The sequence below is a fragment of the Solanum stenotomum genome, chromosome 11 (assembly GCF_019186545.1).
Source record: "Solanum stenotomum isolate F172 chromosome 11, ASM1918654v1, whole genome shotgun sequence".
In the NCBI taxonomy this organism is placed as follows: domain Eukaryota; kingdom Viridiplantae; phylum Streptophyta; class Magnoliopsida; order Solanales; family Solanaceae; genus Solanum; species Solanum stenotomum.
In genome coordinates, this window is record NC_064292.1 from 53642659 (window position 1) to 53714747 (window position 72089).

General features: G+C 32.2%; 5 protein-coding genes, 1 long non-coding RNA gene and 1 pseudogene across 6 annotated transcripts in view; 2 read left to right on the forward strand and 5 right to left on the reverse strand.

Annotated features, from left to right (window-relative positions):
• Positions 1-921, forward strand: part of LOC125845543 (glycine-rich cell wall structural protein-like) — a 1009-nt gene extending 88 nt beyond the window's left edge. Inside the window, exons 1-2 of the mRNA XM_049525082.1 lie at positions 1-29; positions 635-921. The exon at positions 1-29 is cut by the window's left edge and continues 88 nt beyond it. Of these exons, the coding sequence (XP_049381039.1) occupies positions 1-29; positions 635-915 (310 nt within the window). The 3' untranslated portion in view covers positions 916-921. The remainder of the gene's footprint in view (positions 30-634) is intronic.
• A 9860-nt stretch (positions 922-10781) lies between these two features.
• LOC125846071 (uncharacterized) lies at positions 10782-12029 on the forward strand. Its single transcript, XM_049525527.1, has one exon. It carries the CDS (start codon positions 10782-10784, stop codon positions 12027-12029), a length of 1248 nt encoding a protein of 415 aa, XP_049381484.1.
• Positions 12030-15835: 3806 nt separating this feature from the next.
• On the reverse strand, positions 15836-25020 carry LOC125844522 (GPI ethanolamine phosphate transferase 2). The gene is made up of 17 exons (XM_049523835.1): positions 24815-25020; positions 24555-24648; positions 24052-24096; positions 23768-23935; positions 23612-23696; positions 23371-23477; positions 22940-23020; positions 21536-21588; positions 21342-21444; positions 20311-20448; positions 19545-19641; positions 18143-18365; positions 17949-18042; positions 16829-17815; positions 16605-16697; positions 16223-16506; positions 15836-16143 (listed from the first exon to the last, which is right to left on the reverse strand). The coding sequence occupies exons 1-17, from the start codon at positions 24943-24945 to the stop codon at positions 16020-16022; spliced, it is 2907 nt and encodes a 968-aa protein (XP_049379792.1). The 5' UTR covers positions 24946-25020; the 3' UTR covers positions 15836-16019.
• Positions 25021-29253: 4233 nt separating this feature from the next.
• On the reverse strand, positions 29254-52872 carry LOC125843602 (kinesin-like protein KIN-14B). Its single transcript, XM_049522740.1, has 23 exons — positions 52512-52872; positions 49549-49672; positions 48335-48421; positions 47873-48043; positions 47683-47789; positions 47217-47348; positions 46909-47087; positions 45969-46127; positions 44921-45012; positions 41490-41641; positions 41075-41248; positions 38247-38393; positions 37027-37215; positions 36736-36807; positions 36428-36480; positions 36112-36331; positions 35717-35908; positions 35404-35619; positions 33743-34090; positions 31884-31982; positions 30808-30948; positions 30551-30709; positions 29254-29947 (listed from the first exon to the last, which is right to left on the reverse strand). Exons 1-23 carry the CDS (start codon positions 52731-52733, stop codon positions 29492-29494), a joined length of 3891 nt encoding a protein of 1296 aa, XP_049378697.1. The 5' UTR covers positions 52734-52872; the 3' UTR covers positions 29254-29491.
• On the reverse strand, positions 37865-38098 carry LOC125846150 (U2 spliceosomal RNA; annotated as a pseudogene).
• A 16122-nt stretch (positions 52873-68994) lies between the features above and the next one.
• Positions 68995-69798, reverse strand: LOC125844527 (uncharacterized). The gene is made up of 2 exons (XR_007444156.1): positions 69664-69798; positions 68995-69251 (listed from the first exon to the last, which is right to left on the reverse strand). It is a non-coding gene; the product is annotated as an uncharacterized LOC125844527 (long non-coding RNA).
• A 61-nt stretch (positions 69799-69859) lies between these two features.
• The window catches only part of LOC125846072 (serine/threonine-protein phosphatase 7 long form homolog), a 3556-nt gene continuing 1326 nt past the window's right edge, over positions 69860-72089 (reverse strand). The window contains exons 3-6 of the mRNA XM_049525528.1: positions 71625-72089; positions 71345-71539; positions 70826-71266; positions 69860-70606 (exon numbers count right to left, since the gene is read on the reverse strand). The exon at positions 71625-72089 is cut by the window's right edge and continues 323 nt beyond it. Coding sequence (XP_049381485.1) covers positions 69860-70606; positions 70826-71266; positions 71345-71539; positions 71625-72089 — 1848 coding nt within the window. The remainder of the gene's footprint in view (positions 70607-70825; positions 71267-71344; positions 71540-71624) is intronic.

Genomic DNA, 72089 nt, shown 5'->3' on the forward strand with positions numbered 1-72089 from the left:
TTCAGCTCTAGCAGTTGATGAGACTAAAGGTAAAGGTCGATTTACGCAAATATCTCTTTTTTAAGTTATCGTTTAAATTTTATATGTTTTTTTAAAGGTTTTATAAATATAACTCTCATAAAATTATACAATTCTGACGAATTATGTTAGACTTGAATTTAATATTTATTTAGTTGTTTCTTACCTTACAAAACTAAACATTACTAGTATTTATATTGTTCTTAAATATATGGATCTATTGGCTTCCATAAACATATATAGATAGTTAATTACTTTTTATTTTCGCCTTTAATAATATGTTTGTCCATCTTAAAGATGGAGACAAATTCAAAATTTCTAGATTTCAATCTTTTTGAGTTATTAGAATCTGAATTAATACAAAATTAGACCAATTAAGCTATTGAACTTTATTGAATTCGTATCTTTTACTCTACCTCCACCTATGCATGCACTCAACTAACTATAGAAACATTGTGACGTATTTGAGGCCACAATTAAGACTGTACTCTTTTGACGAATATAATATATTTTTATCAAAAATTCAATACTCAATCAAATATCGTCATATGACAACGTAATCAAGAGATACTAATAGTTCCATGCACTAATGAGAAATACTATATGTTGTATGTAGCAACAAATGAAGGACAAGTAAATGATGCAACACAAGGCCATGGTTGGGACGGGGGAGGCGGCTGCCACGGACGCGACTGTCACGGAGGTGGTGGTCATGGAGGTGGTGGTGGTCACGGAGGCGGTGGTCATGGAGGTGGTGGTGGTCACGGAGGCGGTGGCAATTATTGCCGATACGGATGTTGCGGTGGATATTATCGAGGAGGAGGGTGCAAGCAATGTTGTAGAACTGCTCAAGAATATTCAGCTTACAATATGCAAAATGACGTCAATCGCCCTTAAATGCATAACGTATGATAAATAACGGGAATTTAGTGCACCAGACTGTCTTTGTAACGTTCTAGCTAGCTAGCGCTAGCCTAATGTTGTTCTATGAGTTAAATAAAAATTATAATGTAGTAAATATGCAATAAAACATATATCTATGTTTTATATTCTCCAGACTCTAATTTTCCTCTAAAAAATAGTTTCATCAACAATTTATTTTGTCGGAAAGCTTTCTTTGATTAATAATTCTGTAAGAGAGATGCTAGAGAGATTTTTAGACTTTTGTAGAACGAAAATTTTTGACTTCAATCTCTTTAGGTAAGTCACAATTTTAAAAAAAAATCATATTGTTATTTTAAAATTCTTGTCAAACAACCTGATTCTATTAACAATCAAAGAAATGTCATTTGAATATATTTAATGAAAGTCTGACCGTCACTCTTGTATTATTATGAGAGTTTCTTTTCAAATTCAAAATCTATTTTTGTCTATCTTCTTCACTTTCAATTTAAATATACCCCTTTTATTATATTTTGATATAAAATTGTCCTTAATTTTGATGGAAAAAAATATGTGACAAGCTCCAAATCAAATGACCAACTAATTTTAAATATCCGATTTCCTAAAACACACCTATTTAACTCATAATATGGAATTTCAGTCAAGAATACTGGTTTACGATAAATTAGTATGAAATAATGATTAATTAAGCTCATATTTATTGATTAGAAGAAATTCAGCCATCTTTTAAAAACATATGTTTAATAGATTACTCTCACAAAAAAAAAAAAAAAAATTACCGTAAAAAATCAGCGATACAACCGTAGACTTAGGAGTAAATTATTAAGGGCAATTTTGTGTCAAAATATAATAAGAGGGGACATATTTGAACTGAAAGTATAATGGAAAAGACATATTTAAATGAAAAATATAACGATGATAAGTATAATTAAATTATTTTTAATAGTATAAGAGTATATTTGATGCGCTCCCTTTTCAAAAACCCTTCTTTATATATATATATATTTTTTTTTTTATTTTTTTTATTTTTTTTATTTTTTTTATTTTTTTATTTTTTATTTTTTTTTCGTCACAAGCTAAGTTTAAGTTTCAAGTATAATTTCATTTCTATATCGTTTTGGAGTTGATTTTAATAAAATTTCTGATTTGGTCACTTCTTCGCTTACTTCATTACGTTGAAAATGAGATATAATATGATCGACGTTAAGATTGACTATATGAAGGTATTGACAAAATGTTTCCTTGTAAGCATTAATATCTCATATTTTACGTGTAAAACCTTCAAATGCACCACGTAGCTTAATTAACCCTGACCTTTGTTTTTTCATCCTCCGTTTTAATTTATATGTTACAATAATAAAATAAACACTTTTCAACATCATAATTTAGTTCATCGATTAAATGAATAATTCATCAAACGTTTTTTTGATAGTATGTATCTTACTTTTCTTTTGTCTTAAATATGTATAGAAAAGAAAGCAACATTTGATAGTAAGATATTCATTATTTCTAATACTAAATGTCTCTTAATGTTATTATTTATATTTTATAAAAGTTGCATAAATATAATCTAGACTATGTTGGATTCTGATCTTTTTTATCTCTCCAGGGCCTATTCGGGGATGGCGCTCCCAACAGGATTTTCTCCACACCCAAGGCTCGAACCCGAGACCTCAGGTTAAGGGTGAAACACACCCATGCCACCAGTGCACCACAACCCATGTTGGTGGATTCAGATCTATTAATACTCATTTATATAACTTTACAAACAAACTATTCTGCTATATTTGACATTTGCATTAATTTATAAATATTTTAGATTATGATGTAATGTTTTCTCAATTTAATTTGTTAAAGATGGATTTTTAGATTATAGTCTAATTTTAAAATTACAATATTATCACATATATTTTGGGAGCCAATATTATCTCGATGCTTACTTCAACATGTTGAAAATGGTTTTTAAGAAATTCAAGATCGACACCAAAATTGACTATATGAAGATATTGACAAAATATTTCTTTGTAAGCAATATTGTCTCAAATTCCATGTGTAAAACATCAAATGCACCACGTAGCTTACGCCTAAGCTTAAGAAAATTATTTTCAAACTTATCATTTCTTTGTTTTAATTTATGTGTCATTACTAAAAATTTATTTTATTAAAATTTGATTTGTGAATTAAGAATATTGAACGAACAATCCATCAAAAATGTTATCGATAAACTAGATTCTGATAGGTTATTTGTTGAAAACTTTTAATGAAAATCATCAATATTTTGTACTTATGTTAATCCATCGGGAGTCTCTAACTATGTCTATTAATCCGTATATTTCCTTCTATAACTTTTCATATTTAGAAATTGGTTATTTATGATATCGCACATTGTATATTAAAGATAATAAAATTCAAGGACATTTTAATATATTATGCATAACTTTAATTTAAGATTATAAAATTTAATAAATATAACGTTACTTTCTTAAATTTCATATACTCATATATATCAAAATAAGACACGTAAAATGAAACGATCCGGAGTAGTGTTTAGAGTCAAAATTAAATCATCACCACCAAGAGACCACATAAGATTTTATGTCTAGTAGTGGGATTTTTTGGGTATAAATTAAGGTTAAGGCTTAGTTGAAAATCATTCCATTGTAGTCTCAAAAATCTTTCTTTGTTGGATAGTGAAAGAAAATATGAAGATCAATAATAGCCTAATTATTCTGCTAGCACTTTTATGTGCTTCACTTTTTCTTGTTGCAGCTCTACCAGTTGATGAAACTAAAGGTAATATAAAGTTTTTAATTAATTGCTATTTTAATTTTCTTAAACATATGGATTTATTGTCTTACATATTTAAAAATATATATAGTTCATGCATGCAATTATGACAAGAAATAGAATATACTTAGACGATTTAGTACAACAAAAATAACTTTTAGCGGCATCAAAGAGTGCTAAAGCCTTTATCGGCAATAGTTAATTGTCATTGAATCCAATGTCGTTATAGGCTTTAGGGACATTTACAAAGAATGCTAATTGCCGCTAAAAGTACATATTTAACGACAATTAAGCTGTTATCGTCAATTAATTGCTGCTAAAAATCATTTTTGGTATAGTGATTTCACTTGATATATACAACACTTTTTTTATTCTGTCCTAAAAAGGAATATTGTTATTTTTCTATATTTGAAGGTTTTAAATGTTAAAATTTTCTTTTTACTCTTGATAATATGTTGTTATAATCATAAAAATGTCATGACACATTTGATCCGCAACTAATTAAGGATATCCTTTTTATAATTAGTTGTGTTGAAATAAGCTATCTTTTCATTTCTAGAATTCAGAAATAATTAGTAAATCTAAAAATTTGAAATCGCCTCTACATACCATTTTGACATGTGTCCAAAAAATTCTTATTTTCTAAACGTCATGTTCAGTCTAATTACTCTATGTTGTATGTATATATATATATGTAGCAGCAAATGAAGGCCAACTAAATGCTGAAACACAAGGCCACGGCGGTGGCGGAGGCCACGGTCATGGTGGTGGCGGCCATGGAGGCAGTGGAGGCCACGGAGGTGGAGGTCATGGAGGCGGTGGTCATGGAGTCAACCACCCTTAAATGAAGAATATCGTCATAAATTAAAGAATTTCGAATTAAACTACGTACTCCATCCACTTTTTGTAATTTAGTCAATAATAAAAACTATGTACGTACGTTTTAAATTTGAAGTTCTAGCATAGCCTAATGAAGTGGCATGTGTTATGTGTAATGGAAATGATATAGTAAAAATGAAATAAATATCAGTATGTTTTTTCCTTTTTCAATTTAAAGTTTGTCGATAATTATTTATCATGTATATTCTGTTTTCACGTGTTTTATAAAAAAGAAAGAAGATATATATATGAAACAACAATATCGATGAACAACAAGAGTTATGGTGGTCGGTGGAGGAGTAAGTATTCCTCCATCCTTAATCAGAAGTCTTGAATTTGAATCTCTCTAAATATGTAGTCGCCTTTAATAGAGATTAAACTTAACGCTCAATATGAGATTTAAATCGAATATACTAATTCTGTTAACATCTTTACATCATGCATAAATATAGTTACAATTTTTATAATCGTAATTAAATTATTTGATAATGTAAAAAAAAAATTAAAAAAAATTATAGGTTAGTGAATAAAGGATGAGCTCAACTTTTTTTTAAAAACAAATAATAAAATTATAAAGAAATATTCTTGTCAATTGTTTTGCTATTTGAGGATGACATTCTTGCTTTTAGTATATCAAAGTGACTTGAATTTATAACTATAGAATACAAAAGAAACCAAGTTAATTAATAAAAAACTAAATCATCTATAAGTCTTTAAGAAAATAAATAACTATAAAGATATAATAAAGTCAAGGTGAAAAGAAACTTACGTTATAATATTGCATAAGCCTAGCTCAATTTTTCTATGTACATATAATACTCCATTTTTTGTTTATATAGACACTAATTTCTTAGTTTTTTCATTATTTTTTTTCTCAATTTTACTCGTCCCAATTAATGTAAACATAATTATTATACCAAAAATAAGAATTAGTTAGGAAAATTCAATTTCAAGAAAGAAATTTGAAGGAAAATTTGAATTTGATAGTACAAAAAGAGAAATAAATACAATACTAACAAACTATAAATCTTAATATAAAGGCATTAAAATAAAATAAATCGTTCTCTCTTAATTAACATATGATATTGTTTCCTTATATTTCATCACAAACTTTCTTTTTCTCGATTTGACTTTTCAAAAATTTCAAGTGATTTCCTAGCTTCTAATTTCTAGTAATATTTTCAATTAGGAATATTTTTTTTTTTTTGTTAAACTTTTTTGATATAATCCTTACCTTTCCTTCGTTATTTATTTCTATCCCTTCAAGAAAAGTTTGACTGCTGAAGCATGTAAGAATTCAAGAAAAATACATGAAACTCTAGTACTCCCTCTGTCCACAATTGTTTGTCAGGGTAAGATCATGCACATCCCTCAAGGAAAATTTAATACTAGGTGTAATTTGACTAATATAACCCTATTATATCAAGAATACCAAAAGTCTACATACCTTTTCAATTGAACTACACAATTATTAAGGGCAGAATTGGAAAAAAGTGACTAATTATTTCTTGATTGTTTAAATTGACAATTAATCTTGGACATCTATTTTTAGTATACCTGCCAAACAATTGTGGACGGAGGGAGTAGTATTATATAGACTCATGTTGAAGTTTGGATAGATTAATTGGGTGTGAAAAATGTCAAATAATATACCAATAATTAATTCCAAGATCTTACAAATTAAGGTTATAACAATGTAAACACTAAACTTAATATAAATACAATATCATTCAAAACTCAATATAGACAATCAATTACAATGTTTTGCGGATGCACCAATAGGGAGGCTAAGAGGTTGATTGTAGCAAAAGTTATGAGATGTAAATATAGGTTAGAAAAGAACTGGAAAAGATAATTACACAAGAAATTACTCAACTTCACCTTACTGAGAACATGTAGATAGAAAGATATGGAGTTCGCTTGTGAATTTATATATTTGTTAATAATAAAATTATATTGGCCTACAAATAGAAAAACAAATATTGAATAACATGCCATGAACAATGTTACTTTGCAAGCACATGAAGTCCAATTCAACTCATTACTTTGATAAGATATATATTAATAATCATAGTTGAGTACATATTAACATCAAAATCAATAACACATGAATTAACGAAAGAGAACTTCCTAAATTACTCAAAAGAACTCGATATCATAATATTTCTTCATTTGATCATAGATATCTTCTCTCAGAAACTCAATATCATCATCATCTTCCATAAATTTATTCTCAAAATTATTATTATCACTCGTTTCACCCACATTACCATTCTCGTGAGTCTTTCCTTCCACAATTTCTGACTCAACATTATTCTTGTTATTTTTTGTTCCAACAATTCTAGACTCCACATTATTATCTTTCATAATTTCAAACTCAAGGTTAGTCTTTTCTCCCGCGTTATCACACTCAAAATTATCATTCCCCTCAACATGATAAACAATTTTATTCATGTCAACTTTGTTCCCTTTCCCTAGAACCTTATTTAAACTCTTTCCCATCATTTTTATCCTCTTCTTCTTGAAATTACCTTCTTCTTTATCCACTTCACCATCATTAGTTTCCACAAATTTCTCTTCGACCCTTAAAGATTGATCTTTTTTTCCATTTTCATCCTCTTCTTCGTCATCAGAAATTTCAATAACCTCATTTGCATCATTTTTATCGTTAGTATTTCCACCACCAATCCCAAACTCATTAATCTTTGTGGTCCCCACAAAAGGGGACCACAAAGATTCTGGGTTGGGCTCGAAAGTATTTTTCTCTTTTTCCTTGTTTTTCAATTCGTCATCAAAATTTGCCTTCTGGGTTGAGCTCGAAAGAACAGACCAAGACGTGAGTGCATACCCTAAAGCCTCAGATGCAAATGGGTATGGATTGTAATTTGGGTTTAACAAATTCGATACGTACATGAAATTGTTCTTGATGAGTTCTTGATTGTGAGTGTAGAGAGGAAGATTGAGGATCAAATAGTGATTTGGGCCTTTGTTAGTGGTGGTAACCAGGAGCAAAATATTAGCTATGAAGAGGATTTGTGAAGGGGCAATTTGATTTGGGTCAATCTCAATGGCTTTAAGAGCATAAATACGACAATCTTCAAAGTTTCTCTGTTGAAGAAACAATTCGGAGGCACTGAGATAATTTTGAAATTTTAAATTAGGGGTGTTATTTGCTATGTATTGTCGGAGCGCCATTGTTAGAGAATATGAAGCTTTTGTAAATGGAGATGATTTTGGACATGAAATTTTTGTGAAGGATATATGTTGTATATATACACAAAATGAAATATCAAATGCAGTAAATCATTTATTACAGAATCTGATTAGTTGATAAATTAAAATCTTTAACATTTTGGAATGTTCAAAATAGGACATTATGTAATTGGGAAGAAATTATTTAGGATAAAGACATAATTTTTCAAAATTCAAAATGGAGTATTAACTTATTTGACATTTTAAGATGTTTAAATTTGGACATTAGGTAAATGAGTGGGGATTATTAAGGATAGATACATAAATTTTGAAATTTGAGAGCACACTATTATATTGTTACTCACCCCTTTCACATATATTTGCCTAGTATGCATTTTGTAATCTTTTTCAGAAAATAATTTACAAAATTTCTAATTATTATACTTTTAAAAATGAAAATTTAGATATTTTATTTCAATAAGTGTAAAAACGACTATTGAATGATACAATATTTTTAATAAAAAGAATTGGATATTATTAAAAAGTAATTGTTTAATATAAGAATAAAAAAGTTATTATTTTTGTCTTGAATTTCTAGGTCGATACGTATTCAGGAGTGGCGGAGTGATATATTAAAGAAGAAAAATTCTTTGATCAATTCTACTATAAACTAGGGGAGTTCACATAATCATTCAATATTACTCATGTTTTAAATTATTTGAACTCTATAATAAAAATATATATTTAAATTTATGTGTCCATTTAAATATATTAAGAGAATTTTATTTTTATTTTTTTACATTAATTTTAATATTAAATAACTATATAAAATAATATAGTAAATTTAAAGTTGAGTTAAAGTAGGGCTATAATTGTTTTTACGGAGGTAGAGTGTAAAAAAAATATCTACACAATCAAGCAATTACATAGTATCATTTTTAACGCCATAATAGTATTAATTTGATAACCCAATGTGATAAGCTAAAACTTAAAAGAGTGTTAGTCTAAATTTATAGGCTAGTCAAACTAAATTTGAAACATTTTTACCTTATTTCCGTTTTGGTAAATATCGGTGTATAACCCAAACTTCTTATAAGTTCAATTTAACAAAAAGTCATAAGCAAACAGGACTCTCAATAATGATCAGGGGAACAATCGTATAGCTTCATTATGATCTACACCAATTTTTTTAGTAGCCACTCAATAGGAATTAGACGTTTTTCTTAGTTTTTCGTGTGTTAATTATTAAATTTTTTTGTAATATCAGCTTAATTATCAACATTTTTACTTAAACATATCAATTATTTATTAATAGTTTAGAACACTTTTGTTTAGATATATAACTGCTCGGAGACAAGATAGCACAGCCTTATATATTCCTCTAACAATGATTTGGTGTAATATATCACAAATACATTAAATTACAGTTGAAATAAAATGAACAAAAAATGAATAAATTATCAACCAAGTTGAGACGTAGAGATCTCGCTCTATTTAAGGAGATTCAAGCCCACTGCGACATAATCTATCCCAATTCAGCAATTTCGGATTAGTTGAAGAGTTCAAAGCTCCACAAAAAGAACACCTTCAACATATAATTACTCTCTTTTGTATAGTCTATAGTTGAAGACTTAGAATATTTTTTTTGGTCTTAACTCTCTCTTTCACTACTACACACTACAATATTATTTCATACTTCTCATCTTTCTTAGATTCCTTCACAAAGGAAGAAACACCACTATTTATAGTGGAGAAATTCTTCTTTGTATTGAATAAGAATAATGTGGATAATAATGTAGGTAAATGAATGGAGGAATTATGTCTTGAAGGTTACATGATCAGTTACAAGGTATTATGGGTGAAATAATAAACCAAATTAGATATTTTATATCTTTGTTATTATTAAAAACTCGTAAATTCATATTATGCAAAAGTTAGAACTCTTTATGGTCGGTGAGTATGATCTTTCTAAAATCAAAGTATGAACAAATTGTATACATATCATCACTTTTTAATCGAAGGTCTATCTGAAATAATTTTTCTACCTAATTTTGTATTAGAGAATTTATCAAAAAATGTTTTCTTCTTTAATAATAGATCGAGTAAGTTAAACAGTTTTCAATCTTGAAAGTCATTTATTGAATGATTATTTGCCTTTGTGTAGTCTGTCGTTTAGACTAATTGGGGTTGATTACTTGAGTAAAGAGTTCATTCTTAATTAAGGTGGAAAGCTAGTCAATTTTCCCTTTTAGATTTAAAGTAGGATTGCAAGAAAATACGATAATAAATTAATAAGATATAAAATAAATAAAATAACAAATAGTAGCACTTATTGGAGAATAAAAAACTACACAATTACTAAATACTACTTATAATAAGAAATCGCCTACCTCTCCCACATATATAAAGTGCGGTTATTTCATTCGATTACCTACTAACTTTTTGTCCTAATTCTCGATCTCCATCATTCAATTACCTACTACGTACCTTTCTAACTCTAATTCTCGACCTTCATCATTCGTCTACTTACTAACTTTCTACTCTACTTTCAACCTCCATATCTACCTATAAAAAATCCATGTCCTAAGCCTCAATAAGTTGAAGTCATACCATATCATCATGTCTAATCATCTTCCATAAGTTTTTCTTCCAACCTACCTCTACTTTGTGTGTCTCCTGCTATGATCAACATTTCACATTTCCTTATTAACACACCGCCCTACCTTTTCTTCACAAGTTTAAATCATCTTAATCTCATTTTCTTCGTCTTATCCGTCATGTCGGCCACTCCGACTTACCCCATATAATTTCATTCCTGCTTCTATCTCTCCTAATATAAGTGATAAAAGATAACTAATATAAGTAATTTATATTATTTTAAAAAAAAAAAAAAAACTTTTCCAGTTTTGTCCACTTCCCATCTTTACAAAAACTCCTTTTTCGAGCCCTTTCCATCTTCGTCTCCTTCTCTTCTGCAACAACTTTTTCTGCTCCAAAAAAAAATGGAGAATCAGCGATTCAAAGCAAAGGACACCCATAATTCGAAATTCAAAACTTATCTCACTGCCTCTGAATACTTTCTTCAACAAAGAAACTTCGAAGATTGTCGTAATTACGCCTTAAAAGCCATTGAAATCGACTCAAATCAAGCTTCCCCTTCACAAATCCTCGCTATAGCGAATGTATTACTTCTCTCTACCACCATTAACGAACACCCAAATTACTATTCTATCCTTAACCTTCCTCTCTACACTCAAAACCCACAACTCATCAAAACCCATTTCACCAACGTTACGAATCTGTTAAACCCTAACAAGAATCGGTACCCATTTGCTTCTGAAGCTTTTGGGGTTGTACTCAAAGCTTGGTCTGTGCTTTCTAACCCGACCCAGAAAACCCGTTTTGATAACGGGTTGAAAAACAGGGGAGAAGATAGGGGTAGTTTTTGGACTGTGTGTCCTTACTGTTACTATGTGTATGAGTTTTTGAAGGATTATGAAGATTGTTGTTTGAGATGTCAGAATGAGAAATGTAGAAGAGTGTTTCATGGGGTGCCTATTGTGGGCCCATCTCCGCCACCTCAGGTGGCGGAGAAGGGTGAGTATCATTGCTTTGGGTTCACCATTTTGAGCAATGATACTCACCCTTTGTGGTCCCCTTTTGTGGGCACGAAGACTAATGAGAATAATGTTGAGTTTGGAATCGCGGGAGAAAAGACTAACGAGAAGGATAATGTGGATGAGTTCATTGAAATTTCCGATGATGAGGATGAAAATGGGGGAAATGAAAAATCTTTAGGGGTCGAAGAGGTATTTGTGGAAACTAATGGTGTGGAAGTGGATATGGGAGGTGATTTCAAGGAGAAGAGGATAAAAATGGTGGGGAAGAGTTTAAATAAGGTGTTGGGAAAAGGGAACAAAGTTAACATGAATGAGATTGTTTATAATGAGGGAAATAATGATTTCGAGACTAATGAGAATACTGTTGAGTTTGGTAACGAGGGAGAAAAGATTAATGAGAATAGTGTTGAGTTTGGTAATGCGGGAGAAAAGACTAATGAAAATAGTGTTGAGTTTGGTAATGCGGGAGAAAAGACTAATGAGAATACTGTTGAGTTTGGTAACGCGGGAGAAAAGACTAATGAGGATAGAGATAATAATGTTGAGTTTTTTATGGGAGATGATATCTATGTGAGGATGCAAGAAGAATTTGATATTGGGAGTTGGGACATTGTTTTTAGGAGTAATTGAGAAAGTTTCTCTACTTGGTTAGTATTACTAGTAATGGATGGTATACTTTAGTGTTACTTACATATTGAAAAGTCTAAATTTTTGAAATATTTTAGTATTTCTAGTAGTGAATAGTGATGGGGTTCAATTCTAAAAAAATGTATAGCATTTTGTATTAGATGTTGAAGTTTGTGTTTGAAATAGTTGAGTTACGAGAAACATTAGGTGATTTCTCTTCACACGTTCAAGTATTGATGGATAGAGTTATGTGCTTATGTGACGTAGTAATTACCTTGTGGAATTAGTTGAGGTGTGTAAAATGGCATGAACACCACGATCACGAAAAGAAATCTTGTTTGGATGAGCTTATGAATTGGTGGTGGTTACAAACTTTGCCATGACTCTTTTGCCTCAATAGAACAAATGTTGAATTCTTGTCCTTGTTAATTTCTCTTTTTCCACTTGGATTATTGCTATGTCTTTTACTTGAGTCAAGAGTATATCGGAAACCGTGTGTGTACCATTTCAAGGTAGGAGTTAAGGTTGTGTACGCATTATCCTCTCAGACCCCACTTACAAGATTACACGGAGTATATTGTTGTTGTTGTTCAACTGTTCACTTAGCAGAACTTGCTTTTAGTTGTTGCCCTTCATTCTGCTTGACTTCATGATACACTTGTTATAGCTTGTATTTGAGAATCAGTTTACACATGAAATTATGCATTTTAGCATCAACAAAGAACTTCTAGATGGAACTCAATTATGCAGAATAAAATATACCTGAGACAGTGTTATTCGGTATTTGTGCTAGGAAAAGGTAATATGTATTCTTGTGAAATAAGGCGAGATGCACGCAGATATACGCGCACTTCGTCCACCAAATGACTTTGTGTGGGTTCAAAAGAGGAATGATGATAATTTGATAAAGGTAAAAACTTACTCGCATCAGATATTTATATCAAATCAATGGAACCTACTATAGTTAAGTGATTTAGGTGTCATGCATATTTAAAGTCTCAATACGATGAAAATATACCTTCGTTAATTATAATTAATTAAGTTTCATTATCAATAATATTATTATAATGAAGTGAAAATATATGTTCGTTAGTTATGGTTACACATTCATTGACTTTGATGTAACTATAGTTATTATTATGTGTCGTATCAAAGTATCGGAAATATAACAAGTTTTCGTCTTTTCGAAACAAAAATAGTAAGAAAATATGATAATAAGATAGTAAGATATAAAGAAAACGAAACAACATATAATAATACACACGGAATAATGTTAAATAGAGTGTATTAGTAATGCTTGCATTAGCAATGCATGTATTAGTTATGCTTGCATTAATTATACATAGATTATTTTAATGCATTGTTTGGATTGATGCATTAAAAATAGTATGTATGGCATTAAAAAAATTATTTACAAAGATACCCTTGACTTTTATGATGGAAAAGATGTAAAAAAAGGTTTTGAGGGGTAAGTGGGTCTTTTATCATATTAATGCATGCATTAAAACCATTGCATTGCTAATACCTAGAAATCCATGGTATTAGCAATGCACTCCTTAATACACAATGGAGTGTATAACTAATGCAAGCATTAGTTATACATAGGTTGAAAAAGAGTACCAAACAGGGCACCAATAATACACAAGGCTAATACATGCATTATTTTTCCTAATATACTCTACCAAACGACCCCTAATACTTCTAATAAGAAGATAAGAGAAGAGGCAAACCCTTGCCTCTCTGCCATAAAATGCAGCAATACTCGGTTATATACCAACTTTCTACCCTAATTCTCGATTTGTATATCTTTTTATATATGCTCAGTAAATTAAAGTTGTGTCATGTCATCTCCTAACTTCTGCTACAAATCAACCTCTCACACATCCTCACTCGCGAATCTATACAACACTTGATAATTGATTATCAAAATCGACTTTAAAAATAGTTTATTAATATTAAGTTTGATGTTTACATTATTATTATAACTAATTTGTAACTTCATTATTAGTATATCATTTGAGACTTTACAACATGAGTCTATAATAGTATAATACTACTAAATTTTTATGTTTTTTTTTAAATTCTTACTTGCTTTAGCATCCAAACTTTTCTTTAAAAACTTCTTAAATATAGACATTAATGTTTGATTATTTCCTAATTTTAATTTTACTCACGCCTAAAATAATTACTACTAAAAATGAGAATTACCATATTTTAGACTAGGAAAACACTTGAAACTTTAGAAAAAAATCAAATCCAAAAATAAAGAGGGGGGGGAAAGAAGGAAAATTTAAAATAAAATAGGTAAATAGAACACACATATGGGAAAAGAAAGCTAGTTTATTTTGTTTCATTTTAACGCCTAATTATTATTATTAATAATAATAATAATAATATTACATGTATGTACTTATTTCTCCTTTTTGTATTCAAATTTTCCTCTTTTTTTCCCTTGGAGTTGACGTAGTTTTCTTCAAAATATGGTAATTCGTATTTTTAGTATAATGTTTATTTTAATTGGCAAGAGTAAAATTAAAAAAGAAGAAAAACAAGGAAATAATTAAGAAATTAGTGTCTATAAAAACAAACAATATAGTATATACACATAACAAATTGAGTTAGGCTTTTACAATATTAACGTAAGCTTCTTTTCACTTTGAGTTATTATTTTTCCTTAAGAATTACTATAATGTTGTATTAATGTAGTAGAGAAGAAGCTACTTTTACTATATCTATATTTTGGTTTCATTCTTTTTTTTTTCATTAACTTTGTTATTTTTGCATTCAACAGTTGTTCGAGCTAGTTTTGATATACAAAAAAGCAAGAATGTCATCCTCAAAAAGCAAAACCATCGACAATTACTGGGAGAGGTTAGCAGATACAAGAGAACAGATAGACAAGCAAACAAATGACCTTAAAAATACTAATATGCAACAAGAAAATGTGAAAGACAGATACGAGTCCACGACTAGTCTTTGGAAGTTAAAGGACAAGGAAGACCAGCTCGAAGACAAACTCGAGAAAAGAGGGGTTCCTAAAAGAATGATATAATCTATTTATTTATTTATTATTTTCTAGTCATTAAAAAAATGTTTAGATTCAACTAATTAAGTTTTAGGATTTTTTATTTGTTTCTTGGACTTCAAGTTTTATATTCCCCTCATTGTTTTTCCTTTTTTTCAAACATTAAAATAAAGAAAGGTTTAGATTAATTTACCATTGCACATCTCATTCATTAATAATTGATCTATCCAACTATACATTCAAAGTTTCAATTTCAGTAAAAACAAATAAATAACTGCAGCCTTCAAACATAAAAATTGATAATTATATCTAAAAATGTTCATTTTAAGTAAACAATGGAACAATAATATCATTACTAGTAACAAACCCACACAACAATATAAAACATCCCTGAATACTTTTATTTTGAATCGAGGGTCTATTAGAAACCATCTCTCTGTCCCATAAAGGTAACGGTAAGGTCTGCATACAAACACCGAGTATGTTGTTATATCATCACTGCAGTAGTCCCAAGATACATTATGTATCCAAGTTGATAAAAGGGCCAAAAATAAGAACACAACAATTTACAAAAAGCCTCTCAAGACTAGAAAGGTATGTTTTGACAGATTAAACTAGCAGACATTACACTGAAAATGGCATAACTCATTCTAACCTACGCGAAAATCGTGAAAAATATAATAACAAAAATCTACAGCTCAACGTTCTCGGTTTTTCCCAGTCAACCATTTGTCTACTGAACAGAAAAAATGATTTGTTTACCTTCTATGATGTAAGTTTTCCGGTCAAAAATGTTCTGGTTCAAGTGTGGAAGGCTTTCGCGTAGAATGCTTCCTTCTAATCCACAACTTCCCCAGAATGTTAAGATCACCTTAATGGGTAAAGCAACTGGCATACCTCTTGATGGAGATCGAACAGAACACTTGAATCGGGTTAGTTGTATATATGTCATACTCTTTCTTGTGAGACTAGTCTGTATGAGTGTGCAACTTCTCTCGGTAAGTCAAGACCAAGCTGATATAGATCATAGTTGAAGCTACAACAGATACACCAACGCAAACACAAACAGTTGTAGCACAAATGTACAAGAACCTGAATGAAGAAATGTCACTCTTAATCTCCATACAAAATATATGATAAAGCAAAATATCAACTTCTTAGTGACACTTACTTGGGAGAAAATACACTCCAAACAAATAAATGATTCCGCATTAGCAGCAACACAATTGTGTAAGCTATCAAAAGAATGGAATTCAAACCCAATGGAACCAGACAAGGAAAACCAAGTGTCCTCTTGAGCAACGATCCAATGTTGCCTTTCTCAGAAATTATGAAACTACTCGTGTCCTTCACAGAATTGTACATCACCATACTAAGGAGGTATAACATTGGTGAAGCGTACGTAATAATGAACATTAAGACACCAGAAAGTATAGTTGAGTGGTTCAACACACCCTAGCAATCAAATCAATGGGGAGCATCAGATTCAATATGAAGCAGACAGGAAATTAGCATGGAACACAATATTAAAGATTTTTGTGCAAGAAACTTACAATAAAAGCCCCAGCAACATCGATTGTAGCTAGGGTGTTGGTGTTGCCGAGACCAAAATGGCCTGCCATTCCCATGTAATAAAGTGCAGCAACCTGACACGGGAAAAGGAGAAAAATAAGACATGTGAAACTAGTATTGAGCAGTTTTACAAAGATGTCGTAATTTTTTTTAAAAGACAAACAAAAAAGAGAACTTGGATGAATATTCAAAATATCTAACTGACCTCAACCCACTGCCTGCGATGCTGGTTGGAACCAGAAGAATACCAAATGCTAGCTAGTACTTGCAGGAAGAGAAATAGTACAGGCATTGAGTTTACGGGCTGCTGCAACAATAGCTGTAAAAGAGACCAATAATATACGTAACTCAAGCCAATCACGTATGCAGAATCCCTAAAACATAAACCCCAAGCCTTTCTTTGGACTTCAGGAACAGAAACCGTATGATTTTGGAAAGGTATACACCAAGGCACAGCAACAACAATAGCCGTTGAACAGAAACCTAGGACAACATAAATTATCTGAGCCATTAAAGTAGCATCATAACTACCTGTACTGAATGCAACATCTTGATATTTAGTGATATAATGTAAAACCAGCCACCCTGGGAACAAGTGCATCAAGGAAACTACGGTCATAAAGTTCTTTTTTGACCGTCGGGACCACATAAGAGAAACTAAGCTTATATTGATTAGGATGATCACTGAAACCAGCTGGAACAACTTTATATAAATGCTTCCCACTTGCTCTAACCATTTTGAAATGTCAGGAAGATTAGTCCAATTAACACCACCTTGATGCCATCCTCTCAGAAATCTCCCAGAAATGAGAATCACAAAAATTGAGCAAATCTGGATGTAATTATTTGTTTTCAGTCCCAAGGTAGCACTTGTATTTTGCTCTGTCCTTGTTACAATATGCTGCATTACTTTCCGGAGAGATAACAAATAAAGTGAGGATGTCATGAAATGCCATATGTACTGCTCTTCCTCCACCAGAGAACTGGATCCCATGCTTATGACAACAATAACAATTACCACAAGAATAAAAACTTCATCCAAATGCCACCAGCTCAGGTCATTATTGGCACTAGAAAACTGCTGATTCTGCTCAGAGAAAACTTGCTTTCCTAGAAGAAACAGAAGGCTCAGCAATATCAAACATGAAACAAGCATAGCGGCTACTCCAAATATAAGTTGGCCAACAGGTTTCTGAAAAACATAAAATAAAACTTATAAGAATATTGCAAAAAGGTAATTATATGGGAGAATTTAAAATCATGGAACGCTCTGCTCTATTACTTTCTGGAAATGCAAAAGAAAACTTTCATAAGGTTAAACTCACGTCAGTTGCTCTATGAGATAGCCACTCACTTGCAGTTCTTAAGAAATTATGATATGCCATAAGAACGCTGTGACAATTGTCCCCACTAGCAGATCTATATGAAATATGAGAAACAACACAAGAATTAGAATTTTCCTCGAATAAAATTACTGAGAAGAAGTATGTCAAATTGGCTATTACAAACCATCAAGCACCTTTTCTCTTCCCCAGACTTCCAAGATCTGTGAAGATCTGAAGCCTTCATGTACAAACAACAAAAGGTCTCTACCAGATTACTGTAACCTCTTGTCCTCTCAGATCCATCATCCCTGAAGTTGTCGCATGAGAAGTTTTCACATACTAAACCAGGTAATTGTGCTTCAAGGAGCCTAAGCAATTGCCAGGAATTCAACTCCAATAACCTGAGTTGTTGGTCAACTGAAATACTTGAAGAAAATGAAAGAAGAACATGACCAACTTTATAATGCATATATAGGGCAAAAAAAGACGAAACATGATTTTGAAAAGATGGTCACAAGAAATGATGGGACTGAAAATAATGTATCAACATTACTCTATATGCTACTATTTATTTTCTCCATTTCATAGAAAGTGCGCTGTCACAACATAACCAGATCCGGATACTCAGTCGAGCCTGATTGATCTTGTCAGACTTGAGCACCAAGCCTAATGAGAATTCCAACCATTTCCATTAGCCTGAGCCTATGCAAGGTGCTCCAATGACAAGTTGTCAGGAGTCAAAGTATAACCTCTCAATATTAAGCGTCATTATATTGAAAATGTGTACTCCTGTTAGATTCATTGTGAAGCCCATTTTACTCCGAGGAACCTCACTCCTGAATGAACTAGCATTCGTTATCATGAGTCATCAAGGAAAACTCTCAATCTCAGACTGAATTAAGCCCCCAAAAAATGTCCCTTCTAGTTCCAGGGTTAAATAAAAAGGATGGCAATCTCCAAAAATGATTATTATTTTTGTAGGAAACTGCATATAGCAGTGCCTAGTTCCCTTTTCTAGTCAAAAACCAAGATAACAACCACTGATACCCGGAATCACAGAGCATATGAATAAACTGGGATTCTCTGAAGAACATAGAAGAAGCACCCCATGTAAAACTGTGATTACATCATTAACAATCATTGCCTTTAACTCCCATATGATTAAGCATGATAGATTTGTGCCATCTCAACTTTACCATTCAATCAACAACAGCCAAGAAGAATGCAGTCGGAGTATATTAAATAAGCATAGAACCAGTATGGTGAAGTGGAAACAATTCAGAAATCTTGACTAGTAATTGGATGAATTACAAGTAACTAGAACAACTGTGGTCTGTGCAGGAAAGTTTCTCATTTGTTGTTCTGATACACAGAAAAACAGGATGAAGAAAAATGCAGAATTCAATTCCTCGAGCCCATGCCTCACTTGTGGATGCAGAAGGAACAGGATATCCAAACACACGCCCACATATTTTCCTACGTAGATAATCATCATCACGATGTAACACATATTCTGACACTTGTCCTTCACAATTATCACCAGATATCAACATTCTATATGGCTCAGAATTAACAACATAAACTACCAAAACAGACCTGTTAATGATTTGAAAGTTTCTGGCATCAACATGCCAACATTGTTCTTTGGTATCGGAACACCAAAAAGAAGAGCTAATGTTGAAGCAAGGTCCACCTGAAACACCAGAATAATGCATAGTTGATAAATAAACAAGTTGATGATTAAACCAATCTTATCAGTGTCAAATAAGGAAACCCTGCAACTACTATCAAAAATATCTTTTTAAAGATAAAATCAAAACCTCCTACAATATTCAATAAAGACTATGGCAAAAAGTCACTACTTATCAACTTACTTTTACCAGCACTTGTAGTTCAAGTTTTATTTTTGAAAGAATCTCAGACAAAACTTACTCTAGCAACTCTTTTATTACAACGTTTATTTTGAAAAACCAATACTGCATAGTTTATATTAGCTCCCATGCAGAACATGGGTGAAACACTAGATATATTTTAGAGACTTACTGCTAACTTGTATATTTCTTCTTACAGCATACTAATCATAATGGAGGTACTGCTGCACCTTAACAACCTAGCACCTATGTTGCTCGGACTCTTCAAAAAAGTCGACTGGTTCGTGTTGGATCCTCCCAAAGTATTGTATTTTTGGAGGATCAAACACCAGTGTAGCAACATTTTGGAGAGTCCGAGCAACATAGCCTCTCACAAATAACTGTTTCTTGTAGAGAGCTGATCATGCAAATGAAAAGAAAAGGCAAGTGATTCCAATTTCCACCAATGAAATAATCCATTAAAAGTTAATCAACAATTCATGGTCACATACCTGGTTGGCTTTATTAGGGGTGCCTGATGTACTTCCGAATTTTGTAGGACCAATAAAAAGTGCCAAAGAGTCAGTTTCCTCAAATGATGATCCTCCATGATTTCCGTTTTCAGTCATTCCATGGTCACTTACTACCAACTGCAAATGTGTGCACCATAAACAGTCAGAATATTGACATTTGTTTGTTGAGTAATCAAATGATATCTTCACACACTAGAGGAGTATGATGCCACAAACACTTGCTCCACTATTCAACAGGAATATCAGGTAATTTGTTGATATATTACCATATTTAATATGTTAAAATAATTTTTTTGGTAAGATAAAGAATGGATTCAATATTGGATCGGGGAATCATATTCAGATGTTAAAAATATTAAAAAGACGAAATAATACTTCAAATTTGATCAAGATGTAGGTCAATATCGTTAAAGGTCATTTGGAGGTGCTTAAACCCCAAAGCTAGGTGCTGCTTCGCCTCGCTTAGGCAGAAAGCATCAACGTATTAAGGAATGAGCTCAATGCACATGGGCTCTACTTTGGAGAGAGCGCCAATGAACAATAAACAACCAGCAAAGAGATTTATCAATTGTTGAGGAAACATATGAATCTGTTACTTATTAGGAAAAGGAATTAAAAATTTCAAATAGAAGAAAACTAGCCAGAAAACCTAAGGTACAAACTTTGACTGCATTGTAGCTTCTAAATCAAAATTTTATATCAATTTCCAGCTTAATTTACAGGTTTTATTTTTACTTCTATATTTCACTAAATTATAGTTTTTCCAATTACTTTGTTCATATAATTTTTTTGTGCCTATATTTTGTGCAAATTACATTAATATATTTTTGTAAGTAAAATAGAATACGACAGGTACTCAAATGTCATAGTTAGCGGCAATAATGGTTTCATCACTTGTTACTACTTCATATCTATAACAGGGCAATGCTTCTAAGTCCGGAACATCACGGATAACTGCTAGCTTATTGACTAAGCTACACAACTCTAGCAGAAGAGATAGAAGCACAAACCAAGAGTGTCCGTCCTTGATCATTATTGTTGGTAGGTAAAGAATTTAGATCGATCATATTGATCACTTCATCCATCTCTCTGAGTTTGGGGCCCATCAACACACTGTAATACACATCCCAAGAAAGTAATATGGATGTATTATCATCTTTTTTATTCGGAAACTCAATGCAAACTGAAAATTAACATGGCACACCTACTGCGCCCACCAAGATGTCCAACATGATCCAAGCCAAGATAATGAAGAATCTGAAACAGTGCAAGCTTGAGTTAAATAAAGTAGTGACAAACAAAAAAGTAACTCCACAGAAAGAACCAGATGAACCATCAGCAACATATTCATGGATCTCACAAGATGCCCCATTTACAATATAACTAACCAACGTCAGCCATATTCAAAAGGAAAATGATTTACACGTTATGAAAGAGAGGGGGGTACTTTCAGCTATTTTGAAACGAAAATCCTGAACACAATATGCAAGATAGTCTTTCTGTAAAATTAATTAAAAAACATCTTGTACTAGAACATCCAGATGTATCTGCTAGTTCAATAATGATCTCCACATATATAGGAAATTATTATTCTCGAAAAAGGAAGCTGTTTAATAAGTCTACAGGTGTTAGTTGGAATTTGAAACATCAACTGAGCATGCTAACAAAACTAGCAATTAGAACGCAAATATAGTTGTTCAATGGAAGGATGGCTATGCATGTATGACCACAGAAAATAAAACTTAAGTAATTGAGTTGTAAATTTGTGCTCTCAAAGCAGCAGATTCTGGAACATCTTATATGAAGACCAGTTCAATATATACTCAAGAAGGAATCTGTTTACTTCAGCATCTGATTAATGGTAAAAATAGTGTATCAGTCTCGGCAAAAGCACTATGTCCTCACTAAACCAAGCAAAGCAAAAACAATGTTTTAGAAGATGAGACAACCTAAGCGACGAGGCCTAAGCACTTTGGTCAAAAGCAAAACATGTAATAAAGAGCACTTCACATGCATAGCGAATTGCCACTTCATGATGCCTTTAAAACTGACAAAGTGAAGCGAGTTCAACGAGGTGTGCTCCATTCACTCACTTCTGTCTAACTTTCTATGCCAAGGCAAGCCCTTGGGAAGAGAAGCACTCTTCCTCTACTTAGGGCAATCGATCTGGATCGTTTCTTTCCAATGCTAACCAAAACTTAGATTTCCTTGGTTCATTGAAGGAACAACTTTTCATACAAGCTAAAACATAATTTGCTAGGGATAGGCATTTTCTGCATCACATGTCGAAGAAAATTAACCTTGATGAATTACACACATCAATAATGATAAGATGATGAAACCTAGACAAAACTACACAATTACAATGATGATAATGATGATTTATCAGGCTGAGCTGCGATTAAGTACAATAATTACTGCTACATTGTAAGAGAGAAAGCCAGCAGTTGCTTCTCTTCTTCTGGTTGCTGCCACAGGGTATGCTCCTTTACTTTTATCATTTTGAGCAACTATTGTTCTCTTTGTTTTCTCTCAATTGATTTAACTATAGTTCCTAGGAAAATGTTGTAACAAATAAAGGGACAAATAGAAGGGAAAAAGAGATTACCAGAAGACTCCAGTCAGCACGACTAAGTTCATCAACCAAATGTCGAGTTACATTTTGATCTACTTGGACAGTGTCTTTAACCTGTGGGATGAATTCCATAAGCAGCTAAGAACTTCAACTTTTCAACACCAATTACAAGCAAAGCAATTAAATCCTACACCTTAAGCAGCATTCTGACCTTAGACCTAGATGTAGATTACACCTCCATCCCCAAGATACCCAATCCAACAAATAACTGAAAGAGCGGTATTTCACTAGCATGGCTGAAGACAATTTCTATGTTTTTGCAAATCAAGAAATTAAAGAGAATAAATGAACAAACTACACCACCAGAGAGGAGAAAATAGCTACACCACCACAAGGGCAATAGGAGAGAAAAAAGAATTATTGAATAAGAATGCTTCAAATTCCTGGTATTAAAACAGACTTACAAAGAAACTGCTAACTCCATCATGCCTCGAAAACATTCCAGGAAACAACTTAAGCCATGTGTCGTCACCATGCATCACAAGTTTCCAACCAACTTTTAGAAATTGAACTGTGACAGGAAGAGAAATCATGGGTCATGTTAAGACATCTAATCTGGAAACCACTTAATCAATTGACAAGCTATAACTTAAAAGGGACTTTCTTCTTTATCATATAGAATTTTAAGAAGATTTTCCAGCTAACCAATTATGTTGTCATCCAGCAAAGCTTGTGTGTTGAAATTGAAAGCAACATCCAAAAATCCCCCAACTGCACCAGAAACCATGGCCTGCAAGCACACGGCTACTGAGAAACCAACTTCTTGAAGCAGGAAATTTGTCCGAAACTCGTTTGGTTTACCTTCAAGCGAGGCATTGTGACTGTAGGAGGTGCAGCCTTTGCATGATAACCAATTGCCCTCCCCTTACTCAATAAGGATTGAGTATATGGCATAGCTTCCTGGAAAGGCTTCGGTGGAGGTTCACCATCTTTCCCAAGCACGAATTCGGCTGGAAGACCATCAATAACCTAAACAAATAGATTTTTTCAGCAAAAAGCCAAATCATATTTCCATCCAGATGTAGACCAGAAGGATTCACAAGTAAAACATTCTCAGGCAAGATTAAACTAACAAAACCACTCACCATGAGTATCAACCGGTCAAATAAAGGAGGCACCAAAGACAATTCCTGCAGTTTTACCAAATTAAACACCATAACTTTTAAGGGCAATAGAGCACTCTAGCATATCCAATGCAAAACCAACAGAAAACCGCATTAACATGTACACCGAAAAAACAACATGACATTCCTATAAAAAAATCTCAACAAGTTTCAAACTTTCAAGAACCTTAACAAATTTTGTAACATGCCAAACTGTATTCATAATTATACACAATGATATCAGTCATATATAGTAACTTCATATAAATGAGATAACACAATATCTAAGCTGACACAACATGAACAAATTCAATTTACTACAAATATGATCTTCTTAGCCCAAAAAGAACAAACCCCTCCACCCCCAAAAAAGAAGAAATACACCAACCTGGTACAACAACAACAAAAACTCTACAAAATATGATCTTTCTATCCCAAAAAAGAACACCCCCACCACCCACCACCACCCCAAAAAAGACACCAACCTGGTACAAATATTTGAGCTGACTATCTGATAAATTGGTGGTATTCTGAAACTCAGCTGAATCTGCTCCAGGCGGATAAAAACTCTCCACCCCACTGAAGAAATTGAGGAAAACAGAATAAAGAAGGGAAATTTCAATGCTTATTATGCAATTTTCCAGAATACAAATGAAAATTCCAAGCTCTTACAATAATGAAATTCAAGAAAAGATTGGATTTTTAAGAAATGAAACTGACAAATCAATTATTTTTTTTTGAGTACCTGAATCCAGAGAGTGCCGGTTTAACAGGGAAGAAACCAAGAACAAAGAGAGCAAGCCCAAATACTTGAATCAAAACTGCTAATACAGCAATTACTGTTAGCTTTTTACATGTTAATGAAGATGAATCCATTTTTTTTCTTCTTCTTCTTCTTCCTCTTCACTTTGTGTATGTGTGTTTTATATTTGCAAGATCCTCAACTCTTGGCGTGGGGTGGGGTGGGGTGGGATGGGGTGGGGTAAGGAATTTGTTGTAGAAAAAAAATATATATGTATACATATAATTGGGGTAGGGGAGGAGAAATTGCGGAGGATATCGAGTCTGATAGGATCAAGGGGTTAATTTGAATATTCGACTATAAAAAATTATATTATTTATATATGAATGTAGAATGAGTATAAAATTCTTTTTAGTATTTTTTTGTTTTCATATTTGAATTATTAGTGAAAGTTTTAATTCAGCAAAGGATTATAAAGTGAAAAATGATATTTTTGTGAATAAAATTCAAATTCATGTAGTTAACTAATTGAACTATTCATATTTTTTGGGCATAGAAAAATAGTTTTAAAAAATCAACTAATTATGATATGTTTACAATACTCACTTTTATTTATTTATTTGGTACACTTTCAATCTTAATATTTTACTTTTCGAAAATTAATTTAATTAATTTATGAAGCTAAATTAAATTATATCAACTTAATATTTTATCTAATTTGATTCTTCATAAGGGAAATATGAAAAGTGATATAAATAGAGAAAATTATATTCAATAAAATCTAAAAAGAAATTGAATAGTCATTTCGCCTCACAATTCTAAATATTTTATACTATACTTTTGATAATTATAAAAACACGTCATTAAACGGAGAGAGTAACTTACATCTTTTTCAACATATTAGTTGAAGTATAATGTCGATTTTTTTAATTTTTTAATTTTATTTCATAAACTAACAGCTCAAATAATTATGAGTATATAATATACATAATTTAGGCCACCTTAATTTCAATTTTCTAAAATTTTCCTTGCTTCCTTCCTACATTCCCCCAACCAAACAGATTTGCCGCATGAATTGAATAGAGTCTCCTAATCTTCGGCTTCACAAATAAATCAACTGTAAAATAGTCCAAAAAAACAAACCAAGATAAATTAGCCAACAAGTATAGATGCATGAGGTGACTTTTACGTATATAATTTATAGAGATCCTAAATTCACTATACTACCATTTTTCGAACTCCTTCATGGAAATTCAAGATCCACCATTGAGCAGACAAATAGCTAATAAAGTTATTTATACTAAATGCAGCAACCTTTATCCGAAAACCTTAAAGATATGTACCTTGGTTAGTACAAAAGAATGAAAGATTCTGATAAAAATCCATCTCTTCACTCCTCAAAGTAAGACTTTTATAGAAGAGACATTTAAAATGGTCAACAAGTACTAAAATCCAGGTGATAATGTTTATATTTGGAACTACTTTTTACAGTCTTCTTTAGAAATCATACAAAATGTAGTTAATCTTCCCCGTGGAGTTAGTTGAGGTGAATGCAAGCTAACTCGAACACCGCAATTATTAAAAAAATAGACGTAGTTTGTTAGGGGTGTGCAAAATCCGATTTAACCAATAAACCGAACCGAGAAAAACACTATTGGGTTATTGGGCTAACGGTTTTTAAATGGTTTTGCAAAAAAATTTATTGGGTTATTGGTTCGGTTTTCGGTTTTATGATTTTTGTTAATGGTTAAACTGATAACCCAATAAGACTATACTACATTTACTAGTGTTATTGTTAATGGCTGAACGATTGTTACTTTCACACTTTTTGTTAATGGTTAAACGATTGTTATTTTCACACTTTTTCCTTTGAATGTGTCTAGTGTCTAAACTTGCAAGAAAAATGATTGTTACTTTTATGATTATTACTTTCATGCCAAATGCTGGAAAAATCATATGGTTTATTTGAAAATTTTCTTATCGTGTATATAATATATATGAGTATTTTCTTATTGGTTAAACCGAAAATCGAACCGTTAAGTACCAAAAACTGATAAGAAATATGTTATTGGTTTGATTATCGATTTGACGTATTTACAAACCGAAAATTGATAAATCGAATCAATAACACATAAAATCGAACCGAATCGACCGACGCATCCCTATAATCTGCCAAAGTACTACGATAGGATTTGGTACTGTATGTGCTAGGGTCGTAGACCGTTTAGGTTTCTAATCTCCTCATGTAAATTTTGTTTGTTGGCTAAAGGGAAACGATGACTAAAATTATTTTTCATTGCTTCTCTATCTTATGAAGCAGGGCAAATCAACTTTCACTTCATCATTATTTGATAAATATTGTAGATTTAAACAATATGTAATTTGATATTGAAACAAATGAGAAATGATTGATTTCTTATCAAACTTTGGGCACGGGCAACCCTATCTAGTCAAATTATAAAGATCAATCTCTTCCCTTCTCAAAGTAAAAGACTTTTTATAGAGTGAATACCTCATATGATCGCTTAACTATAAACTCATTCAAAAGTCACACAACTATGAATTTTTTTCCCAGAAAGTCACTCAATTGTTTCACAAACACAACTATGGTTCCTTTCCTTCCGTGACATGCCCAGGAAGAAGGCCAAAGCAAAACTCGCAGCTTGGTAAACCAATAGTGACCTCTTCTTTAGGCCGGCAACAAAAGATGATTTTATCATTAGTGACCCAACGCATACCAGCATGGATTTGAAAAGTTTCAATCGAACCAAGAGTGAGATTTGATACTTTGACAGTCATCCAATATGTACAGGTCGCCTCACAACAATTCACTTTCTCAATCTTCATGACCTTATACTTGAAAACATTGCACTCTTTCTCGTTATAATCCTTGATAGAATGGTTAGCTAATTCCATCAGTAACTCAACTCTGCCATTGAAATTCTGAGATGGGTTTAATGGACCTATTCTACCATTGATAAAGTCATCAATGTCAAAACACTGTCAAAGAAGCAAAAAAAAATATGTTATTGATAGAATTATTATAAGGGGATATGCGATACAGAAAAAATTAAACAAACTTACATGCGATTGGCGATACTGGCGGCAGTATGCCAGCCAAATTGGGAGATATTCTGGGGGATAATTCTCCAAAGTTGTATCGAATCGACAGTTTTTTTTGTCACACCTGCAATACGGGGTTAGATAGGACCCATCAATGCATCTTCCTTGTGCGGCAAGTTTTTCTCTTTGGTCCTCCAACGAGATCTCAGAAGTTTTTCCCCTCTTCTCTTTTTCTTCCGCCTCCGATGAAGGTACCAAACCATTTTCTATTTCCCATGTACAATTTTGTTTTTCCCAATTTCCATAGCCGTCCATAAGTGATTTTAGTCTCTTCTCTTCGTATGAGTACTGTTTTTCCCAATTCTCAAATTGTGCTGCTGCACCAGAAAGGCCTTTTTGCCAATTCTCCTGTGTTGATTCAGCCATTTTTCAGTTGATTGTATCTATTACAGACCCAAATTCTCTCCGCAAATTTTCGATTGAAGAGATCTCTGTAACTAAAGTGTATTATGAGAAGAAATATGCGTCTGTTGATAAAATAGAGACCTATGGGGTTTCTTAAATAGGTTTATGCAATCCTATTTAGAATAGGAAAATGACTAGAAAAGGTTTATATAATCCTATTTAAAATAGGAATAGTAAATAATACTCCTTATTTTTGGATATGAAGAAAATTATATTGGGAGCGTCACCCCCGAATGGATCCTGCAAAGCGCGATTTGAATTTAGTCGGAGTTTCAATGTGGACTTCGAACACTGGGTGGAAAACCAAAAAGAAAAGAAAAAATACTCCTTATATCTTAGTTACTTGTCCACTTTTCCTTTTATAGTTATCCTTAATTATTTGTCTATTTGGACAAATCAAAAAAGGATAAAAAAAAAATTTACCTATTATACCCCCAATTAATTACTTTAAAAAAGGTAAAAAATTTTAAAAATCTTAAATTTTTAATTCATCCACTTCATATTTAATAGAGATAAGATGATAAACTCACTATGTCAATAATTGTTTTCTCAATAGGTGTATCAATTCAAAAGTAGACAAGTAATTAGAGTACTCATCATATAAATATATCTCATTAAACATATATATGTATGTAATTGTGATTCATATTTAATGTATTACATAAATGTTTAATTGTAATCCATAATTAGATGAAAAATATGTATATAAATTATTAGATGTATCATATGATTGAAAATATATATATATATATATATATATATATATATATATAAAAAAAAATTGCAATTGATTGTCTCAATATCTTTGATGTATTTGCAATTCCGGAGTCAAATAAACTCTTCATAAATCGCACAATCTCTTTTTCACCATCATTCAACAAACCATATAAATGCCAAGTAACATCCTCAACAACTCAACAGAAACAAATTTCAAAATTAGAGCTTCGGAAATGAATAATAATAATTTGATGCACCAAAAAAAATCTTGTATAGCCACTTAAACAAATGCTACAACTATACACAACTTGAAAAACCCAAAATTGAAAATTTGGGAAACATTACCGCGTATTTTTACCAAAATTACAGGCCCAGTAGGCAACACATCTGAAATAATCAGCTTATCCAAAGTATGTTATTGCACAAGAGATGCTATCACGATTTGACATCCTTCAGCACTCCGCCTTTCTCAAGTTCATCAACAAGATCTTTCAATGCTGGAACCTTCCCGGCAAGAGTCCTGTAGAGTCTGGAATATCGAGCTCTGGTTCCGTCTGCTGTCTTTGCAAGAGCAAGAAGGCTTAAAGACTGCGGGAGCTGTGTGAATAACTGTTTCATCTCATCTAAGCTCAAATTTTCAAGAACAGGTGGTCTGGGAACAACTCGGACAATCTCACCCCCTTTAGGTTCTTCAACTTGTGCATCTGCTTTAACGACCAGTTCAGAGTTTGAGTTAGCTCCACATTTGACGATAAATGGGCTTGTTGAACCTGTGTTGAACTGAAGAACATTCCACTGTGTCACGTCAGTTTCACCCCCTAATCCCACATTCGCAGGAGGCCGAGAAGCATGTACATTTTCATGAAGTCGGTCATCCTCTTCAGGAATTAACTGTCAAATTGTTAGCAAAAGCAAAATACATTAGTTGAAAGGAGAAAAAGTATCCTAGCTGAATGACCCTCTCATATATGAATAGAACTAGAAATATATCTGCAAATAACGTTGGACCAAAAATTTGTAATCTGAAATTATAAAGTCCGTATCAGTTCAGCAATTTATCTTTTGCTATGTTGCTCAAACTCTTCAAAACTATCAGCAGATTCTCCAAAATTAGTGTATTTTTGGAGAATCCGACATGGGTGCAGCATCAAAAGTGAAGAGTCCGTGCAACTTAGATCTTCTGTGCTTTGCTATCGCTAGTTCTCTCATGACAGCTCAGTTGCAGTTGGTAATAGCATCCACTCAAATATATAAAGCTAGACACAAATTTCTCTCCAAGACAGTATTTTCTCGAGTCAATAGAATGTTATCACATATACACAACCTCAGCAGGTAAATATCAGCAATTAATTGAAGAGCTGCACATCTACGGTACTCATGAAAATGTGATGCTAAAACATTGTATAATACTCAACATATGGACTCCTATCTTCAGGATGACCAACATAAACACCAGATACTTAACAACCAGCAGCGATAAAAGCAACTAGGTACCTCAACAGCATGTCGTGCCTCATCAATGTGCCTCTGAGCACACGGATGATCAATGTCAAGCAAGGAAGGCATTCGTTCTGCAAGTTCATCTAGAGAAGCTAGCAAAGCTTTCTTCCTACTCTTACTGAGGGTGTTCACAGAGGATTGCCTCAGTACGTCCTGTTAAAATTAATTCATCAGATCAGTCTTGCCTTTTGATTCACTAGCACAGTTAAACAACGATCCAGAGGAAAGTGACTGGGAAATTAATAAAACACCTTGACTAGTTTCAAAATGCCATCGAGGGAAATCAAGGATGCAAGTCGGGCATCTTCAGCTGCAGTAGAAGGATTTCGAACCGGTGAACTCCCATCTTCTAATGTCAACATTGTCATATCACTTCTTATTTGTTGCAAAATCTGTTTATGAGAGTAACTGAGTCATACTAGCCTTCCAACTATCTAAATTCAAATAAAATGATATATACAAGAAAAATGAGTTCATACGACAGGCTGTGGGCTATTCAGTAACCTAGGCATAAGGATATTGTGGACAATCATCCTCAGCCCAACTTTTTAACACCTCCTGGAATCATTCGGCAGTTCAGCATATCATATATTACTAAAAGTGGGGGAAAAAAAAGCTCAAAGTTAGATTACAAAAATGCCCTTTGCTATTGTTTTTTATATTAAAATATGTCTTTCATTAATTTTTTAAAATAATAGACTTCTAAGCAAAGCACGTGCAGTGGAGTATTTATTGGTCATTCTCTTTTCCTCATTAACATAGTAAATATATATTTATTCTTTATGTCTTCATTAAATTTGTTAGATATATTACGTCCATTTCTTAAATCTAGAGCAAGAGTTCTTTGCTATATCACATACTATTATATGCTATATTATCTTAATTAGTTTTACATTATTCAACATTTCTTATTTTGCACAAAAATAACCAAAATTAAATAAAAAGAACTAGTTGGCACTATTATATTTGCATAGAACAACATATACAAAAGAATAATGTAATTAATAATTATCAACGTTAGATTAGGCCTATAGAAATTTGTATGATAGTAAAGGATAAACATGCGGAGCACGTTCCCAGAACTAGTACACATAAAGTGAGGTTCTTGCTTTACAGTTTATCAAGAAATTGTGGTTCACTTAAAATATTAATTAACTCAACAATAGAAAGAAAATGGCATGATAATACGCCTTTTTTCTTTATCAAAAGAGATCCAAAGTAGATAATCTTCGGCTATGTTGGTCCATCGGTAGCTAGGGGTAATTATTCAGTATTACTTGGAGATAACATACATTAACAAAAGTAGCAATTCAATTTACTAACGCACCTTTCTTCTTTTGTGATTAACAGATTCTAAAGCTGAATGCAACTTTGCCACATGGATAGAGTCTTCTGCCACTTCAGTTGACAGTGTATCTGCAATGTCCTGATAAAGAATTGAATAAGAACAAGATAAGCAGGATCAAGACAAAAGAGACCCTAATTGGATCCAATCGATCTTTCTTGTGTAAAACTGTATAAACACTACGATAAACTGTAAGCAATTAAAACAAACTAATCTGTTATTATGATTGCCCTTGACAAAACTGCAAAGTAAGTTTCTTTCTTCTTTTTTTTGAGGGGTAGGGGGAATAAATAAGTGTGGATAATAGTTTCGGCTACTCTCCCCCCAAACTACCCGTAAATTGATAGATAGAGAACATAGCTGCCCGTGTAACAAATAGCATAACCTGGTCAGAGATTTAAGATGTGGCTTTATACATGCAAGCTCAATTGCACTACTTGCTAAAATATTAAAATATAGCTTTGAAAGGAGTGGCCCTGAGTTAAAAGTCTTCAGCTGCCCACGCCAAAGCTATGCTGTTTCTATGATAAGTGAGGATAACCTGACAAGACACCCATGAATGAGCAAAACTTGCTCACCTGAAGGCTGAAGCCCTATTCAAGCAAAATTTTAGATTTTTGGTAGAGTGGATATGACTCTAGATTTTTCCTATGTCTTACTTGTGGGACTAAATCCTGGTGTTTGTATTATCAATTATGAGACAGGAACTTCTAACCGGATGACATCTTCACCAACAAACTTCTTCCACCTTTGGCAACCATAGAAATGTAAGCCCCAACAAAAACAACGCAAATAGCAACAGGTCAGAGGAAAAGCGGAAAGAGAGAAGTTTTGGTGGCCCCTCCGACTTTTATTTTGTAACAAGGGATGAAAGAGAAAGAAGAAAAGGAAGAACTTATTACTTTTCCCAACATATTTAAAGTTCGAAAGTTGCCATCGTTTCTAAGAGATGCAAGGAGTCTCAGATCAAAATTAGCTCTAAAGGAGACTTATCACATATTGCCAGCCCCCTTCCAAAAGGAGGAGAAAATACAGAAAACATGCATAAACAATCATTTTACAATCACCCAAACAACAAAAGCGACAAACACAAGCAAACTCAAACACATATTGTTCTTAGAAGCATAATCCAAATCACCTAGAAAACTTATGTGCACATGTTGTAGTATTTATTTATTTTTGAAAGGTAAAAGAAAAAAAAATACTACAACATATGGACATATGTTGTAATATTGCTGACAAGCGTTCCTTAAATTTAAAGACCCGTCTCAACAACAGGTCAGAAATCAAAGCTAGCACACTGCTTCAAGATTTTGATTCACATGACAAACAATATAAATGTTATAATTTTAAAGAAAAATGTAAAAAGCAAGTGTATGTCAATTCTTCGAAAAGAATTCAAAAGCTTGTGTGTCAGTTCTTCAAAGAAAACTCAAAAGCTGCATGGGGAGATGAATATGTAGCCTTAATGATAATAAGTTAATAGCAATAAAAGTAATAGCCCTAACATCCCTACAAGATAAACAACTATGTGTATTGTGAACAGATTATGATACTTAAACATGGAAAAACAAGTGAAAAATATAATAGTGAAATGCAAAAGAAGTGGAGCAGCAAATAGAAACATGTCACTTCAAGATTAAAGTATAATGCACAACTCTTGTATACAATCTAAATTTCCCAAGGAAAAGTTTTTGATTGAAAGGGCTACCCTACAAAACTAGGGGGGTAAGGTCTGCGTACATCCTACCCTCCTCAACCCCACTTGTGGGATTACACTGGGTATGTAGTTGAATAGTATATAGTGGAGGGAGTAAAATGCAAAGATCACATGGAAGTACCTTCAAGTACTGGAGTTGGGAATTGTAAACTCTCTTTGCATATTCAGATAAGAGCTGACCAAGTGCATCAGTGCTAGGGGGCATTGCAGCACCTAGTCCAGCCATCCATCCATCCATTATTGCAGTAGACAGAAGCTCAAGCTGACCCGTTGCTCCACCAACTGTGTCATCAGTGACAGACAGAAAGTCGAAGTTCTCCGCAAGCCAATTCCTGATTTGGCGTTGAAGCTCGCCAGCCGGAGTATGTACAAAAAGAGCAGCAAGACCTCTGTTTCCAACCGCAAAACTTTTAGCTTCCTCAGTTATCTCCCTAAGTTTTCCACCAGTTACTTGCTGCCTCTGTATGTCCTATATGATTAAATTCCAAGTCACATAAGCCACTACCAATTGAATGTTAAATAGATATAAAATGCACGGATAAAAAGTTAAGAGACAAGAGAGGGAAAAAATAATAAATAAGTAAATAATAACACAACTCTGAAAAAGAGCTCAAGATGAAGTGTATATTTTTGTTTTACGTTTGGTGTAAAGAAGTCTTTGTACAAGATGTAGAGTCTCTTGTTGTCTCACTGGGTCTTTGTAACTGTCACGAAACTAGCTTTGGTTAAATTTTTGGACTACTTAATAGAATATACTCAAATCTGTAACCGTGTTCAAAAAACATACTTATTTCCTTCAACAGACCAAATAGCGAAGTGATAAGAATACGGTTACTTGAATAAATAAGAAAATAACGTGGTAGCAAAATTATAAAGATTAAAGAAAGAAATTGAAAGATATGTGAAATTCAAAAATAAAATTTCCAAATAAAGTGCTAATTGATCTTAATATTTAAAATTAGTGGATTAAAACTAATTATGATACTAATAGAGTCGATTCAAGAATCTAGATCAAAAGTGATCAGAAATTAGAGACAACAATTAGCATAAGACTAATCACTTTCTTTATTTTACGAATAAGAACCAAAGATATCAAGTTAAGAATTAATTTTACTTCTTAAATAATCATTCTCATAAGGTTGTAAGATAAATCCATAGTCATCACACACAAAGTTGTAAAGAAGAGAAACCTCTCAAATAATATTAATCACATCTTTTCTAATTAAAATAACAAAATCCACTCCCATATATAGGGATAAATTTTAATATTTAGACAAACATGATTAATATTATTTGAGAGGTTATCCTTCTTTACACCTTTGTATGGAGTAACTATGGATTTATGTTACAACCTTTTAAGAACGATTCTTTAAGAGGTAAGATTAATCCTTAACTTGATATCTTTGGTTTCTATTAAAGTAAATTAAAAATGGTAATTAGTCTTATACTAATTATTATCTCTAATTTCTTCAAAATAGGGATCTAGATCACTTTTTTATCCAAGTTCTTGAATTGGCTCTATTAGTATCACAATTAGTTTGAATACTAAAATCAATTAGGATTCTTAGCACATCTTTTGAATTTGGGGATTTTCTTTTCAAATTCCACATATCTTTCAATTCTTGTCTTTAATCTTTATAATTTCGCTTCCGCATTATTTTCTTGTTTATTCCGGTAACCCGATTCTTATCACGAAGCTAACTAGACAACCTAACAATTGCCGAAAAAAGATGCAGATATGGATAAGGGACAGGTAAGTTGCTTGTAATGCATATCACTCACCTGATCAATACCACGTATCTTCAGAACGACAGATGATAATTTTGATTTCTTTTCTGGCTTTAAATTTACTTTAAACCCTTGAATATGTTCATCGACCAGTGCATTCCTACTTGAATCATAGTGCATAGGCGATCTTCCAGGGCTACTACCACGGCTAGAGCTTCTGCTTTGGCCACTATAATTAGCTTTCTCCAGGAAGCGCTCCACAGGAGAAACCTAGAAATTCAACAATCAGTTGCTTTTGACAATCAGATAAAGGCAGTACAAAAATCCACTGAAATAATCTATGGAAGAACAGCCAAGAATCTGTTACCTTTATAGATTGCAACTCCGGCGACCTAGCAAGCAAGGATCTTATGTACAAAATCCTAACACGGGAAACAAGCATGGTATCCATCACTCTCTTTGGCTCCATTTTACGAATGAAAGCAAAGACGGCATCTCGAATTTCAGCAAGTATTTCATGCTCCCTAGAGGCACCTGCTTTGATAACTGCTGCTAAAACCTGATATAAATACCAAAACATTGTAGTTATAGAAGGATAGGGTACATCTGTAGGTTCAAAGAAAGTAGTCCTATCCTAATGCATACTCCAGAGAGCATATTCTGGACAGACTTAAAGACCTAATGCATACTCCAGAGAGAATATTCTGGACAGACTAAAGAACTAATGCATACTCCAGAGAGCAAAAGGGGATAAGATTTTACTAGCATCAAAAGCTTGTTTGCTCCATCAGAGATTGCAGCAAGGCTATCATATTGATCAGGATCAAATTCGTTCAATGCAGAAGTAAGATATTCGCCAGCTGGGGTAGTCTTGACCTTTTCACCACCAGATTTAACCAAAGCAACTGTGCCATCTGGCTTATCAGTTGATGAGGGCAGTGCTAGCACATCTGTAGCACGTCCTTTGACATTGATATCATTTCTGTCACCCACAATGCAAGATGCAGTTAATAACCATGAAAGTACAGAAAAGACAATGGGGAAACCAGAAAATGCATAATCTATTAATAGTATACACCTTCCAGTTTCTCTATTCTGAGTAGTTGGAGCCTTTGGTAACGGACTAGACACCTGTGCAAGAAGCGCATAAATGAGATTAACTGCTAGCAGCTTTAAGATGAGACTAAAATACTCTTTCAGCAAGAGCAAAATGCTTGAGCCATACAATCTATCAGTTAAGCAAATAATTAAGAAAATATAAGTTTGCTATCTCCAACAACTTAAATTTTAAATGAGATGGTCACACACTTCACCAGTTAGGAACAAATGAACTAAAGAATGAAAACCCTAGAAATCTGAGAAAAATACTTCGGACGCCATTATTACCTGTGTTGATCCAGCTAGAGAGGCTTTCTCTGTCAAACGATCAAATAACTTCTCATTTTCTTCATGCAATTTCTGTCAAAAAGATAAAACACATTAATGACTCAAATGAATAGCAAGATATATCTAACCAGTAAAAAAAGCTCAAAAGTGTCTGATTTCCGTTTCCAGAAGATACTAATTGAACATATAGATAAAGCCTAATCATCCTCATTGCCATTCCTCTTTAACAAAATTTAACTAAAGAATACAACGGTGTGTACTACATATACACAGACAGCATGAATAAGCTACCTCAATAAGTGCATCACGTTTTAAAAGTTCCTCTTCTAGCCTCTTGGTAACAGCTGCTGAGTCAATATCATCCCTCGTTGCCTTCAAAGCTGTTTGGTCTGCAGATCTTAACTCTGACCCATCTTTTAACCTAGCCTCACTGGCAAGTACTGCCTCATTTAACTGTGATTCAAGAGCTTGCAGTTTGGCCTACAATATAATGTGATCAGAAACTTCAAGCAGAACCATGTGCAAAAGGAAAATGTATTTCTTCTACCATAAAATAAAAGGTGAAATACAGTTTAAGTTAAAAAAAATACATAAATGAACAAAATGTAGATAATACGAGAAATATAATGATGAAGCAAGCTTGCAGAAACTAAAATAGTACAGTATAGAATGTTAAGACTAAATAGGTATCCATCACAAAATAGAAAACAGTAAGCCTTGAGGCAATGATATCCTCTTTCAAGTTTGAGTCACCGAAATAGCTTATGTAGCATACAGGGATGAGCCTGCACATAAGTAAATGATAAACTGCTTGACATGAAAGCATCAAGCATCTTGAACTGAGCCAACTTGAACAGTTGAAATTTTTGAGAAGTTCTTTCTTAAATATTCAAATTGTTTGTCAACATAGATCATAAACCCCTTGCAATTTTTTAAATTAAGCTTGTAAGATTATAATCCCCCAGCCCCAAAGGGAAAAATGTATAATATTCTTGAGATATTTCCCTCAAAGGAAATATGTATGATAGTCTTGAGATATTTCCCTCAAGAGCAAAAATGTATGATATTCTTAACATCATAAACCCCTTGTTGGCTGGCGTAATATCAATTTGGAAGTTTTTTTGTTTTGGCGGGGTACATCAGGCCTGGACTGTAGGGCAACGATTTGGGGCAATGCGTGAAGTCCCAGGTATCAACCTACCTTGATGAACCTTCCCCCAAGAAAAATTGAGTCAATATCATGTGGGGTGAGACCCCACGTATCAAATATTAAACTGATAAGAACAGATTAGTACTTGATCAGTTATTAAACTGATAAGAACAGTTCAGTACTTAATCTTAGCAAAAAAGCTGAGAAAGGTAATAGCAACAATTTAAAATTACCCAGCCGTATGCAACAATGAATGGAATAATGGAGCAAGATAACATCTTTTAAAGGTAGACTAACTTGATTAAGTTATACCAGATACCCGCTTGGAGAGAAAAAAGGCAATTGTATAAAAGTAACTAACCTGCAACATCTGAATAGTTGAATCACGTTGTTGTATCTGCAATTTCTGTTCTTGCTCCAACTGTAAAAGTTGAGCTACTTGATTTCTAATTTGAGCATTTTGATCCTTCTCAATCTTAAGTTTATCCATAATCATGATATTCTCAGCCTACATCAGAGAGAAAACACTGGATCTTCTTAGTAACATGATTCCTGACTAGACATAAGGTTTGAGTTTATCAGTTTGGACAGAGGAAAGAAAATTGGCATACTCTGAGGCCTCATTATTTTACATTAAGATTAAGACATCTGACACATCTGAATATTAAGATGTGCATTAAGATTAACACTTTTTTAATTGAAAAGATATGCATTAAGATTTACATGTCAGAACCTGAATACACACCTGAATATTAAGATCTAAATACTAAATAATTAAGATTGTTTGTTTTTCCAACATCTGAATATATAAATTATCTTTATTTAAAAATTGACAAAATATAAAATTCAATAAAATATTAAATTAATCTAAGACTATATCAACAAAATATTTTTACAAAACTATATGGCAGTTGGTGGTGGTGAAGGCAAGTGGTAGTGGTTGTTGGTGCCAATTGGGGATAGTGTTGGCTAATGGTGGTGTTGTAGGTAGTAGCTAGTGGTTGATGGTAGATGATTCATGATAGTGATAGCTAATGTGGTGGTGAATGATGATGTGGTTGACAATATATAATGATGACTAATGGTGGTGATTATCGATAGTAATTGGCAGTTGTTCTGGTAATAAGGGTTGGTGGTGATGATTATAAAAAGTGTCTAGTAGTGGTGACAGCTGTTGTAGTGATTGGTTGAGGATGGTGGTTATGGGTGGTTGTAGTTGAAAATGGTGAACGTTGGCAGTGGTAGTTGATAATGGTGGGCGATGGCGATAGCAGTGAATGGATGGAATTGATGAACTGACATCTTTGTAGAATCCTTTAAATAAACATTTTAATTATATTAGGACTTTACAACACATCTTAATTATTCAAACTCATTAAGTTGACTCCATTTGTCAGTTGAACCCTTCTACTCATCTTTTTGTCAACTGAACCCTTAAATCAATTAAAACATAATATTTTAAACCCGTTTTATCCTATGTGCACCCAAAAGGTAGCGGCTGCGGGTTTCCCTTGTCATAAGGAAAAATCGTTTTTTGACTTGGCATTCTATATGGCATAAGCAGTCAAGGTACCTGTGGTACACTCATTTTAGGAGAGTGATGGCCTTCTAAAAAGGTAATAATATTCACTTTTGACCATTATAACACCTAGCTTCTTCCCCAAGTATTTCAACACCATTGTTGCTCAAAACTTGAGCTTCCTCTTCCCTCTTACTCAATTTTTCTCTCCAAATTTCTTATTTTTTTTTGTTTCTATCGTTACTCCTGTAGTCCTGTTCTTCATACTCGTGCAAATTCAATCAATTTTTTTTTGCTCATTTAAATTCCTTCTTCACCATGATTCTTCGTTTTTAAAGTGTCACAATTTTTTAATAAATTTTTCTTACCATCCCGTCAAAGTGATAAGAATAATTTGATATTAGTGATTTTGCCTTATATATTATTCCTTTGCACAATACAATAAAAATCATTAATTTCTAGAGTAAAAAAGTTTCAAGATTTTGCTTTGTTACTTGCCTAATTTAAGTTTAATGAGTATTTGTTGTCGTATTACGCATTCAATGAAATAATTCTATTTTCAATTATATTATAGGGTTTTCAAAAATCTCAAATTCTGAGCAAGAACATTACCCCCAAAAGATTACACCATAGCTAAATTTTAAACCCTAAAATATAGTAAAAATCAAAATTACAGACAAAAAATGAGTGAAAAACAAACAAATATGAGAATGAGTTAACAAAATTATAAAGATTAATAGAGAATTGAATTCAAACACCTTCAAAATCAAAAAATGTTATTGGGGTGAGGGTAGAAATCAGAGTTGAGAGAGTACATAGGTTTGGATGAAGAAAGGGTAAATGAAATGTTTAAAATAATTTTAAACTTGAATTTCAGTATGTAATTTCCTATGTGGCAATTTTAAATGACGTGGAAATCTATGTGTAGGCGACTGTATTACACTATTGAGCAAGGACCAAGTAATTTCCTACACATAGATTTCCACGTCATTTAAAACTGCCACATAGGAAATTACATACTGAAATTCAAGTTTAAAATTATTTTAAACATTTCATTTACCTTTCTTCATCCAAACTGCTGTACTCTCTCAGCTCTGATTTCTACCCTCACCCCAATAACATTTTTTTATTTTTGAAGGTGTTTGAGTTCAATTCTCTATTAATCTTTGTAAGTTTGTTTACTCATTCTCATATTTGTTTGTTTTTCACTCATTTTTGGTCTGTAATTTTGATTTTTACTATATTTTAGGGTTTTAAATTTAGCTATGGTGTAATCTTTTGGGGGTAATGTTCTTGCTTAGAATTTGAGATTTCTGAAAACCCTATAGTATAATTGAAAATAAAATTATTTCATTGAACAAAAACATGCACTATAATATTGAAGAGTTCAATTTTAGTAGCAGAAATAACATCCTTCCTCTATTATTACTCTTACAAGAACCACCTGCTCTCACTCAACAAAATATAGCACCACAACCTCTTAAGGGACACATGCAACCAACTAGTGAAAAGTTCAATCTAAGTAGCAGAAGTAAGATCTTTTCTCGTTTATTACTCTAACAAGAACCACCTTGAAGTTGCAAAAGTTATCAAGAAAACAAATATACAGGAAGCTTAGGTTGATGAAATAATGAGAAAGAAACAGGCAACAAAAAGAAAAAGTTACAAACCTTAAGATCTGACTGTAGTGTAGAAGAAACTTTCCATGCCTTCTGAACTTCATTGAAGAGTAGAACTCCCTGATCGTTGGCCTGTTTCAGTTCCTGTTTTAGCCCAACTATTTCTTGTTTCAGATCAGTAATCTCTTTCTCCTTGTCATAAAGTTCCTTGCGTGTATCATTGGCCTATCAAAATAGCAAGAGTAGAACGATTCATTTCCATATGTATTACCAACCCACAGATCACTTGGAATTAGCGGGTGAATCAAACTTCAACTTCTCAATGTCACTGAGTAAAATACATCTACATCACTGAGTAAAGAGCATTGCCCTAACCCCAAATAAGAAAAAACAAATTATAAACAAGGATGTGGACCATCTGCCATAGTCCTGTTTGAGTGTCCACGATCAACAAATCAAGACTTACAATATCTCTCCATTTCTTGATTGTATCTCGATTCCCAAGGCTTAGTGTGGCATTTCTAGCTCTAGCAGAAAAATTGAGGGAGGATAATGTCTCAGACAAATTTGAAGCATTCGGACAGACATTAACAATCAGAAGCGTCTTTGCACTTTCACCTGCGAAAATAAGAGGAAAAAAAATATTAGAGGTATCTAGCCAGCAAATAGACTTTACAAGGGACAACAGAATAACAGAAATTAGAAATATGTAAGAGGTGTTGTAGCAACTTATTACACAAGATACTGTAAGGTAAAAGATAACAACTCTTTCCCTCCAGATGCAAACACAGATGCAATCAAAAACATAAAATGTTAAGAGACTTATTTAGTTTCGACTTCTCATTATCAACTAATCTGCTCATTATGCAGCTTCAAATTGTAAGCATCACCAGTGTTGAATTTGACCATCTCCTTTAAAAGCTTAAATTGTTAGAGATCGCACATTGTTATTTACTTAGTTATATCTTCAATCAACCCCTCACGTGCAGGATTGATTTTTTCATGAGCCCAACGCATGAAATATCTTTTTGATAAAGAGTAACAGTGAGAATTGAAGCAGGATCTCACCTGCTCTGACACCATGTTGAATGTTGTGACCATCTAATATAAAAGCTTAAGTTGTTAGAAAGAACACTTTTATTAGACCCTTATGATGAAATGGTTATGGAAGTTTGCATCTGCTGAGAACTCATTGTGGAAGGAAGTGATTGCTGCAAAATATGGAATGAGGGATAAGTGGATGACAACAGAGGTGGCCTCTCCAGATGGGTCTAGTGTTTGGAGATCTATCAATGATCTGTGGGGTCTGGTGCTAGAAAGTTCACACTGTAAGGTGGGAAATGGCAGAAAGGTGGCTTTCTGGATCGACAAATGGTGTGGACAGGTTCCACTAAGCCAAAGGCTTCCTGACCTCTACAACCTATGTCAAATGCAGCAAGCAACTGTAGCAGAATTATAGAATGATCAGGGGTGGAATTTGAGCTTCAGGAGAAACTTAAATGATTGGGAGATGTGTAGAATAGCAGAGTTTTTTGTCACCCTAGCACAATTTAGTAACTTATCTGAGGAAGAGTGAATAAAGAGGATTCACTGGTATGGAATGTGGGGAGCAAAGGGTGTTTCCCTGCTAACTCACCATATGAAGATCTCAACACAGTTGGCATTGAGGAAGTAGAATGGCCTTGGAAGATGATATGGAAAACTAAGATACCCTATAAAGTAAACTGTTTTACTTGGTTGTTAGCTAAGGAGGCAGTTTTGACACATGAGAACTTGAACAAAAGAGGTTTTCACCTGTGTTCCAGGTGTTTTTTGTGTGAAGAGCAAGGAGAGACAGTCAACCATCTCTTCTTACACTGCAAGTGGACAAACCAGCTGCGGCAAATGTTCACCAATATGAGAGAGATCAAATGGGTGAAACCAGGAAGGATAAAAAAGGTTTTGAAGTGCTGGAATAGGGATGGAAATGCAGGAATAAAGAAGGAGAGATGGAAGATTGTCCCATCATGTATATGGTGGACAATATGGCTAGAGAGGAATCAAAGATGTTTTGAAGGAAAGCAGAGCAACATACAAAGATTTATGCTTAATTGTTTAGCTCTGTATTATTTTTGGTGTAAACAAGTAGTCTTAGATAGCTCAGAAGTAATCAGCACAACTATAGATTGGTTGTAACTTGGTAGTGATAGGATCCTATGTAATTACAACACTTTTGGAGGGGAACTACACCTTTGAGGTAGTATACATGTGGATAAATATAGACTAACTATTACTTTTCTCAAAAAAAAAAAACCTAATTATATCTTCATCAACTTGCACATTAAGTGAGTTCCGCAATTTGGCCTACCCAAGTCCAACTCTAAGAGAAACAATGTAGGGTTAAAGTCAAAGAGCAGAATCCATAAAGTGCACCCTTCAGAAAGCCTCCCCTTTGATTTGGACAAGCCAAGCACGTATCCAGCCAATATACATTTTATGATTTTATGATAAAGTATAAGGTGGATCAATCCAAATATACATACATCTGTTATCATACTCTATACATCTATTTAGCAGTTAGGTGTCAAAATTATGCCTCGGAAAACCAGAGGCAACAGTCTTGTTCTTTTGTGATGATGTATCAGGATGGCATCAACAACAAGATGCAGATAGTACAAAAGAGAGATTGTTAGCTCTATTACAGTGAGGAAACAGTCATACTTTTCCAGTATTTGCAGTCCATCTTTCTTCCCTTGAAATATATATGATTAGATACATGTTATGATTAGATACATGTTTAAATACTTGTGACAGTGTCTCATGTTGAAAGATATGAAAAATATGTATCATATAAAGTATGTTAAAAGCTCCTAGCTATAAGACAGTTTTCCCATGTATGCCCCCCATATACACTCTCGTTTCATGGCTTTAATTTGAGCTGACAAGGCCCGTCCTCAAACTTTTTTTAATGTTTTCTTAAGCTGAAGATAGTTGCATCAATCATAAGAATATGAAAGTTGGATTTCTAGAATTATTTCCAAACCCCTGTAAAATACATCCAGAAATATAAAGCTACAAGTAATTACAATAATATAAATCAATCAATCAATGATGCCTCAATCCAAAGCTAGCTGGGATGGCGATAAAAGTAAACAAAGAATAATAAGAAATATAGTTGCAGTAATAGAGAAGAGTATAAAAAAGATGAGTAAACGTCAACATAATATCAAGCACATTGAGTAGAGCTCTTCAATCTAACTGAAGATAAGTTAACTGAATATTACAAAAGATCCCTTCACCATAGAAGAGAAAGATGACCTCGTCCTCTAGTGTGACAAGCTCTAGTCCATGAGCATATCTAAGAGAAAATAGAAAATACCTAATGAAACAACTTATATACCAAGGCATATAGCTTGAGACCTACTTTTAACTGAAAGAAACAGTGGTCTACAAGTAATATCTGGAAGAAGCTTGCAAATGAACCAGGACAACTTTTAAATAACAAGGTCAACAAGCTACTCCATCTGTTTCAATTATGTGTCTTACTTTCCTTTTTAGTGTATTTCAAAATGAATATCACTTTCTAAATTGAGTAACTCTTTTAACTCAAACATCCCACATGGCTATGTTTTTTTTTGAGAAAGTTAACTGACCCCACATGGCTATGTTTAAAACCACAAGATACAAAAATCTTCCTTCCTTTTCTAAACTCCGTGCCTAGTTAAACTAAGACACATAAAAATGAAATGGACGGAGTAATAATTTCCCTTCTAAGCAGAAACAACTGCACATAAGCATGAGTCTGTGTGTGGGTTTGTATGTATGTGTTTATATTACTATTAACAATATAACAAAATTGAATAATATGAAACAGTATATTGAAGAATATATTGACCAGTATTATAACCAATTGGTTACCTAGTGAGTCTGCAAGTATCTTGGTGAGCATTGAATTTCCATATGGAACAATGTCTTTTTTTGATGTCAAGGAATTCAAAACATCTCCCAATCTGCATGTCAATATCAAAGCTGAGTATATATACAGAAAAATTGCAGTAAAACACAATATGACACTTTTTTCTATCATTTATGCAAAGATATGGCACTTGGGCCTAAGTCAACCCCAAAAGCTAGCTCATGGGGAGAGGATTGCCCAAGTCCATATAAGGAGGCCACCAGTCCATTCCCCAACCAATGTGGGACTTCTACCCACTCTAACACCCCCCTTCACGCCCAGGCCCAACTAGAGCGTGGACCGGGAGCCCAAACGGGGATGGACCTGGCCCTGATACCATGTAAAGATATGGCACCTGGGCCTAACTCAACCCCAAAAACTAGCTCATGAGGGGAGGATTGCCCAAGTCCATATAAGGAGACCACCAATCCATTACCCAACCAATGTGGGACTTTTACCCACTCTAACAATTTCTAATTGTTTCATGAGGGTGTACGCAATTAATATTTCACAAGCATCATTATAGAAACTAATTTAAGAAATTGATTTTCCTTGGTCAACTATGTCTTAAAAGCTCTAATGTAATCATCCCCTGCGTAGGAGCTCTTGTCACACACTTGATTGTGGGACCAACTATCCTCTTTAAGCTTCCATGTCTATAAGCATAGTCCTTTAGAACTCTCCCAATGATCTTGCATGTATGAAAATTGAGAAATAAGACATAAGATAAGCTTTAATCAGCCAATATTTGATTTCTAGTTTAAAAACCATCACATGAATGTCATCAGCTAAAAAAAGGCATTCAGAGTTCCAATCCAGAAACAGAAATATACTGAGAACAAAGAGATGGTCTCATGGGGCCAAAATGTGAAGTGATCCACCAAATTCCATTTCCGATCCAACAAATAAATTATTAACTCCATACTATTATGTCCTAGACATGGGAAGCGAACATGCACGGGTTGAGGATAAAGTATTATTGATAACAAAAGATTGACATGAACCACTTACGCAGAAAGAGATTTCATGACATGAAGCAACTCTGTTGCATGCTCGCCACTATCCTCTTCAATAGTGCTTTCACTTCCAGCCAAATCAACAAGAGAAAGCTTGCTGTATGAGGTCTCTCCAGTGATTAAGTTGGTATAATGTATATGTACTGTGACGATCCTAAAAAATGCAAGACCAAAGAAACATACAATTACAACTTAGAAAATTGGTAAACTCACCTATATTTTTCTCTAGACAATTCAGGAAAAAAAAATCATCATAGTGACTAACAGAAAGTCTGCATTTACCTTGAAAGAAGCACAGATACAGTCATACAGAGACATAATAGAGACGGGTTGTGCCTACATGCTAATCAGGATACCTTTTTTCTTTCTTTCTTTCCTTTCCGAAATTTAAATTAGAAAATCAGAGTTTCAAGAATAAAAAGTTATGCCATGAGTATGAAGGAGTGTACAACTGATGCAACTTCAAATACCTCAATCAAATAAAAGATATGCAGAGCAATGAGTTCAACACAGAGGAACAGCAATTTTAGACAAATCAGAATCTGGACTGATATTGTGACAGGGACAAACAAATGATTCTTTATGTTGAGTATGTTCTTTTTCACCATTTTGAATATGAACATGTTCAACGTGAACTAAATTGTTTTCTTTATGTGAAGGAAAGGAAAACAATTGTGTTTTTCTGTTGAACACACTCACATTCAAAATGGTTCTTTTCTGAAAAATAAAAACACACAGTTGTTTCCAGAACTGTCAAACAATTTATGACAGAATATCTCAAGTTTTCATGGATAGCTTGCTCAGAGGACTTCAGATTAACTCGTGGGCAGACCATAAAGAAATCAAGAAAGGTGACATTCTAAAACATAGATGAGAAAAAGGATAGAATCAACAGTAACAGACAAATACCAACTGGAAAGAGTTGTAGACCATACAGATGAGAAACTCTAAACTTTGACCCATCACTTCCTCGATTCTGAAAAGCAATTTTGAGAACTCGGCCAAAATCCATTGGATTTTCAACCCTTTCCTGCAGAAGTTCTACAAAGCAATCCAATGACCCCATGCGAGCCTTCGGCAGATCAGTTCCAGAATGTATGAGCAGATCTCGTATCTGCAATAATTGGAAAAGCCCTAACATCAAAAAAAATTGGGTATGGATTCCTTATAGGACCAGCATACATAATGCTGAAGATGAGAAAGCAATTAAATCTAAAAGATAAACATGACATCAATATAAAACCTGTTCATTATGAAGTTCAGAAATGGAAACTGAGAAATTAAATTTGGAAGTCGACGTTGCATCGGAGTTGGATAGATCAAAGAGCTCCTCAAAACACCTTGCATATAAACCACGATCATGGTTGGATCCTTCCTGCATGAAGGGGGGAACGTGAGGAACCAACATTAATTACAAATCAACAGCTTAAAATAGTTGGGTATTTGGCAGATCAAAACTTGATAAAGACCCGATATATTCAATTTGACTCAATTATACCACTAAAATTGAAATTTGGAAGTATAGAAACTTTGAAAATTAACCTCCTAGTGGAAAGGTTTCATAAGATCTTATGCATTTAAACCATGCCCAGCTAAAACTTCACAATTGGCAGTTTTTCAGAACCCATAAAGAGAAGAAATGTATAAATCGTTCAAAAGAAACAGATGAACATAAAAGGAAAACAGCCGTAAAGAGATGAGTGAGAGACCATTGTGTGGGTCTTTCCTGAGTGTGCTTGCCCATAAGCAAATATAGCCACATTGTATCCATCAAATGCTGACTGAACAAATGGCTGAACATCACTAAAAAGTTCAACTGCACAAAGAGAAACTAAAAATGTTAAGTTACACACTCATTCAAGATCTAGTATAGAAAGAAAAGAAGTAAATCCCCAATACCTTGTCCTACATGAGGTCCATAAACCCTGTCTAACTCAAAATCCTTCTTCGGATTTGCTACGCTATCATCAGCAGTATTGATACGAACTGTAACATCATCGGGAAATTCAACAATGGATGGACCTTCATCTTCAAAAAGAGGTCTCACACGACAAAACACCTTTATACTTCCTGAAATAATAACATAAGGTCTCATCTACATATATTACGTACAACATACACATATCTATCTCTATGCCTATTTGAAGGCAACAAACGTTCTCTCATAATACTGAAAGATTTTCTTTTCTAGATTACAATTTATTTCTAGATTTGAACATTTCATGTGTATTGAAAATACACATGTATGTGCAAGTGCTGATGTATATGCACAGATTTCTTCTCAAAAGAAGTTGTATATGCCCATTTTAAGAGACAAGGTTGGAAGCTAGAATAATAAAGCCAGGAGCATAGACTAAATACCTTGGGCAGTTAATAAGTCATTAAATAACCTTTTCTTCTCCGATATCAGAGGTGAGAGTCTAGCTTCTGTTTCAAGTGCAGCTTCATCTGAATAAGTAGAGAGAGAAACCAGAAATCCAAAATATGATCAGATTAATAGTTAATCAGAAGCCATCATAACCAAAACTCATTAGACAAAAGGACAGAAGAAGACAAAGAAAAGACCAAAAAGAATTCAGCTGTATAAGATTTGCAGTAATCTTTCCTCAAAGGCAATGGAGCTTGATTAAACGTATGAAAAGGTTGTGAACTAACTTCAAGTTGCATCTGTGTCTTATTTTTGGTTAATCCATCTATTACAAAATCAAGACAAAATCTGCAAAAGGCTTATAATTTACATGTGTTTGACAGTCTCCCAACTTCCAAAACGACATGTTAGAAAAGAGATCTAAAAGGAGAGGGAATGGAAAAAATGAAACATAAGGTACTTTTAATTTGAATTTTCTAGACAATATTGAATTTCAATTATCTATCTTAATCCATAGATTATCATTTTTCCTGAAGATGCAAACAGAAACCATTAACACTTGATTATGCAATTAATAGAGTTTAGTGATGTACCTTTATCTGTGAACAGGACATTGGGAGTCACCACTACTGAACTTTTCCAATATGGTATATTATTAAGCGATGACGCATTACATAAATTTTGTAGGAGTATGACAAGAAAATCATATACATAAAACAAAAATACAAGAAGAACGGTTGTTGAAATATAATAATTCATAGTAATAAAGATTAACCTTCTTATCTTAGACAAACAAGTTAGCAATGATAACTTCTTAATTGTAGAAAATAGACTCTTATGTAAATCTTCAACTTTGATATCTCAAATGTCATTGTGGATTTAAGAACATACTGAAGCAAATCATTGGGATAGGATTTTATATCAAATCTAAACTTTATTAACCTACTTTAATTAAAGTTATGCACAAAAGGCATCACAAAAATGCTTTACATATAGCCACACGCTTTTAGGCATTCTCGAGGTGATTAGAACTTTATCTTTAAGAAATTCTTGGGGCTTTGGGTAAAGATAATTTTTTATAATTACTTTAAGAATGTCTAGAAGCATGTGCTAGGCATTATTTGGGTTGAGTTGGGTTGGGCCTCATGGAAAGCATCATAAATAAAAGTGTACATGTAAATACATAGATATAATACAGTTTATTTACCTAGCTTGCGGGTTCTATCAGCAAGTACACCGAGGTAGCGTGTCACACGGTCTAGTTTCGCATTGGAATATTCTTGCAGGTCACTGGCTTCTTGTCTCAGCTCTGAGTAATCTTCCCTGACAAGCTGCCCCAGAAAAAAATTGTATATATTCGGTAAGAAATTACTTAATCGCTTTTCCCCTGAACAAATAATGTTATCTAAGATTAAGATCTTTTCCATTTCCAGAAGAAGGCGCCCCCAAATTACCCTAAGGGGTAAAATAACATTAGCTCCTTTAAAAAAATTTAGCAGCAATTCTTTTAAAGCCTTGTGCTTAATATAGTACAAGTAATCATGGAACTCCATGCTAATGCACTACATCAAAAACAACTTTTTAAAAAGGTTTGATTGATTCTAAGCTAGGATATCCTTCAGCAAACTGGAGAAACATGCCAAATACAAAGTTCACATCACTATATTTGCATGAATAGACAGCAGCAGTCTCTCTGTAGTGTCTTCCTCTTGATTTATATTACTACTTCACTGCATTACGTGGTCCAGTAAAGTCATCCATGTCCAATTTAGGAATAATATTGACATGGCATTCCAACAAAAATATAGATAGTTGTACTAAGGTCTACGTAGACTCTACCCTCCCAATACCCCAATTGTGGGACTATGCTGATATGTTGTTGTAGCGTGCAGATTCTTCAATGCATATTAACAATTAGCAAAAAACTTAGTCATATCTACTAGATACCTCCACATACCCATACTGGATACTAGAAAGAAATTTTAATGGGATCTTTCACCTTAAAACTGGAAAGAAATTTGAGGCTACTAAATCTATTGGGAACCTAGATGATTAACTTTTCAAACTCTCAAGAATATGAATATGTACTTGTATCAACCACGTGTACCACCTGTAAAAATAACATCGGCATAAGTACCAGACACCATCTATCGAAAATGGAAAATTGGTTATGGAGATTCCGTACGGTCAGAAATTAATGCAGCCTCTATCTCGAGTAATTATTGTCTCAGTAATAACTATTGGGGATCACTTGAGCCTGCACTTTATCACCAGAGAGTAAATACTAGAATCTGTAGTGAGAGAGAGAGAGAGATCTCAAACATAACCAAAACTACATGGAATGTAGCCAGCCAACCATTTTTTATGGATCAAAAAAAGCTCAATATAATTCCAAAATGGAACATTTACTCCACAAGTCAAAAGAAATCCAACTTTTCTAATAAATTAAGACAACTTTTCTAATATATTAAGAACTTAACACTCAAAATTCCCATCTCTCTATCTTCTTTGGCAGAACATATAATTGATGGCGTTTGGAGCTTACATTTTTGAAGAGTTTCAATGATTGGGAAGTAGACAGGGCTGCTGAATTTTTCAACCTTCTGAATAAAAATCAGGAGCAATCTTTTTCAGGAAGTTACTGCTACAAAGATCTAACAAAGGTGGACAATCCTGAAAAACCTTGGTCATGAAAAAAAAAATGGAGGCCTAAAAGATGTTTTGAAGACGGTGCTTATTGCATTCACAAGATATAGGCCAATAATATATTTTTGTGTTGCTTTTGGTGTAGAATGGAACAAGTAAATGAGGCTGAAATAGTTTTCCAGGTGCTAGAGTCTTTACTGGATTAGCTGGGGTAGTTTTGTTTTTATGCTCCTCTGCTTAGATTGTACAGAGGCCACAGAACAATCCTCGTGCTGGTTTATTTATAAAATTACCTTATCTCCTCAAAAAAGCAAATTATAACTCTCCATGTTATTAGTATACACTGTCATCAACCACACATACTACCACCTCTACCACTAGTGAACAACTCTTAGTTCCACAAGCCAAAGTTGTAATCCTTAAATTTTCATCCAATGAACGAACTTGCTTAAACCAACTTGTTATCAGTATAAGAGAGAAAATTGTAGAATTTGTAGACATCTCTGTCTCGAGCTAACCACATAGAAATTAGAAACAAGCTCCATTAGCGACTAATAGGGGCCAAAGAGAATTCAATATACTTCCAGATGGAATCTTTTACTCAGTGGTGGAAAGAAATTTCAATTTATTAAATAAATTTAGGATCTTGATTATGAACTATTCGAATCTCCAATAGCATACCTGTACACTAGTTCTAAAATAGACACAATCTAGTAGCAAGCTAACCATTCCCAACAACAAAGACCAAAATTGAATTTTTCACCGGAAACAAATTATGAACTTAATAATTTGACATTTCCATCTCTCAAAAACACTACTGTACGCTAGTATCAATCACTCTAACAGCCATATATGAACATAGCCATTAATCCTCTACCACTAGTTTCCAGAAAAACTTCAAACTCAAGTAAATACAACAAAAAGGAGATATCTTTCCAATTGCATTGTACTTTAGAACACTTCAATTATACAAAAACACACTAATATCAGCAGATCAAGTATTAAAAACTTTTCCATCTCTAAATAATATAACTGTACACTAGTTCAAAATAGACATAATCTAGTAGCAAGCTAACCATTCCCAACAACAAGTACCAAAAATGAATCTCATTATAATTCCAAAATTGAGTTTTTCACCCTAAACAAATTAAGAACTTAATAATTAACATTCCCATCTCTAAATAACACTAATGTACACCAGTATCAATCACTCTAACATCTACAAATAAACAACAACAACTCAGTTACGCAGACCTTACCGCTACTTCATAGAGATAGGGATGTTGTTTTTGATAGAGCCTTAGCTAAAAATCTATAAATGAACATATCCATTAATCTTCTACCACTAGACTCCAGAAAAAACTTCGAACTCGAATAATTACAAAAAAAAAGGAGATATCTTTCCAATTGCATTGTATTTTAAAACACTTCACTTCTGTTCAATTATACAAAAACACACTAATATCAGCAGATAAAGTACTAAAAGGACGTAAATTAGCATGAAATAAAAATTAGAGACCTTACCTTTAGTTTATCCTTCAATTTCAATAGCTTAGAGTTGAGACCGTATTTAGATAGTTCTGAATGTGTCACAACAGCGGATGCGGCGGCGGCTGAGATCGAGTACCGTCGAGCCAACGGCGGCGGTCTCTGATACTCTTCATGCTCCGGCGACTTCCGAGGTTGAAATCCCGGCACATCCCAACTCCACCTATTGTTGTTGCTGTTGCTCTTCTGCTCCGCCATTGATGATCAAACAACAAAAAATAGTGGAAATTTGATAAATTTATCTAGAAATGGAGCAAAGAAGAGAGATTGAGCTGTTTCTCTCTCTTCCTTCTCTCTTTCTCTCTCTAAAGTTTTTGCTTTTGTCTGGGTCTAAATGTATTTTGGAAAATTGAATTTGTGGTTTGAATTTCTATTGAGGGAATGATAGAAATTTATGATTTTTCATCCTTGTATTTTTTGGTTAGTATTGATTTAGTCCTTTAAAAATTTTGGTATGTTTGCTCATGATAGCAAAATTAGTAATTGAGTTAAGAATATTATAAAGTTATTTTTGAAACAAAAATTGATAAGGTTATTTGATTATAATTTTATATCTTGGAAAGTAATATTGATGACAAAACACTCTTTTTTTTACTAGATTTTTTAGTTGACTTGTCATGTTATATTTGTGTATTTATTTATTGTCATGTAGAATATTATCTAGATTAATTTTAGATACACAAACGAAAATAAAATTTAACGGTTTATTTTTAGGTATATTAAGCAAAGATGTTAATTGGGTAAAAATATTAATGACTTACTCATAGACTTGATATAAAATGGATTCAAATTTTAGAATTTTATAAAGAGGTAAATTGCATTTATGTGTATTATATGAGGTTTAACACTCTTGTCAACTAATTATTTGTTTCAAGATAATACATGATTTAATTTTTATTCAAGTATCTCTAATAAATGTGTTACTTGATTTGTACGAACGTAAATGTTTAATCTTAAAATTAACAAGAACATTTATTTTCTATACTCAAATTAATTAGTAATTGCATCAAAAATCATCCTCATAGACTTGAATTAACATACTTAAAATCAAACGTCTAGATTCAATATTTTTATATCCAAAATTAATTTAGGTTTTGTCTTGCCTATTATGTAAGATAAAGAATTAATATGGCATAATAATTCAACAAAAAAAATCTTATTAAGAGAAATAATTTTTTCTCTTTTTAACACATATAGTTATCATTGAATACCTTTATAGAAAAAAATCAAAATTATTTTAATAATATCTTTTCAATACTTAAATACTCATTTATTGAAAAAATGACTATTATTTGTCTAACTTTAACAACAAAAAAAGAGATATAAATTATCTAAAGGCCTTAAAAACATTGAAAAAGATGAAGGACTAATTAGAAATCAATGCAAAACTTCAAGGGTTGAATAGGTCAAATTTAGAAAGTGAGTAATGTGTAGTAAACGACGCCGCAGGATTATAGGTGACATAAAAGAGAGCCACCCAAAAGCATTTGTATTCACAAAAAAATATGCGTCTCTCATGAAATAAGTACTCGCTCTCACCAATATGTTTGTATTTATCTTTATTTTAATTTTTTTTACGAGTCGAGGTCTTTTGGAAACAGACTCTCTATCTTTACGAGATAGTGATAAAGTTTGCATACATTTATGCTTCATAGACCTCACTTTGTGAGATTTCACTGATATGTTGTTGTTGTTGTAAGTTATAAAAATGGATAATATTTTACACTGTTAATGGACTATAACAAATTATAATTCTATTTTTATGTTATTATAATAGTTTTTATACGAATTTTCGTAAATCAATTTCATTGAATGGTGTGATAGATATTATTTCATTCTTAATCAAAGATTTTGAATTGAAATCTCGCTAAGTGCATAGTCTTTTTTATTATGAAACACTTCAACATTTAATGTAAGACTTTTCAAGTCGAACCACAAAATAAAAACGTTGGGTGAAGATTAAAAAAAAAGTCAATTTCACTTACTGGTTATAGTATCATGTAATCTAGGAGTTTAGGCGTTTTGCCACGTTTTTGAGATTTTTACTTTTGAATAAAAACAAAAACTATGTTTCAAGAAGTTGAAAAAAAAAAAAATCCTCCAAAGTATTTCATAAACCTTGACCAAGTACTAGTTACTATATATTTTCAAATATATTTTTTTTTAAACATTTGACAAAAAAAAAAATCAAATACATTGTTCAACTCTATTTATTTCAATTATATTTTTTGGATACTTTGTTGATTGATGGGTTAAAAATAACTTCTTTACTCTCTCGAGATAAGAATAATGTCAACATATATTTTATCATTTCCATATTATCTTATTGGGGGGAATATTTAATTCAACATGTTCTTTTAAAAGATAAGGTGGAGGGAATGTAAGTGTGGCATGTTTAACATAGATATAAGTGTACAAATATTTAAATTTAGGATCATTATTTAAGTCATATTTATAATGCGTGGTAAAAACTTAGATTCAATTGATTTTGTATTTCCTTCTTTATAAAGAGATTTTCTTTCATTAAAAAATAGACTCCAATATTTTGTATTCATTTCGTTGCAAAATACTGAATCTTTATTAACATCATTTCAATTCAAAAAATTAAAATAGATCGAACTCTCAGTTCTCTACTTGCACTATTGATTTGCTATCGATCACCTAGAAAGTACTTAGCATTGCAAGGTGGTCTTTGTTAATTCACATAGTATTTCACGTGCCCTGTATTACTTGGATCAGAGTGTACTAAGTTGATATTTGTGAATAAGTTGATGTATTGTCTTTCTTCAATCTTTTGAGTGAAATGCAACAAAAAATAAAATGAAGGAAAAATCATGAATCAACCTCATCATCTTCACCTCCTTATTAGGTGGTATAAATTTAAATTAATCGTGTTTCAAGTACAAATATTTGAATATCAACTGAAAACTAAAAAAATACAAATGTGTAAGTAACTATCCTAAATCATTTAGGCCAGCCTAGACATCCATTTGTTACCATCATTATAAGTTTTTATGCAACTATCCTAAAGTTGGTAGGTCCATAAGCTTTTCTCTTACTTTAATAAAATTAAGGGGTTGTTTGGCCATGCGATATGGTATCATGATATGGAATCATGAGATGAAATTGAAGTTTTGTTTGGACATGCAATATGAAATTTTTGTGTTGTATATTTTCTTATAAACATAAAAATCTCATAAGTTGTAAAACTATTAAAATAGCCCCAATTGTTTATTCAATCTTATCAAATAAATAAAAAATTTATAAAATCGCATAATAAATTATTACAAAGTTATTTGTTCTCCACTTAAGTAATTGTTTCATCTAACTTTAATTTAATAAAAAAAAATGAACATAAATTGTAGTGTACTAGTCTTTAATATAATCTTCTCACATAGTACGGACAATTTCCTCACGTTGAACTTGCATTTCTCGATCATGTGACCGAGAAGACAAACCAACATTGTTACTTTGAACCATTTGTTGGTCAATATCATCCGCAACTATATTTTCATGCTCATAGACCATAAATATCAGTACTTTGGTATTCTCACAAATAATTATGTAACACTGTACAAATTATGACAATTTTCACTTGTGTATCATATCATAATGGTTCATACCTTGTTTCAGTATTCTAAAACTATTCTTCCAAGCTCCAATAGTTAGTTCAATCACATTGCGCAGAGATGAATGCCTATAATTAAACAGTTCTTTGGGATTTTAAGGCTCTCTTTCACTTCCTCGGTAATCTTGCAAATGATAGCGTAGTCTTTGTATGGAGCTAAAAATCCTTTTGTGTTTCGAAAACCAACATTAACAACATCATATTTATCTACCAACAAACATTTTATAAAGATTTACTAAAAGCATAAGTAACATAAATGAGACAGCTTTGTGTAAATAAATAATATTTATTCTAAGGATGTTTAAAGTTTACCATATGGCGGAAATGAAAATTGTGACGTTAGTTCAACAAGTGCATTCTCAAGTACTTTACTATCATGTGCAGTACCTTCCCAATCAGCAGCGACAAAGGTATATTGCATATCAAAATCACAAGCACATAAGACATTTTGTGATGTTCTTCCTTTGCGATTATGATATGCTTGTTGCACTGCTTTAGGAACCTCCCCTTCTATATATGTTCCATCAATCGCACCAACACAATCCTATCAAATAAAAAATACATCAATATTAGTTTAGTGAACATAAAATAAATTGGAAGCATTATAGAATGCACTTCATAAAAATAATGTTTGTAAGAGTAATAAAAACAGTTTTTCCAAGACAATGCAATAAAGTCATAAAATAAATATTATCTCTTTAAACAAAGTTGATAGGAATTATGTAACTAAATACTAATAACTTACACATAAAATATAAATGTGTACTTATTAAGGCCATAAATAATTTTATTACTCAACAATCAGTTGGTGTGAGTTAAAGTGAATATATGTTGGTGAAAATAATAAATTTTATGTATGTGAGAATAATAAATTTTTAAAAATAATGATGTGATTATAAAATTTATTTACATATGAAATAAATGGTTAGTAGAAATAAATGTGGGGTTGTTTTAACAAAATATAAACTCGTGGATCAATTTTTGTATTAAAATATCTCAAATCATGATATGAAATTCCCATATAATTCCATATCATGGTTTTTGGAGATTGTGGAATCACATCTCATGAGATGGAATCAGCGTAAAATCGTATGTCCAAACGTTGATTTCATCTCACAATACCATATCGTGATATGGTATCGCATGACCAAACGCCTTCTAAGTATATATCAGTTTTAACAATTTCATAATATGTTTGATCATACTTTTAAAATTTGCACTTTAATTTAGTTTTAACAATTAAATGATATATTTGGTCGAACTTTTAAAATTTGTTTCATCTGAAAAAGTTATTTGCCAATAGTGGTTTATGTGAATTGGAAATATTTTAGAATAATGATAATTTGTGTTTAATTAATCAATTTGAGAAGCATTTTTTTTTTGTCAATATAAGTGCATCAATTTATATTTGATCAAATAAAATAAAGGAAAAATTACAAGAATATACTATTTAAGATCTTAATTAACAATATATGTATATACTCCTTTTTATTTACAAAACTAAGTTTTTAATTACAAACATGACATAATATTTAATTTTCGATTTAAAAAAAATATATATTTTAATATTCAATTTATTTCCTTTTTTGGGGGTTATGTGCTAAAATTATGGGATTGATAAGTATTGTTTCCTTTTTGGTTTTCCAACCATAATTTTACTCTTTTATATTATTTTTTTTACCCATATCTTCAATTTTCGTTTTTTATATATATTTTAGTATACGATTTATTTCCTATTTTTGGGGATTATGTGCTAAACTTATGGTATTGATAATTATTGTTTGCTTTTTGCTTTTTCAATCATAATTATACCGTTTTATATAAAAAAAAATTGCCCATATAATGAATTTTCAAATTTTTTTTGTATATTTTAGCATCCGATTTATTTCCTATTTTTGGGAGTGATGTGCTAAATTTATGAAATTGATAGAGTTATTATTTACTTTTTGACTTTTCAACCATAATTATACTATTTATTAATTCTAGTCTTTTCTCTTAATTTTCAATTTTAATTATTTATTTATTTTAGTTTTTCCTTTTTTTTTGGGGATTTTGTACCTATTTTTGGGGGCATGATAATCATGTATAAAATTTAGTTATTTTATCTCACCAATTAATGGTTATTACTGAGCTTCTCAAAAAAAAAAAAAAATTACATAGCATATTAAATTAATTTTGGATTCACCATTATTTTATCTCATAAGTTCATCACTTTTCAATAGGTTTGTTATCATTTACCTTTAGTTCTTCTTTAAATATAATATGAATGCACCAACCTTACAACGATAATTACACCAATATCATGTAATAGATAATAACTTTTGAATACTACACCAAATATTATAGAAATAACAGTTGTTTTCATTTATTAAAATTTACAATTAGTTCATAACCATTTACATATATAAATTTGTGCATAAAAAGACAACTTAAGTTCAAAAACTCTCAATCGGAAATGTTATATCATTCAATAAACCAATAACTAAAAAATTCAACTACATAATGTTTTAAGTAAAAATAAAATAAAAACAACACACTATTGTTAAGCGTGATCCACAAATTTGGGGCAAGTCTTCCTGTTATGCTCGAGTGCACCACATTTACTACAAATGACTTTACTTCTCTTGCATTTTTCTTGTTGAATCCCTTCTTACGATCATTAATTGGTGGTCTGCCTGATTGCTTTCTTGCAATTAGAGGTAACATTACCTCTTCCAAAACATGCGATGGAATATCCTAAGTGCTTTCGCAAGGCAAACATGTTGGTATACAAAAGGGCAAACATGTTGGTATACAAAATGGTAATCATGCTGGTACACAGAATGGTTGATGACTAAATTAGCTTACTACACCATCATTTTCATCAAATCATTTACCAAAAAACAATAGATGTACCAAAATATTAGCTTGAAAGTTTGTGGTTATATAAGGTCTAAAGATACCAATTACATCAGATCACACACCAAAAGAAATTTTCAAATTATGGTGTTTATGTAAGGTCTAAAAGATACTAATTACATCAAATCACATACAAAAAGAAATTCTCAAAATATGGTGTTTATGTATGGACTAAAAGATATTCAAGTGCACCGATCCATTACACTTAATGTTAGACCAAAAAAAATTCATTGAATCTGACGTTTAATAAATGTATTTAAATATACCATCATTAACACCAAATTATTTACCCAATATTAATCATCAAAGCTTATTTTTCTATGCGACCTAATAGCTAACACTCACACAAAAAAAAACTATGACTTATGGTGTTTATACAAACATAATACAGAATAACAATTACACCAAATCATCACACCATGTGCACCTAATAATCTACCAAAAATATTAAAATTTACTATATACTAAACCACAAAACCATCGTTTCACCAAACCATTTACCAAAGCAGAATCATACAATATGAGTTTTATACTAAATAACAAAACCCTACAAATTAAAGCAACGGATTAATACCAAAAAATAACACACCACTCAATATACCCAAATCCAATCTATAAAAGTGATTGATAAACGACCTTAATTCAGCTTTAACAAAAAACATATACCCAACATAATAGATTATAAGATAACGATCATGAAAAAAAATAATTCAAATATATTAAATAAAATAATTAAAATAATCACGTAGAAAAACACTAATTCAATCATGATTTATCACAAATACCTGATGCGTCCCATCGTCCATTGTGTTGAATTAGAACTGGAAAATTGTTGGTATGTTTGAACTGTCGATCAGAAGGGAGTAGAAGGAGATTTTTATTTTTGTTAAAAAAACCCATTTTTTATGGGAGAAAATATATAACAAATCTGAGTAAATGGTGAAAGGTAAAAGAATTGGAGAAAATCAGGGAATATAAGAAATTCATGGTTGATTAATTCTACGCTTCCCTTTTTTTTTAAATACTAAATTCTAGTTTTGAAAAAAAAACTATTGCTATATAGACAGAAAAGAAAACTATTGCTATATAGTAGTAATTAAGGTACTTAAATTGTATACTTAAGTTTTTTGCCCTAAAATAAAATATTATGTGTTAAAATGAAAAGGGAAAAAACACTTTGGAACTCTTTTCATAAGTTGGGCTGGGCCCAATCATAAACAAGGGAACAGAAACGGCCCATAATTGTTTTATTTTTTGATACACTATATTTATAAAATTATATTAATTTATCATCATTAGTGGGGAAATTGAGATGATATTACAAATTAACAATTAAAAATAAGAAAATATATGAAGCACACGTGTTATATGTTTTTTGACTTTATACAAACGCTATTTTGGAAACATTTTCCCCTCATACTTATACATTTTATTATCGAAAAAGTTTAACAGGAATTTTTAATTATTGTGCAATTATTTGAAGTCTAAATCTAGAGCTGACATTCAAATCGAATGTCAAAATCAAGTCTCAATTATCCGATTAACGTATGTTAAAGCGAAAGATCACCAAATACAACACAATAAGGGGCAAACCGAGCACTTGCATGAAGAAAGAAACTAATCAATCATAATTATTGAAATAGTATGAAGATGCGAAGAGAAACTTTTATCACAGTTATAACAACTGTAACACACTCAACGTACTTTCATAAATTGATTTTAGAGAGGATATGATGTACGCAAATTTTATTTTTACTTTTGTGAGATATAGAATTTGTTTTTGATAGATCGCAACTTGAATTGCTATTTTTCCAAAGCATGATGAAAATAAGACAACAAAACAACAAGATATAAAACAAATAAAGCAACAAATAAACACAATACACATTTAAATTGAATGTCAATATTGATTCCCAATTATCTGACTAACATATATTGACTCGAAAAATCACCAAATACAACACAATAAGGGGCAAACCAAGCACTTGCATGAAAGATGAAGCTAATCAATCATTATTCAAATAGTAAGAAGAGGAAAAGAGAAATTTGTATACCCAATTATAACAACAATACACTAATTGAGTTATTATAGTCTTACAAGTTGAGTTTATAGAGGATACAATGGTACATAATTTTATAGGCATTTTTACGTGGAAGAAAGATTGTTGTTGATAAACTCTCGACTAAAAAATAAATAGATCGAACCATGAGTGTAAGGAAAATATGACAAAAAATAACAAGATACAAAATAAATAAAGCAACAAATAATACAATACACATTAAAAAATATTACGAGAATACACGAATACTAAATAAGATTGCTAATAAAGGGTAGAGGAAGCCCCCTATCTCTTCCGTCAAAAAATGTGACAACACTCAACTTTCTAGAACTAAAACATTATTATTATTATTACTATTATTATTATTATTCGAAAAACGAAAACTAAAATATTTTTTTATTTTCTCATATTCAATTGTTCAGAATTTTGAAAAAGATTTTTTTAAGAAAATAAAGTCCTTAAAATAAGAAAAATTAATTTCCTATGGAAATAGAAAAATCAAGTTACACAGAAATTATATAATTTCACACTCATCTTCATTCACCACCCCCAAACCTCATCTCCACTATCTCATACGTACTATTTCTCTAAAAGTTATATAAAAAATATGTACAAAATAAAATTAAAAAAACTCATTTAAAAAAAAATTAAAAAAATTGTAGTAACAATTTAACACACCATGAATTTGTCAAGTCAAATCAAACATTGCAAGTACTGAAAATCAGGTCAACTAATGCCTGATAAAAAGTAAAAAAAGAGTAGTACCTAATTCATGTAAGGTTAAAAATAAAATAAAATAATTTTTAAAAGGTGAAAAATAGGTACAAATTGATAAGACAAATTGACATAATTATTCAAGCCTTTCAATTTCTAGGCTTATAGCCATTTCAGTGATTACTGTTTTCCCACATGCTCACCTGCCAGTATCTTTTTTTGGAAGTTTATAATGTTATCTTCACCTTAACTTTAACTTAGTATACTTTAATTATTTGTAATGAAAAAATAATTCTTGCCAAAATTGGTTGGACATGAAATGGAGTTGAGCAATTTTATTAGATAACTGTTTCTATCTTCGTAGTCACCACCACTAACATCATCGTCAACCATCAACAACGACACCAATACTACTAAGTACTATCAATCACCTTCATTATTTAAGCGGTTACTCATATTATACAACTATCACCAAATATTAGTTGAGATTAATCACACCTTACAATCTAATAATGTATGTGTGCATATAATACTAAAATTAATTTATTAAAAAAATTTATTTAGCAACTTTGGTAAAAATAATATTTTAATTGTTCACGAGGGTCAAATGATTTTAGAGGATGACAATATTTATAATATACAGAAACAAACAAACATTGTTTTGATATTTGCAGAGTTTCAATATACAGAAAGTTTAGGTTAATTAAGTAATTGATTTGCTTCTGCCCTCATTTTTTAATTTTTTTTAAAGTCAAATCAACTTTTAGAAAAGTCCAATTAATATTAAATAAATTAGGATTTTATAAAAGAGAAATAAAAAAAAGAAAAAAAAGTACAAATTGTCAGTGAAGAGTCACGGAATTACATCAAAAGTCACTCTATAGGTGAGGTTAATATTTTATCGACTCAATTAAAACATGACATATTAAAAAATTAATTAATAAAATACAAAATTTGTTACATTAAAATTTGTGACATACTTTTTGTGATCAACTTATCTATAGGCATTCGAAAGCACATAGAGAATCTGTTTCAGAATTTAAATAAAAAAAATTGTTATGATTATTTTATTATTTGTTTAAATATTTAATTAAAATCAACCACGATTTAATTTGAATTGATAAAATTTACTAACAAATTTAAGAGAATGCGAATATATTCTGCCTAAAAATTCTATCGTATGCTTACATAAACTCAAAGGTAATTAACACAAATATTTTACCTTATTTGTAACAAATTGTATGGGGTTGGAGTAAATTTAACTTGTGTTAATAAGCACTAATAGTTTTAGTTTCTCAGTTATTCATAAATTATAATTTTGATCTTTTTTGTATTTTACTAAAAATATTTAATATTTAATTAGTTATAATATATATATATATATATATATATATATATATTATTTTATTTATTACTTATATGTTATGTTATATTATATTAATAATTGAGGGATCAAAAATATTATCAACCCGATTATTTTCTTATTATATACACCGTCGTGCCACGAGAAGTTCTTTTACTATTTCAGTCCCCAAATCTTCAGGGGCCCGTCGGAATGGCCCCTATCTGAAACTTGAAGTGTCCAATTATGTCCTTTAACAAATAAAATTTCAGAAAATTAAATCTTTGGTTGTCCTGTTGCCACGTGTACACTCTTTTTATATTTCTCTAATTTTATTCTTTTTTCTCATTTCTATTTTCCCCTACATTTCATTTCGTTTCGGGAGTGCAAGTTTAGTAATGTAATACATAAGACAGATGTGGAGATGAAGATCGAAAACTTAGTCATATATATCTAAGAGAGGAAACTTTAAATATCTCAAGTTCATAATTTAAAAAAATTGGAGGATCGATAATGATGTTAATTGTTACACATCATATCGTAGCAGAATTGATGAAACATATGCTCGTTTTCGGTGTGTTGCTTAGGCTCAAATGTAAGTTTTACAAAATAATGATCAAAACATTGTTGTATAGGACAGAGTATTGATCATTCAAAAATAATTATATTTACAAGATGTAGATATCAAGAATAAAAATATGCATACATATTCTGATTGATATGATCAGAAAAGAAGTTATTTATGCCAAAGGATAAGTGAATCAATAACGAATAAAATAAAGAAAGTAAATTAATTGATATAATTCAGATATGTAAAGAAGAAACATAAGGATGCACCTCACTCTAAAATGTTTGGTGATAGCTAGTTAGAGTAGTGACTTTATTACAAGACTTTGACTATGTCGTAGCTCTTCAAGTTTTGGACTATTTTTTTTTATTAATACATACCACTTTATAAATAATTTTTTTTTTTTTTTAAAAAAAGAAGCAAACAAAAGGGATATTCTTAATTATCTTTTCTTCTACTTTAGTTTCTGTGTGGTAAAAAGATAGGAATATAAATGATAAGATAAGAATGTTGAATTGTGATTTACATTTGACTCATTTGAGTTATTTTCCACTTGTTCAATATCACATATATAAGGAATTTGTGTTCTCTCCTTAGCCGATAAGGGGCACCAACATCCTTTCCTCTCATCACGTTGAAAATTGGACATCTAAAGTACGAATAATATGAGACGAAGAAACTGCTAAATCTTATTTCAAGCAGCTTATACTAGTTGGCAAAAGCATTGAACTTTAAATATATAAAATTAATTTTGTATTTTTTTTTTAAAAAAAGTTGGTTTTGTCTGTCTAGTCCCTAACAAGTTATTTGGAGATAAACTAATGAATAGTGAAAATCTACAAGACAAAGTTATTATTTTTCCACTTTAATTTTATGATTGATTGTACTTTTACTTTTTTTCAGAATACTAGTAAAATACTTAAATATTTTGTTGAATTAGTAAAACAGAACTACAGTACATCTTTGTTCCTTTCCTTGAGATCATCAAATAGACATATTCTTTCATTTGATTAGTGACTCCTTTTCTCCCAACACTTCTTTATAATTTCCATAAAACTTATTAGTATAATATTGTGTTTGTTTTATATAACTTGATCCTATTGATTTATCATATTAAAATCTTAATTAAAGATATATTTATTAAGAGATTATATAAGCCCACCCACCCCACTCCATCCCACCATAAGAGAAACCCCAACTAAAAACACTACATATAATATGAGTCGGAGAGAGTACTTAAGGATCGTTAAGTGAAACTTTGACCAAAATAAGCTATTTTTAAAACCAATTCATCAAACTAATACGCTTTTTAAATTTTTTACAAAAGTAGTATAAACGTACTTCATGGTAACGTTTTAGGTTATTTTTATTTTAAAAATTCAAAGGACAGAAAAGCTGACGGATCTGACGACGTTAAATGAATAAACGTTACTATGAGTAACGTTTTAGGTGTAAAACGTTACTCACAATAACGTTTATTGAGAATCCAATCCTGTAAATTCAGAATGAAATCCAATGAAATCCTGCAAATTTAAAATGTTACTCATAGTAACGGTTTACACCTAAAACGTTACTATGAGTAACGTTTCTAAAGAATCCAATCACGGGCCTTCGACTCCTGCAAATTTAGAATCGAATCCTGCAAATTTAGCTGTAAAACGTTACTATGAGTAACGTTTTACCTTAAAAACGTGACTGTTAGTTACAACACATGTGATTATAAAATAAATGTTGTTGTAAGGAATTTTTTGCATATTCCAACAATATTCATCAAAACTTTCACTTGTGTTGCCCATTGTTAAAATAATATTCACAAAACTTCATCAGGTATGAATTAAATAAGTCAAATTTATCATATTATGTTAAGTTCTTACTATAGCTTTAAAATTATTTTTCTAATTTATTAATAGTATTTTAAAAAAATATCTTATTTTTATGTGTAGGATAAAGATGACGAGCTTTGAACATAATGTGATGGTTGCTTTGTATTGGGGTGGCGAAATAATTACGGTTATGAACGGATTTAGGTATACTGAATGTGCTAGAATGATTATTAGTATGTCCGCCTCAACTAACTAAGTTGAATTGGTTGGATTGTTGCATGAGAAAATAGGAACAAATAGTGAAAATATTCATATGGATATTTCTGAAAAATATCCATGTTCAATTCAGGGTAACAATACAAGGTTCATTGAGTTTAAAATTGAGAATGACCAATCTTTGTTACAATTCCTTTTCATACCTCAAAAATTTGCGGATAAGATTGATATAAATGTCTTGGAGATGTATGTAAAGTCCAAATCAACAGATCAAAATGTTGTATTTCAAGTTAGTGGTCATCATGGTTATCACATGAATTTATTGGCTCAAAATTATGGCTTTACCACGGCCAATCAACCTCATTTTGTAGAACCGGTTGTTCAACCACCATTCCAACAATTGTCGATGCATGGTCATCGATCATTTGGTGAAGGGTCAAGTAGTCAAATGCATATTGATAATAGTCATTGAGATTATGAGGCCAGGTAAAACAACAAATCTATATTTTATTGAATTTTAGTGTAACAATTTAATAAGATAATTTTATTGTCAGTATATATAAATTATCTCTTATTGATAGAAGAAATAACCTTTTAGAGTATAAATTATCACTTTTAAAACAAGCTTCTATATTTATAATTTTGCTAGAATTTAACTAATATTTTTTTACAGAAATAATGAGACCAATGTTGATCTATATAATGATGTAAATGCTGAAATTAGAGATGAAAGTTCGGAGGAAGATGAACCTCCAAAAGATGGTGATGAAAGTGAACCTGATGAAGATATCAATGATATTAGAGATTTTTCTCAGAATGGTGTAAATCTTCATAATCATAAGCAAGGCGTGTCTGAAATACAAAATCATGACATACACTATTTCAGGACATTAGAGAATGAGGAAGACATTTTCATGTCTACATGTGAATCTGAGATGGAATAATGTTCAATTTGGTCTGAGGAAGCAAAAAAGGATTTGAAAAAAAGTATGTTTTTTAGTAGTAAAGAAAAGTTGAAACGGGCGGTAACGATTTGGAATTTGCACAAAAATAAGGAGTTCAAGGTGGTAACATCTACCAAGAGTCTATGGGTTGTGAGATGTAAGTTTTATAGTTTATTGGGTTGCTTGTGGTTTCTTCGAGGTCGAAAAGTTGGAGATAGCCTTTGGAAGATAGGAAAATATGTTGAAAATCATAGATGTGAGACTGAAGGGCTTTCTAGTGGTCACGCCAATCTAAATACCAATTTGATTGCATCACTGTTTCTAAATCAAATTAGAAAAAATCCTAAGTACTTGGTGGTAGATGTCATTTCAAAGGTTCATGAAAAATTTGGTCATCAAGTGACATACAGAAAAGCGTGGCTTGGACGTCAACGCACATTTGAATTGGTGTATGGTGACTTTGAAAAATCATTTAGTGACCTACCTAAATTTTTTGCAGCTTTTCAACACTTTAACCGTGGAACAATTGTGGAATGGAAACACGAAGAGTCTATGAGTTCATCAGAGGTAAAAACTTTTAAATTTGTATTTTGGGCTTTCAAGCCATGCATAGATGGATTCCAAACATGTCGCCCTGTTATTTCAGTAGATGGAACTCATATTTATGGAAAGTATGAGATCAAATTATTAATTGCTGTTGGAATTGATGGAAATGATAACATTCTTCCTTTAGCGTTTGCTATTGTAGACAAAGAGTCAAAAGAGGCATGGAAGTGGTTTTTTAGAAATTTGAGTGCACATGTGATAAAAAGTAGATAAGATGTATGTGTTATATCTGATAGGGCAAAATGAATCTTGACTAGTTTGCAGGAGTTGCGGCGATTTCAAGAGCCTCAAGCCTTCCATCGATTTTGCATAAGGCATCTGAAGAGCAACTTTCAATCTAAATTTCCAGACAAGGACCTCATCAGATTGATGTGGAGGGCTGCTTCAGCTCATCAAGTAAGGAAGTTTGAATCCTTGATGTGGCATATTAGAGAAGAAAATGTCGAAGCACATGAATACCTCATGGAAATTCCTTTGGACAAATGGACTGTTAGCCATAATGGTGGAAAAAGATGGGGAGTGTTGACAACAAATCTTTCAGAGTCGTTCAATGGAGTGTTGAAAAAAGCACGAGGTTTGCCTGTCACTGCTATGGTTAGACTTTCATTGGAGCAAACTATAGAACGGTATACCCGTAGGTCTCAAATAGCGCACCAACTTGCAGAACAAAATGACTTATGGATTGGGAGGTTCAAAATAAAGTGGGAGAAGAACTATGAAAGTTCAAAAAGGCATTTTGTTTTTGATTGGAATATACCCACAGGGGTATACGAGGTTAGATCTATACAAGTTGATGGTACTGGTGGTAATCCTCATTGTGTTTCACTGAATGAAAGAAAATGTGATTGTGAAAAATGGGTTAATTTGCACTTCCCATGTTCACATGTCATGAAGGTAACTGATAGAATGGGAGGGCTAGCTAGAAATTTTGTTAGCGAGCATTTCACAATAGAGAGTTATGTTGCAACATATTCTCGGTCATTCTCACCTATTGGTCATGAGGCATATTGGCCATCTCCAAGTTTTACAATGAGAAGTAATGAATTCTATCGTCGTCCTAATCGGCCAAGAACAACTAGAATACCTAATGAAATGGATCGTGGTTTTACAGTGTATGAGCAAGATTGTGGATTATGTAGGCAGACTGGACATGATAGGCGTCGATGTCCCAATCGTAATTAAATTTAAGTGAATAGTTATGGGTCGATGTCTAATTGTGTTAATTTCCTTTCAGTTATCTACTGTAATGTAACTCAAATAATCATTAATCTTTTGCAATTATGCTATTAGTGCATAAATTTTTCCAGATTTTCAGATTGCTAATAGAGGAAAAATTATTAGTGTTAATTTCCAGATTACTAATAGAGGAAAAATTATTAGTGTGAATTTCCAGATTGCTAATAGAGGAAAAATTATTAGTGTTAATTTCCAGATTGCTAATAGAGGAAAAATTATTAGTGTTAATTTCCAGATTTACAGATTTCCAGATTGCTAATAGAGGAAAAATTATTAGTGTTAATTTCCAGATTTACAGATTTACAGATTTCCAGATTTCTAGATTTCCAGATTTTCAGATTTACAGATTGCTAATAGAGAAAAAATTATTAGTGCATAAAGTTATCTACTGCATAAACTGAGAAATGTAGAGGAAAAACCAAACTTAACTTAGAAATGCTCAGATTGCTAATACTTCAAACAACTCGAAATGTTTGATATTATATAATTGGACACACAACTAATACAAGATTGATTTACATGATTTTTCACTTCTTTCTCTTTCAATACTTCATGGTCCAATAAATGTCGGGACACACAACTCTCGAGTAGAAACTCCAAAATTGAAATCCAACGCCACAAATTGATGTCATTTACTTCATCCAAATAGCTTTGCACAAGCTCGCAGGGGAGATCATTATACTGGAACAAAGAATATAATTAGGACCCAAAGTAGGTCTACAGCATAATGGAAATACTCGGGAGACAAACTAAATATCTCACTGTAGAACATGTCCCAAAACCCATAAATCTTGAACAGTTCTCAGCAAATGAAAGCTACAATGATTGACTTAAGAGAATATATCACTAGTTGAAGCATAAATAAAATGTAATATATTATTCTTCAACTGTATCTAACAGCTACAAGGAAAAAAAAATTCACACAGTAAAGAAATTAAGACAACCTTTATAAAAGTTTAATGAAGATCTAAGTAGCATTCATTCTTGATATTAGCAATCTTAGTTACAGTGAAACAGAGAATGCATAGTACCTGCAAGTAATGGCTAACCAAATAATTCAAAGGGAAGATAAGAAACAGAGAATGCATAGTACCTGCGGTGTTTCGAGAAAGAGCAAAGGAAAAGAGGAGAGAGATGGATCTGCAAACCCAAGGGAGAAGAGAGAGGAGAGGGAGGACGAGTACAATGAATCCTCTCAATTACAGTTATTTGTTTCTCTTTGCTTGTTTCTTTTTGCCATGCTGGCGAAGGTAGTGACTCCCTGACAAGCAAGGGTAATTTTCAATTATTCAACTAAAAAGAGGAGCATTTATGTCAAAAAATAATATAAAGATGTTAATAGTACCAGTCCCACAACGCTTAGGAAAAATTGTACGTTTCTCATTCACTGATGGTTCACTACATTCGTTTGCATTCTCCACTTCATCGTTGGAATCATCCAACTCATTACTTTCTATATTATTGTTGGAGTCCTCTAAATGATTAACAACATCAGGGGTCTCAATGGACATTGGCAGCCCAGGTGACGAGTTAAAATTGGGGGCATTATCAAAATATTGAGGCCGAGAACCATCAAATACATTCTCAAGTGACGAAAGACTTGGATTCCTTAATATTTGTGACGTCGTGTATGGGACAATATCAATATTTGTTGGTTGATATGTCATACCTGATGCCCCAGGAGTGAACTCCTGAGTTTGGCCCCTTGAAATTGAACCAATATCAGAAGTTGTGTGATTATTATCGGAGACTGATTTGTCCATTTCAATAGGCGCTCGTCCTTTCTCAACAGCACGAGCCATCCTACCAGCAACACCACCTTTTCCTCGCCTACGAACAGGGGAATGTAAATGATTATCATGTACCTCATCTCTTCTATAATCGCCTTGTACATTAATCCTATCAGCCTCGTGCACATATGTCAAACATTTTTCTCCTTCATTCCGGACCATTGCACGAAATATGTATAAATCCTCCACTGATGGCTGATCACCAAGTGCTCTCGCTCTATCAACCATGGAATGAATATGACGCACCTACACAAAGATCAATTCTTTTTCTAACAAGTATTTTCGATTCTTTTTTCTAACAGATGCTCAAACAAAGATCAATTTGAAGCACTTATATAATATTTTCTAAGAAAAAAACACAGGTAACAATTTCCAAGTCAAAATTTTCGAGAAGAAGTAATATTTACCTTGCCATTGATATATCCTCAAAAGATAAATCACAAACACACGAAATCTAATACATACCATTGTTTCATATGCCATTGAATTTGGTACATAACCTTCTTGTTGTTGAGGACGCTGAGTAGGATTACCGATAACAAGACGAGTAATGCGTCTGAACCAAATAAGGTAAGAGTCATCATATCGAAGTGGTTCACGATTGAGCGATGCATCACAAATATATTGAAGTCGTTGGTTCCAAAAAGGCAACCATTGTGCATGCTCCAACTTCCAATTTGTATTTGGTCTGCCCCTACGATCATGGTGAAAATGTGTGGCGTCAAATAGAAATGAAGTTGGTATCGTTTGTTTCAATCCAAATTGTCTCATAGCTTGATCAGGCAAGTGAACCTCGACAACATCCCAACAAAAAATTGGAGCTCTAACACGCCATATGTCTCGTCCAATTCGACAATAATCAGGAAGATTCTCAATTAAGTCATCCGAATATGGTTCCCAAATAAATTACATAAAGAGAAAAGAAATGAGTTTCAACTACAATATATACATAAAAATTTTTAAAAAATATGTATACCATCATACCTGATCCTCTGTCATGGAATCAAGTGCATCCCTAAAAACTTTCAACACATGCTTAGTGGTATCAGTCCAACTAAAATGTGCAAACCATCTAGTAGCACGTGGACCCCTAGGTAAACCAGCAAGAAAATTATTTTCGGTGTCCCTTTGTGCTATTACCTGAGGTTTGAGGACAATAACTCTCTCCCATGCCCAAATCTAAACATAATATATAAATATATAATTATGAGATTATAAACTATAAGAAATATTTATAAATAATTGATGTAGTTATTAAATATACCTGGAGTAGTGGTAGAAATCCAGCTATCTCGTTTTGGTTACTCTGTGAGGCCTTACAGAGAAATCGATACAAGCACGCTAAGGTTGCACTACCCCAACTATAAGAGCTAACTACATTGAGATCCTTGAGCATAGGAAGGAACATAAGCTTTAAATAGTTGCCAGATGTATCTGCCATCATCATACCAGCAATCATCCAAAACATGTAACATCTAGCCATTTGATTGATCATATCTTGTGTTGCCAAGTCAGGTAACTGTAGTTGCTCGAGCATATGTGCATTAAGTGCAGTTACTTTGGGGCTACTACGATTGAAGTCTTGAGGACGTGGAATAAAACCTAACAATCTTTGACAAATATTTTGCCAATCCCCTATGATCCTTATCGACTCATCACCAAGTACTGGATCACCATTCACAGGTAAGCCATACAACACTTTTACATCTTGCAAGGTGATTGTCGCCTC

Bases quoted from the DNA above. Each gene is read 5' to 3' on its own strand.
- LOC125846071 (XM_049525527.1), top strand. From the start codon at position 10,782: ATGGAGAATCAGCGATTCAAAGCAAAGGACACCCATAATTCGAAATTC.
- LOC125844522 (XM_049523835.1), bottom strand. From the start codon at position 24,945: ATGGATTCATCTTCATTAACATGTAAAAAGCTAACAGTAATTGCTGTA. The intron at 24,649-24,814 runs GTACTCAAAAAA...CAATTTCTTCAG, and splicing joins CCGGCACTCTCTGGATTCAG to TGGGGTGGAGAGTTTTTATC. The intron at 23,478-23,611 runs GTTAGCTGGAAA...TTCCTGTCACAG, and splicing joins GCTGGATGACAACATAATTG to TTCAATTTCTAAAAGTTGGT.
- LOC125843602 (XM_049522740.1), bottom strand. From the start codon at position 52,733: ATGGCGGAGCAGAAGAGCAACAGCAACAACAATAGGTGGAGTTGGGAT. The intron at 41,249-41,489 runs GTAAGTCTTGAT...CTATTTTGATAG, and splicing joins TCAAGAAATGGAGAGATATT to GCCAATGATACACGCAAGGA. The intron at 38,394-41,074 runs GTTTGTAACTTT...TCTCTGATGTAG, and splicing joins CACTACAGTCAGATCTTAAG to GCTGAGAATATCATGATTAT.